This window comes from Hippopotamus amphibius, chromosome 15 (genome assembly GCF_030028045.1).
Source record: "Hippopotamus amphibius kiboko isolate mHipAmp2 chromosome 15, mHipAmp2.hap2, whole genome shotgun sequence".
NCBI lineage: Eukaryota > Metazoa > Chordata > Mammalia > Artiodactyla > Hippopotamidae > Hippopotamus > Hippopotamus amphibius.
The window spans coordinates 65035803-65106957 of record NC_080200.1 but is presented as its reverse complement, the minus strand read 5'-3'; the positions used below and the strand labels follow the sequence as shown (position 1 = coordinate 65106957).

Genomic DNA, 71155 nt, shown 5'->3' with positions numbered 1-71155 from the left:
CTTTCAATTTATCCTTTGTCTTGACTATTTTGCAGGTTCTTTTTTCCATACAGGGGATTTTTGTGTAGTTGAATTTATGAGTCTTTTCTTTCATGTTTATGGGTTTGGGGTCATATTTTTGAAAGTCTTCCCCACCCCAAGATTGTAAAATTCAGTTGAACTTTAAATGCCCCACCCCCACCACCACACACACACACACACACACACACACACGCATGTATTAAATGTAAGTCTATTGCAGTTACATGGCCTAATGTCCACCCATAGAATCACCGACCTTCTAAGCTGGAGGGAGATAAAAGGTCAACAGGTCTGGCCCCCTTGTTTCAGTAGTGAGGGGACTGAGACCCACGGGGTGACCGTCACCACCTGCAGTGCCATCAGCAGCTGGCCACGTGGCTCTGTGAACAGCAGCCGCAGGGAACCCCCCCTCGGCCTCCCCCAGGTTCTGCCCAGCCCCACCCACCTCCAGGCCCGGTCTCTCTGGGGAACCAGGAGAAGAACTGCAGCATGGCTTCCATTTATAAAATTCACCTTGTTTCTGGTTGAAATTCAATTGATATTTAAATCATGTGATGCCTTAGATCGGGGGCTTTGGCAGGAATTTTGAGATACAGGTAGAACTCCAGGGGGAAAAGAGAGAAATGCTCCTCCTGCAAATCCTTTTTCTGGGGGACAGAAAAACGCATTCTTAGGAACTCCCACCCTGGCTGTGGCTTTGCCCGGAAAATGACATACGGAACAGGCCTGAGGAGCTCAGAAGGGGGACCACTCTGCCCATCCACACACTGCCCTCAGGGAGATCCTGGGGGAAGACACCCTAGTGTCTGACCAGAGGGCGGGAATGGAGGGAGAGTGGCTGTGAAAGCTCCTTTGGACGCAGAGGATTAATTCCCGCTGCTCAGTGGTGCCCAGCGGTCACCTAAGAGAAGCCCCCCGACGGGGGTTGGAAGCGGCTGATTTGCTTTTCTTCCTTGTCTATAAAAGGGAGTCATTCATCACCCACTCCACGGGTGATGAATGACTCACTTCCTAATGCCTCTAAGTCAAAGAGCAATGCGAACCATCAGGGTTGCACATAGATCCCTGTGGCCCTTGCTCCACTGTAACTCCTGGGGCCCCAGGGGTCGGGGGTGCGCACAGCACCCCAACTCCAGTGAAGGGAGGGCAGAGCCACCCCACCGGGAGCTGCGCTCTCGGAGCAGGTCGGGGAGATCAGGCCTTTAGTGACTCTCCCAGGCTCTGCTCCCACCAGCAAAGGTGAAAATGGGACGGGAGGCTGGCGGGGACGGGGGTGGGGGGGCGGGTTGTTGTTCAGAGGCCAGCATCAACCACTGGCCTGATCTTTGTTATTCACGGACATCGGGGTGCCCTGTAGCCTGTGGCTGGCCCTCCTCTGCGGGAGGTAGCCCCGTACAGGGAGTCACGGAAAGCACACCCGCGTGCCCTCCTAGACTGGGCTGGGCCATCCCCCCCAGCCCTGAGGATGCCAGGCACGGGATACTCACCCTGGTCCATCACCGAAGCAGCCTCGGAATGCACCCACCCTCCCCTCCCCAGGCAGAGGGGGAGGCACCCTCCTGGCACATCCCTCTCTCCCCAGGGCCGGAGGCATCTGGGCGCAGGAGTCTCTCCTCTAACCCAGCCCATCCACGGGCCACTGGGAACCGCCCCCTGCGGTCCCCTCGGCTGAGAGCCTGGCAGCTGTGCAAGCCCAGGAAGTCACAGCCACGCAGGGACGGGCGACGGGTGGCGCGTTTGTCTGTGCAGGGTGGGCAGCCTCTGCAGCTCCCGGGGCCAGTGCATCGTTTGTTCCCCGAGACGGGGGGTTGATGCACCGGTTTCAGCTGCACAGATGCGCCGACTGGAGGTGCGAGGCAGCAGGTCTTCGCGTGTCAGTTACAGGTAGGAACCCCCGCAGGCAGCACGTTTCACAGAAACATGGAAGCGTTTGCCCTCCGTGTACGCTCCCCCTTCTGCCCCTTCCGGATGGCAAAGAGGGAGAGGCAGTCTAGCAGCTGTGCAAGCCCAGGAAGCCACAGCCACGCGGGGACGGGAGACGGGTTAGCGCGTTTGCCTGTGCAGGGTGGGCAGCCAGGGCTCAGGGACGTCTGAGACCCACCCAGCCTCCTGGTCCTGCAGCTCCAGGGGGAGCTTTTATTATAGAATCCCTGTGGCTGAAACTTGGCCTCTCTCCCCTCACTCCCCCTCCTGGAGATTTTGATACTGTGCCTGTGGGGGAGGGGTGTGTGGGGGAGGGGTGTGTGCGGTGCCGGGGCATTGGGGGGGGCGGGAGGCCCAGGCTGGGAAGAGGGTCTTCTACGTAGCTCCACCTGCCAAGGTCCAGAGGAGCTTAATTTTCTGCCTTTAACGATTTTTTAATGTTCTTAGCGTCTTGTTCCAAATATAAAATTCATATTCATAATGCTGAATAGATACACGTTGTAAACCATACACAAGACTCCGCAAGGAGTCTCTCCCCGCCTCCACATGCCGCCCTTGTGAGGCAGGAGAGAAACCCCGGCTCTGTCCCCGGGGCAGAGCCCTCTGAGAGCTTCCTCCCCTGAAACGTTCCAGGCAATGATGCCACGGGCAGCATGTCTCCTCGTGGGAACAAGACACGAGCACTCAGCAGGTGTTGGCCTAGAAGATGAACTGGGGCATCATGTGGGGGTCGTCGGCCAGGTAGACGCTTCCCCAGCACCACCTGGTCCAGGTCCAGCTCCTTGAGTTGCACAACAGGCTGGTGTCCCAGGGGCGGGCGGAGGGGGGGCGGTGTGAGGGCTTATCGAGCCCCTTCCCTCAGGCCTCTGACCAGCTGGGCAAAGCAGAGACACCCCCCCGCCCCACCCCCCCACACACACAGGTGACCAGAAAGCCAGTCTCACTTCCCTCCGAACTGCAACAACCAAATTGGGAAAAGAATTTGAAGAAGAAGAGATACATGTATATGTATAACTGAATCACTTTGTTGTAACACCTGAAACTAACAGGTTTTGATTAATTCTTAATCAACTGCATTCCAATATAAAATAAAAAGTCAAAACAAAATGTTGTTACCTTTTTCCTCTAGTGGGTGGGAAGTCAGTTCCTATTTTTGTTTCTCTACCATGTTGACAAACACGTGTCAGTGGTGTAGGGACGCGCCTGCGCGGGCAGACAGCCCAGCCCTGCTTCCTTCCCTGGGCCTCCGATTCTGATCCAGGCTTCCTGCCCATCTCCAGCCCGGGCGCTGTTTCCCAGGGAAGCTGACGAGAACCTGCATGGCTGAATCAGCCTCAGAGTCATTCGAAACCGTCACCTCCCTCCCAAGCAGGACAGGCCCTCAGCACACCTCGACCCTCCCGCGCCCACCAGACTGGATTTGCTGACAGCACTGGGAAGCAGAGCCCTGCCCACGTCTATATTTACGGGTACTTTACGTCTCTGCCTCTCCAGAGACTGGGCCATGCAAACGGTCCGATGTCATAACGAAAGGTGGTCAGTTATGGAAAGGCACATCTGAGCGCCGGTGCTGGTTGTATCCCGTTAGTGCTCACTCCGGACGCCTTGGACTGTCTGTACTTGTCATTGTTTAAAAACTGGCTCCAATTTTTAGATGTTTTGTTACTGGGAAATGCTATCTGTCACAACCAAAATCCACCTGGACAAACAAACCACAGATGTTTATTTTTATTTTAAAAAAGTGTAATCGTTCTCCTGACACCAACAACAATCTTAAATAATTCAATTAGAACACGGATTTGCATAATTTCCCAGGTGCTTAGATACTTTTAATGCAAGGCTGATGTTTTCCAGGTTTTAGGAGTTTTTCATTCACTACTTTAAAACAATCTTCAATACTAAAGTTTGACTTTGAGGATGGAAGGAGCTGCTGATGGAAACCAGTGCTTGAAATCAAAGACTGGGGTCAATCATGCAGTTGTCCCTACCACGACAAGTTCCCAAGCTGCTACCCCTGACGTGAAGAACCCCCTCCCCGAGCCCATGCAAAGAAATGAGAGCGGGAGCACGTGAACTATGTGGTTCCTGGGATTTGCCTCCGTGTCCGCCTGCCTGAGTCACTCCTGGGACTGAGTACCTTGGTAGCAGCAGAACCTGTAAGACCACAATTAAGGTGCATGCACTTCACCCAGCTGGTCTCTGTCTACTTGATCAAAAGGTTTTAACCAAGAGCAAAAAGAAACAAGGGCTTACAGGACATGGAAGCAACCTAAACATCCATTCAACAGATAAATGGATACTGAAGATGTGGCACATATATACAATGGAATATTACTCAGTCATAAAAAGGAATGAAATTAGGACATCTGTAGAGACATGGACGGACCTAGAGATTGTCATACAGAGTGAAGTGAGCCAGAAAGAGAAAAACAAATATCATATATTAACGTATATATGCGGAATATAGAAAAACGGTACAGATCAACTGGTTTGCAAGGCAGAAATAGAGACATAGGTGTAGAGAACAAACATATGGACACCAAGGGGGGAAGGTGGGGGGCTGGGGGGATTGGGGTGGAATGAATTGGGAGATTGGGATTGCCATATATACATTACTAATAAAAAAAATATCAAATTATACACTTTAAATATATGCAGTTTACTGTATGTCAATTATATCTCAATAAGAGTTCTTTAAAAAAAAAAGAAACAGGGGCTTAGCAGTGAACGCCTTGTCCTAGCAGCCTAAAAAAATCAGCCTCCACCTTGAAACACTTGCTGTCAAGTGCCGTCCTCAGTATGTCCCACACTGTCACAACTTCAGTCCTATCAGGTGGGTGGCCTCATTACGCCCATTTCACAGATGAGGAAATGGAGGCCCAGAGATGTTAAAAAACTTGCCCAGGATCACACAGTCGGTCAGTCAGTCAGTAGGTGACTGTATCAGTTATCTATGGCTGCATAACATATCACCCCAGGATTTAGTGGCTTGAAGCATTTATTGTCTCATGGTTTCTGTGGATCAGGAATCTGGGTCTTTTCTGGGTCTCCAGCACCAAGGTGTCTCAAGAGGCTGTAGTCATCTCAAGACTCAACTACAAAAGGACCCGCTTCCAGGTCCACCAGCACAGCTGTTGGCAGGATTCAGAGACACGTGCGCTGCTGCCCCAGGGCCCTCAGCTCCTTGCTCCTTCAAGACGGCCCTCACACCATCAAAGTGAGCAAGCCAGGGCGGAGGTGTGCAGGGAAGAGCTAGTACAGCAGGGCTGAGACCCCTGTCCTCAGAAAGGCCTGCGTGCAAGCCTGGCCTCTGCAAACTTGGGTTTCAGGAGTGTTGCTCACACCTTAACTGCCTGGGAGGGTTTCTGTGCCTCAATTGTTTATGCAAACAATGTCCTGAACACCTGCTCTCCTTGTGGAAGGCTGGGATTTTGAATACACCAGGCAGAGGGTGCCCACATGAGCAGCCCTGGTACAAACCCTGGGTGTGAGTTTCTGATGAGCTTCCTGTTGGACAGCACCTCACACGTGGGTCACAACCAGCTGCGTGATTCTCCCAGTCCACTCGGAGAGGACTCTTGGTTTCCTCCTGCATTTCTGATGGCAGGAGTGTTGCTCTGTGGTTAGGCATCATTAATTTCACCAGTGCCCTGGCCACGGACACCACAGGTCTTTCCAGTTTTCTGTTATCATAAACAATGTATGTTGCAGACATGTCATTTTGCTCATTTGCAAGTGTAGGAAGTGGACCTGCTGGTTATGTATGTGTACAAAGTTATGTATACACGCCATTCTGTTTTAGGAAATTTATTTTATCCATCTTCTCTAAGGTGGTATTCCAAAGTTCAAAGGAAACAGAGGCTTTAAAGTGAAAGATTTATCTCCCAGGTTGTTTCACCTGCAACCAAGCAACCGCTATTTCTGGACGCGTGGGTCTCCTTCAGAGATACCCTCTAGGCAAATACGTGCGTGTCTGTGTCCGGGTGGGAAATCCTTCTTCAGCCAGATCTGTCTTTTCTCCTGCAAAGCCCTCTTTTCAGAGCAGAAACCCCTCACCAAAATGTTGATTACAGTTGGAGAGAAACCTTCAGTGTAAGTGTTCATCTTAAGAACACTCTTGTCAATTTTTATTTTTGGTTTTTAAACGGTCTCGTCATTGCCTAGCTTATTTTTTAATAAGAGGGATTTTTTTTAAGAAGCTTTCTTCTCCCCGTTAGGGTCTGTGCTTCTTCCTAGCTGCTTTGTCCTGTCTGCTTTGATCCCTATGTTCAACGCCAGAGGCTGTTTCCGTATGTCTGGGGATCCTTGGTTGTCTGCGCTTGACTACACGAGGGTTCCAGGGCGTATCGACGGCACTGCTGGGGAGATGCACCACCTGAGGGTGACTCCAGGGCACCAGCTCTGGGAAACCCTGAGGCCACTAGCTTTAGATCTTTTCTCTGGAGCTGGACAGGTTCCAGAGAAGTGTCTTCCAATAACCTCCCTCCGGGAGACTGGCTGCCCCAAACATTCGGGGAGCGGAGGGGAGGGCCGCACGTGGATGGCGGCAGGGCGGACTGCTTCCCGAAGGCTGTGCTCACCACTGGCTTAGGGCTGCTCCCTCTTGGTTCTCTTATTACCACCTGTCTGCCTGCTTTCCAGCTTCTGAAATTGTGTTGCCTCGGCACTCGCCTCTCTGTTTTTGTTTGTTAAAATACGGATACTGTAGTTTTACTAGGGTTTGGGGGGCAGTGAAATTAGATGCCTGGATTCGATCCATGTCTCAAACCAGACAAACTCTCCTAATTATCCTCTGCTTCGAGAAACACTCATAAGTTTACGTTTGACAAAAAAGCTTAGAGGTTTTAAATAGTCTTAATTTCGAAAGAAGTAAGAAAACATACACTCAGATATCACATTTGTCCCTCTGAAGGTTCACTCTTTCCTGGCAATTTTGAAAAGCTGCTAAAATCATGAAAATGTGATCACTAAAAAGCAGCTTTGCAATGCAACTATCTCTTAAAAAGGGAGGTGTCATGTGATAGAGGCCCCTACTCACAATTGAACTGCTGGTTCCCTTCCTGCTGGCCAAGACTTTGTTAAAAACTGGAATTCTGTAACTCAGGGAAGGAGCGGGAGGTTCCAAAGGGAATGAAGCCTTTGTTATGTAAATAATAATAATAATAATAAATGTTACATAGCAATTGTATTCCTAATTAGTAAACAAGGGGAAATCATTTACATTTAAATTTGAATTATTCTCATTATGTTTCAGTAACTAAAGTTCCAATATTTATCACAACAGCCTACCTTCAGGTTGCTCATAATGTGATAAAAAATAAACTACTATGTTTTAAAGGAAAAAAAAATTGGAATCCCGGCTTTGTCACTTACTCTGTGTGATGTCTGGTAGTTACTTATTTTTGCTTCAATTTCCCTATCTGTGAGAAGGGGTAACAATACGCTCCCTGCCATTAGGTTGCCGTATGGAGTGAGTCACACGTCATTTATGAATCTACTGTCTCACGGCTCCAAATCCATCCACCATTGCCCTCTCGGACAAAACGGGTCTGGGCTTGACACGGCTTTGCCAGTTCTGCCAGTAGAGGGCGCTGGAAGGACACTGCAGGAAGCAGGGGGTGCCCTGGCTCCCCAGATGCCCCACTGTGTGCGGCTACCCAGTGACGGCACCCAGCGGCCAGCAGCCCTCCCCAGCACCCCAGAGGGCAGATTTCCAGCAAGTTCCCCCAGTGCAGAGCCACAGAAACGTCCCCACCGCGCAGCGAGCAGTGGGCACATCCCCCCCCCGACACCTCCCGGCGTGAGGCGTGGCGGGCTCTTCCTGAGGTGCCCCAGTGCCGCGCTAGCTGCCCCTTCTGTCGCCCCCGTACCCGTCACCATTCTCTTTACTTTTTCACCAGCCAGTCCCTCATTACCCCCTCCCCAGTACGGTAGCAATTCTTCCCGTTGCATTTTCCCCTGTTCAAATTTTTATGTGGTTTCTCCTGGTCACACCTGACCCACATGAGTCAATCAATACAAGTAAATCACTTAAGTATCGTTGGCAAAGGCCGGGCACTGTCCTGTTAGATGACTGTTGTTACCTTGGCCTTGGTTTGTTTTATGTCACATTGAGAGAAGATCGGCTAGACACTCAAGGCTGTTTTATTGGCCAAACGAGCCCGCGGTAACTATGATGCAGTGTGGACAGACCTGGGTGTGAATCTGGTCCTGACAATCTAACCACGCCCACATAGAATATAACTGCACAAAGTGCTTGCAGAGTACCTCAACTGAACAAATGCTAGGCACCCTCACTGCGAGGATTACACAAGGGTTCCCATTTGCCTTTATAGTATCGCGTGGTTAGACGAGCTAAGGTTACATGAACCGATAGATCCTAAGCTGGCCACGCGTCAGACCATGCGGGGTTTAGAGTCCACTCTTCCCATAATAAATAGAACATCCAATAACAGGGCCAGAGACCTGCATGTTAAAGAAGCTCTGGAGGAGAAACTTCACCAGAACTGAGAGCTTCCCCTTCCCTTCGGCTGGGGAAGCTCGCTCCAGCACAGCCAGTGGGGATGGGAGGGGCCCGGGTCCGAGGCTTTCAACTGCAGTGGAAGAGGGGATTCGCACCTTCCATGTTGAACAAATAAAGGGAGGAAAATCAGGGCTACGTTGCTTACATGGGGGAGAAGGGAGGATAAATACGGAAGGGGACTACAGTAGAACCCGGTGCTGGGCTGAAATCAGAGGTATTGGTGTGACGTGGTTTTACACAATGTGTAGGTGACACGCACAGATGTAGAAATGTAGGGTGTGGGCACACACACATTGATTTCCTAGCTCTCTCTGCTGAGAGAGTCTGTAAGAAACAGCACCCCTGTAGCAGTGGGCAGACCTAATACCAGACCTTGGATTCTAACTACCACTCCACTGAAAGGATCCCAGGACCCAGGGTGACTCCAGGCCTGGAGCATTGCCGTGCCAGAAGGTAGCATGATGGGGACAAGTGGAAGGACCTCAGAACCACCTGGAAGCAGCTCCCATCAGCCAATCCTGGGACAATGACAGTAACATATACCTTAGTGAATAAAATAGGGACCCTTGAGTCCTTATGATATAAATGATTAGAGAGACGTCCCGGGGGGGCACAGTGGTTGGGAATCCACCTGCCAATGTAGGGGACATGGGTTTGATCCCTGGTCTGGGAAGATCCCACATGTCGCAGAGCAACTGGGCCTGTGCACCACAACTACTGAGCCTGCACTCTGGAGCCCATGAGCCACAACTACTGAGCCCACGTGCTGCAACTACTGAAGCCTGCTTGCCTAGAGCCCGTGCTCCGCAACGAGAAGCCACCACAATGAGAAGCCCAAGAACCACAATGAGGAGTAGCCCCCAACTGCCACAACTAGAGAAAGCCTGAGCACAGCAACAAAGACCCAGCGCAGCCAATAAATTAATTGATTAAAAAATAATAATAAATGAATAGAGAATACAGGGGAGGGAAAAGTGTTTAACTTAGAATGCAAACTAATAATATAGAGGAGTGATAAAATTGCAAAGTACCGTTTTGCAGCTTTCATGGTAAAAACGCGTTCAGGAAAAATTACCAAGAGATGCTAAAGCTGGTAGTCAAAGTTTGATAACAAAGACGTACACAGTCTTGAAGCTATCTCTCTGCAAAATACTTATTAAGTTTCTAAGTGAAGAAATGTGGAGGCAGTTTTAGTTAAGTAAAAACTAGGAAGTGACAAACTCACATGACGAGCCTCTCGATATTTTCCTGGTGCCTTTGTTTTTAGCAAAGACGTGCTGAAGTAGTAAGGGATAACAAGACATGTCTGCAACTAACTCAAATGGTTCAGAAAAAAATTAAGTCACACACACACAACACAGGAATTTAGGTGAAGGGTAAACAGGGACTCTTCACACTATTGAGCTGGAAAGTATTTCAAAATCAGAGACTCAGGAGACAAATCAACCAAACAAAACGTGTGGCCTATTTGTCCAAACCAATTAAAAAAACAAATTGAGATTAATAAGCAGATGTGAACATTAAGTAAGCTATTTGCTGGGTTTCTTGGTCTTTCTCTCTTCCCCATCTCCCAGCAACTGCTTTCCTACTCCTTTTTTCTGAGTTCAATGTTTCTTTTTTAGATCCCACACATAAATGACACCATGTCGTATTTGTTTCTCTCTGCCTGGCTTATTTCTTAGTGCAATGCCCTCGAGGTCCACCCATGTCGTCACAATGACAGGATTTCCTTCCTTTTTACAGCTGAACAATATCCTGTTTATATACAGGCGCCACATTTTCTTCATCCATTCACCTGCTGATGAACACGTAGGTTTACCTGTTTCCATACCTTGGCTACTGTAAATAATGTTATGATTAACATGGGGGTGCAGATATCTCTTGGAGGTAAGTTTCATCCCCTTTGGATAAATACCCAGAAGACTGCTGAATCATCTGGTAGATCTATTTTTAATTTCTTGAAGAACCTCCAGACTCTTTTTCCATTGCCACCATCAGCGTACAAGGGTTCTCTTTTCCCCATGTCCTCACCAGCATTTGTTTTGGATAACAGTCATCCTAACAAATTGTGAGGTGACATCTCATTGTGGTTTTGATTTGCATGTCCCTGATCACTGGTGATGTTGAGCATTTTCCCATATCTGTGGCCATTTGTCTTCTTTGGGAAAATGCCTACTTAAGTTCTTTGCCCTTTTCTTAACTGGACTTTTTTCAATTCAGTTGCATGGATCCCCTGTGTATTTTTAGTATTAACTCCATATCAGACATGTGGTTTGCAAACATTTTCTCCCATCCCAGACTACCTTTTCGTTCTGTTGGTTTCCTCTGTAGTTCCACCTGTTTATTTTTGCTTTTGTTGTCATATCCAAAAGAATCATCGTCAAGACCCACATCAGGGAGCTCAACCCTTATGTTTTCCTCTATAAATTTCATGATTTCAGTTTTACATTTAAGTCTTTAACCCATTTTGAATTAACTTTTGTATATGTGTAACATAGTAGGTCCAGTTTCATTCTTTTCCATGTGGCAATCCTGTTTTCCAAACACTATTATTGAAGAGACTATCCTTTTCTCATTGTATATTCTTGGTTCCTTTCTCAAAAACTGACTCCATATGCATGAGTTTATTCCTGGGCTTTCTATTCTGATCTACATGCCTGGTTTAATACCAGTAGCACACTGTTTTGCTAGAGCTTTTTAATAGAGCTTGAAATCAGGAATATGATGCCCACAGCTTTATCCTTTTACTCAAGATTGGTTTAGCTATTCAGGGTCTTCTGTGGTTTGACAGAAATTTGGGGATTCTTTTTTCTATTTCTGTGAAAAACACCACTGGAATTTTTATAAGGCTTGCCTCAAATCTGTAAGATCACTTTGGGCAGTATGGACATTTTAACAATATTAATTCTTCTAATCTATGAGCATGGAGTATCTTTCCATTTATTTGTCTTCAATTGCTTTCATCCATGTCTTACAGTTTTCGGTGCACAGAATTTTCATGGAAGCTATTTGATATTAAGGAATTGTTACTGTTTTTGGTGTGACGTTATCGAGGTTATTTTTTTAAAAAAAAGCTCCTTATCTTTTGAAATGTTAGCTACGATTTACTTTGAAATAATATAAAAACGTGGGAAATACACAGGGGTATTAAGCCTGCATTCACTGTGAGAGCCAGGTGGTGGGGACCACACCATCCTCATCTTTTCTGCAGTTTCGACTGTCGTGATCAGCTGGTGTCACCAGCACCCGGAACCCGCCTGGCACACAGCAGGGACCTGGTAAGAGACTCACCGAGATGGTCACGCAGCTCCTGCCCGTCCAGCACTGGAGAGGGTTCCCGAAGTGCTAGGTGACCTTTTACCACCCAAACTGGGCTCACGGTAGCGGCAGCATCAACACCGCCCTCTGGAGGATAAAAGGTAAACTCACAAGAAAGTCTTCAAGCACGTTCACACCCAACTCTGACTTTATTCAAGAGCTGCCTTCACCTTAAAATTCCTTCCACCAGGTAAGAAGGCTTTAATCCTAACATTTCCGTTTACCCAAAAAGAAGTCTGTTCCTCCTGCCTCATAAAGCGGAGTAAACACCAGAGTCACACACGTACCCGTTTTCATTAATAACTCTTTATTTAAATTCTCCAAGGATCCCAAACCCCATTTAAAAATTAAAATTGCAGAGCACTCCAATAAAAGCACATAAAACCCCCATGACTAGTATCACAATGCACGATACAGCTCTTGCTACGAGAAAGTTCATTTTCCCCTTTATTACAAAGGCACAGACGTCATCTGAGACCTCAGATATTAGCCCCACTGTGTACTGATGTCACACGAATGTGCAACTTAATACAATTATTAAAGCTGATAGTACAGTTTTCCAACGACCCATAAGTAGTTATAGATTCTCTCTATAAATAATACTTTAAAGAAGTACTGGGCCTTAAGACCAATACAGGCATAAGAAAAGGGACCTGAAAGCTTCTTCCAGGGCCGTTATACTTCTTGGTAGAATAAGACTTTAACAATGAAAGTCTATTACCGGCAACAGGCACACTGGACCCAACTCTGCCAAAGAAACAAAGTAAGTAAGCAATTTCTAACAAGCTAAAAAAATACCTCCCACAAGCTCCACGTGGAAGGAGTCCTGGGATTATCCACAGACCTATCGTCCTGTCGGTTCCCAGTCTTCACCACGTGTGCCTCACAGCTCAGACGCGGTCCTGGGCTGGGGCTGGGCCTGTGCGGCGACACTGAGGGGGAGGCCGCTGCGGGCTCACTGGGGTGGGCCAGCCCCCGAGGGGTCCCTGCCTGCAGGGGCATCCAGGCCACCTGGCTGCCCTCCCCCTCGCTCAGGGGCCGCCTCACCCTCTGGCGCCCCGGGGCTGGCTGCACGTGCGTGCGTCAGGACAGTCCCCTCTTTCTTCTTTTCCGCCAACACCTCCAGCCCCATCATCCTGAGATAGTGAAGCCGTTCATTCTTCGGCACAAAAGTTCGAATTGAGGCCTTGCCTCGCCATCCGCACAACACAATGGGGCACTGGAGCGTGTCTGGTCTCCTGCAAACAGAATGGCTTCGCTTAAGTGTTAAAACATCCTCCTAAGTGCATCTTAGGAGGTCCTCACATACAGCTGCTCCCAAAGACACCCCCAAGCCACTGGACAGGCATTTCAGCCTGCAAGCCTATGGAGGCTTCCCTCAAAGGAGCGCCAGCTTCCTCCTTCCCGTCCTGAACAGCATCGATGCTCTCAGGTGGGCCAGCTTCTCCTCCTAAAAACTCACAACGGAGTAAGCCCCAGATCTACAGATTTCAGCCTCCCCAACCTGCGCCCTCCCACCTCACAGACGTGCCCACCTGCTCCCAGGCGGCACCAACCCCCCTTTCCTAACGGGGAGGGCGGTCACCCCCGGAATCGCTCGTGCCCCTCATCCAGCACTAGGCGTGTCAGCGTGTACCACGCTTACTGTTATTTAGCTTCTTTCGAATGTGAGTCTGGTCTAGTTTTTAGGCCCCTAAAGGCCTCATTTAAGTAAACATATGTCCCAAGCCTACCTGATGCCAGGCATCAGTGACACAAAAGTTTCAATTATATATAAAACAAACAAACAAACAAAAAAAACAAACAGAAAAAGACAAGAGAAAGGCCTGAACCAGGAAGAGAGAAACCACTAAGAAAAAGAGATGGAAACGCATCGGACCTTTCCATTTTTCTAGGACAACAGTTGCTAAAAAATGATGAGAGGAAAATATAAGAAAATTCCCACACTCCCATTTTCTTCTCCTTTAAAAAATCTAATTAATTCCTGAAGCTGTCTTTTCACCGTGTGTACTTCAGCTAGCAGAGCCTAGCGTGTGTAGAAAAGTGGATTCACATCTTAAGATAGCTACAGGGTTCTACGTGAGCCACCTAAGTACCGTTATCTTAAAGCTCAGCTGCCACTTTACTCTTCCGCCGCCCCCACAGGCTCTTCCCCACGGATGGAGCGGGCCGGGCCCTGCCCCCGCGCACACCCCACGCAGGCGGCCACCCAGCTGGCTCCCGCCTCAAGGCTTAGGCGCCTCAGCCTCCTCCTCACTACTCGGCCTCAGGTCAAGTCCCGGCCTCCAGAGACGCTGCCCAAAGCCCCCTCCAGCCCAGACCCTGCTCCCTGGACATGGTGCTAAATGTAAACCAGTCTGGGGGGGCAAGCGCTGACTCTGCCACCCCCCACTGGGGGGCGCTGGGCCCGGCACCCAAGTCCTCTGTCCCGTTTCTGACACGTGCTGCCCACACGGGACCTGCTCAGCCTGTGAGGGGCGTCGCAGAGCAGTGGTCCCAGACTGGCTGTCGGTGCAGCTGCAGGCGCCCGGCCCCTCGCCGGCCGCGCCCCAGAGCAACAATGCCTGACACCTAACAGGGAACCCACACACACTGGCTGAACCAAAGAAATAAGAATGAGATTTCTAAGGCACAGAGAACAGAACCCTGCATTCTATCTTCTAAATAAAAACACATTTGCCTTGAGCGGAATGTTTTATGAAGAGGATCTTCACGGTGATACACGAGAATACTCCAGGTGTAAAGTTTCCACGGTACTGAGGGGAACATCACAAAAGGCTTCTAACTCTAAGACCACCCACCATCGCCCCACCAATGAGAACACGGAGGCTCCGGCTGCAGGAGCATCTCACTTACGTGGGGTCCGGCTCATACTTCAGGACGACGCTACCCTTGGCTGCAAGAGAAACACACGTCGGTGGAGCTCTCCTGGCAGGGACGCCTCTGGTGCACACGTTCACGTGCCCAGAGAACAGTAATCTAGACTCTTGGTCTTGGGTCTCGATGGAGAAGAGAGGCCTTTCTCTCTAAACCCACGACACCACCAGCAAGCCAGGCACCACATGTGGCCGTGGAGACAGCGTGGAAGAGGCTCGAGTCAGACCTCAGGGACTTAAACACGCAGACGTCTCTCTCAGGTGCAGGGAGGTGGGGGTTAGCTACTGCTTAATTCTCAAAATTCAAGATTTAAGTCAACAATTGCTCCATCTCCCAGAAACAGCATGGAACAACACACAAAAACTATCAAAAATGATACTGCAATCATCTACATGTAGGAGTAAAAGAAAAGAAAGAAAACCAGTTCCCTTCTCCTTTAAAGTAATCCCTACACTTCAAGCGCGGCTCTGCCTGGGAAGACCACGGCAGGCTGCGAGCCCTTGGGCTTCAGCCTCAGAAAAAGACACGGGACCACATGACTTCATAACTGATCTGTGCCATCTTCCTCAAATTGAGCCAGAAACATAGAATAAGTTATAAAACAGTAAACAAGAATGAAAAGAAAAACAAAATTAGAATCCTTGGTGGAGTTACTTCTGTTCTTAGGTGGAAACGTCACTAGCATGACCTGAGGGGGAGGGGAAGCTTACGGAACAGAAAAGGATGTGACTGCGACCGCAGAGCGGTGGGAACCTCGGGCAAGGATGCACATTCGACCACAGGGGGCTGGTCTAGATGACAAACCAGCCCGACAGCCTGTGCTGGTCGAGAACCGGGACCCGCCCTCTGCCTCCACGCAGGGCCCCCGCTGGCTGCCTGCAGGACAAGGGGCGGCTCGGGTCCCCGACACCTGCACAGACGACCATGGGGGGCTGGCTCGGGGAAGGAGTGCAAGCCCAGTGATGCCCTTGACCCTCAGCGTGTGGGGACTATCAGGTACGTCTCTAGAAATCCTTCCGAAAATCGACACAGGCACTAAGAACAGTGTCAACGTACTGAAACCTCAACGTGAGAAAGCTCCACCAGGCAGGAACACCCACACCTTCACTGAGTGTCTGCGGACAAGTTCTGCCTCTACACCAGGCAAACTGCTTACCCATGTCCTTGGCCTGGCTGTGTGCCTCACTGCTGAGTTTTCTAAAAAATGGATTTTCCTGGGTTAACAGAATTTTAACGTCTTCCATTGATACAGTGACAATTCTTGAATTAATAAACGGATATAATGTATATATTCCCTGTGGGCACAAAGAGAGAGTCTGCCGTTACGCATGGTGACAGTCTCCGCCCACCCAGTGTGGGGTGAGCGGCCGCTGTCCGCAGGGTCTGGCCAGCCCTCCCCTCACTGCGGCCCCTGGCAGGCGGGACACCGGTGACACACGTGAGCAAGGACGCCCCCCACCCCCGCCACCGCCCCAGGAAAGCTCTGTGACTGTGAGAGAGCCCCCACGGGTGGAAGCAGCCCAGCTCTCAGCGGTCCTGACCCGCCGGCCGGCTCAGAAACACCCGTCCGCGCCCACGCAGCTCGCGCTGCCCTGCCGGCTGCCCTCACCTCCTGGGCCAAGCGGAAAGCACAGTCAAACTCTTCACCACTGTTATTTCGACACCAGACTTTAATCCCAGTGTTGATAACCTGTGACGGGAAATATCAGATGGAACACACGTAAGTGAAACTCAGGAGGATAACCAACGGATCTCCCTCCTCCCACGAGCAGACGGAGCTATTTGTAGCTGCTGAAAAGAAGGAAGGAAGAGGTGGAAAATACTTCAAGTCATCTGACTGAAGCAGACGTGCTCTCGGTGCCACTGATGCCCTCACACGGCTTTGGCTGACACGTCTTATACTGACTAAATGACCACGATACACATTACAACCAGGAAACTCTGAGAACACAAGATTACGTCCGCACGCAATCCACGGGCCGCCAGGAGCAAGGACACTGTCACCTGGAAACACCCAAGAGAGGACAGTAAAGACGGCACCTAATGTCCCAGCACCGTCCTGAGAACACCGTGACCTCGGGGGCCTCCAGACCACATGGAGATGAGCTGCGTTACACAAACAGGTAAGAGGAAAATGAGTTTGGAAAACAGTAAAGCAGATGAAAACTGGGCCCTAAAAGTGGAAAGTGGAAAGTGGAAAAATTCTAAGGAAAATGGAAAGGACAAATAAACTCAGTGCCCCCGGGAGCAGCAGGCAGATGACACAGACAGGGCAAGCACAGCAGGGCGGGAAGGACACGGCCGTGCAGCCTGCGCCTGCCAGCAGCAGAGACCCCCGGGCAGCTCGGGCCCCCGCCGCCCAGGACGCAGGAACCCGGGGCTGTGGGCCCCGCGCTGGGCCTGGGGCTGCACGGCCGTACCTTCATCCTCTCGCTGTTGTTCAGCAGCACGTTTCTCAGCTCCTTGGACACCATGTAGAGCTGCCGCTTCTTCCCCTCTGCGGTTCGCGTTAACAAGTTCATCTTTGGGAAGGAAGGATCCAAAGCGTAAAATTTCCTGTAGAGAAGACAGCGCTGTTCACAAGAGTTCCGTTCAACGTGTGACGACCGCCGCTCAGCACCCTGCTCTCCCCCGACGGCTCTAACGTGGCAAACGTGATGCGGTGTGGGGGCGCTGGTGCTCTGCCGCGGACGCCCACCTTCACCCCACTTCACCTGAACCCCGGGAGCTGCACTTGAGCACAACCAGATCTGCGACCTGCAGGAACAGGTGCAACAACCTCTCCTCACAACGGCCGCTCCAACAACACACCGGAGGACACCGACCTGCTTCACAGACGTTTTAGGAGGATTTTTACAAACACAGGCAAAGGCCCACTTACCTACAAGACAATATAAGTGACCACTCTGGCTCGCAGATACTAAATTTAACAAACAAGGAAGAGATGAACCCGAGACTTATCCTGAGCACCTCTGCCCTCTGTCCCACCTGGGAACCCCACCCAGAGGCACCACCCTCCACTCCCTAACCAGGAACAAGGCGGGGAGCCCTGGTCACAGCCCAGTCTTCCGCCTCACTACCACCCAAACCCTCGGGCGGCTCACGTTCCCTGAGCGCTGCTCACCTTAGGCAGGGCTGCAGGGTTCAGTAAACACCGCCCCCCCTAGTTTCACCCAGCTCTAACAGGAGCCAAATGGAAAACTTCAGTTAAACGTGACCACGTGTGCATTTAACCCTTCCGTAAGTGTAAATGAAGAATTTAAAAGGCTGAATTAATCCTTACTGGATAGGTGGAAGTAATGGGTCGTCTTCAGGAATAAATACAAACGGATCTTCTTTAAATCCAAATAACTTCATTTTCTTAGATGGAGGAGGACTGAGAAGGGAATGGGGATGAGATAACCTGTCATCTGAGGTACAATGTTAAATCCCAACAGCACTCGCCTCCTCCGGCCCACCCCTCACCCCAGTCCCGTGCAGCCTGGGCCCTGCAGGGAAGCGGGGCTCTTCCCTCCAGAGGACAGCCGGCGGCACCCACCCTGCGGATTCACCAGCCCTGGACGCGTCCCACAGAGCGAGCACCTTCTCATGCCTGCAAAACCACCCCCCGACAGCGCTGGGGTCCTGTTTCATCTACTGGAACGTGAGGATCCAGACACGAACATTTCTTACCCACACACACCATCTTTCTTATTTCCATTGTTCTCTAAATTCTCAGTTCTTTCAATTGTTTCTGTGTCGCCAATTCCAGTGGCCGGCTGACGCTCCAGCTCCGAGGGGTGGGAAGCGCTCCCTCCCGTGGGGTCTGTGAGGCTGGGCTGCACAGGTCCCCGCGGCTCTGCAGACGCACCCTGCAGCTGAAACAGGCAATAAGCTCATTTACGTTCAGACTGCACCTCCTCTGCCCTGATACAGGGAAAGAACTCCAAGATCGCAAAACCCATCCCAATGAATACAGCATACAGCATTTCCTGTACAAAAGAGACAACAGAATTTTTTAAAAACAAGTGTTTTAAATCGATCTGCTATCATAAGCAGAATTTATGGGCCCTGATTCTAGTTGTAACTTCCTGCTTCTCAGCAGAGGCCAGCAACGCCAGCTCGTCTGCACTCAGAAACGCGGTCGAGCACCTGCTCCGCGCAACGAGTCACACCCTGCCCGGAACATATGACACGGGGCCGAGAGCACACGGACAGACACAGAGGACAGCGGAGCTCTCCCAGGGCCCTGGATAAATGGAAGAAAGATAAGGTGCGCCTCCAAGCACTGAGGAACTACGCACTGAAAAACAAACAAAGTTCTGATCTGGGACAACAATATAAATACGGCTTCTAAGAATGAGCAGAATGTTTTACTTATGTTAATTTTTTATGTATATTTTATACAAGACTTTATATAAACAACTATTACACAACACACAGCACAGCGACTACAGGTAATAACACTGTTGCGTATTTCAAAGTTGCTAAGAGTAGATCTTAAAAGTTCTCACCTTGACAAAAAACATTCTGTAACTATGTATATACAAATAGAATCACTATGCCATCCACCTGAACTAACATAATGTTCTATGCCAATTACACCTCAATTTAATAAATTCTTTAAAACTACATGTCCTTGCTAACAAGTCACAAGATTGGCAAAAGTGACAATTCCTAACTCCTACGAAGTGAGTTTACAAATTAGGACACAAACACAGAAACGTTCAACATGTCCCTCAAGTTCACAAAGCTATTAAGGGGACAAGTTGCTGAGGTTCTGAAACTACTAACACTATGCAACACGGCCTCCCAGAAAATGTGCTCTATTTAACTGTTAAAAAAAAAAGGCAAAAAAGAACCCCCAAGCCCCCTGACAGGGCCTGCGACGTATGCCTCCTTTCCCTGCCCAGCCGTGCTCCTGGAGGCTGCTCACGTCTCGGAGCCCGGCTCCAGGCCCCTCTGCGCAGGAGGCCTTGCCTGTCCCATCGCAATGCTCAAGACCTGATCCTGCCTCTCACACCACCACCAGCAGCGGCTGTCAGCAGGGCTCTGCCTGGCTACGGTTCTAGCTGTGTCCACACGCATCGTCACTTCAACCAGAGGACGGCATCCTGAAGACCGAGCGTCTGAGTCATCAACGGGACCCCACCAGCACCACGCCGGGTGAGCTCACGTGTTTTCAAATGAATACAGGATGTGTGCTCTGACCATGTCAAACATGACCAGTGCAAAGTAAGATGGATCTTGGAGTGTAAAATTCAGTTTTTTAATTGCAGAATGAAAGCATGCAAAATATTTCATTAATAACTTATTGTGATTGCATGGAAACCACATTTAAATATACTGCGATAAATAAAACATTAATCTCACTTGTTTGTTTCCTTTTTAAAACGTGGCTCTAAGACAATTTAAGTTACCCACGTGGCTGGCGTTGCGTGTGTCGCAGAGCACTGCCTCGCGCTCCGCCACTGGGAAACCTTCTCCCACGTCACGAGCACCATGGCGACGGCCCGCAAGTGCCGCGTCACACACAAAACCGTTCCACTCCTCTCCACCCCTCGGAAACGCTCCACTGACCCTGTCAGCTGCTGCCTCAGCTGCACAGAAAGACCACACTGTGCTCTACGTGGCTCTGGAAGACATCTACCTTTGGGGGACGTTTATTCCACGGCATGGAAGACTTCTTCACTAACACTGCCACGAAGAAGCCTCCAGTGTTCTGATGATGTGGTAATATTCTAAGACTGAAAAAACAAAACCGAAAACAACAATTTACCCTTTTAGCTGATCCAAAATACAATCTTTTGCTGTAAATATTCACACAACCCTCGCTGACAGAATGGCCTATGTGTAATCTATAAAAAGGTAACATACTGTCCACAGTATGACGTTTAAGTCCAAACCATTTATTTCTGTTACTTACGAGTGCTCGATGCCAGCAGCTAACAGGCCCCAAGAACCTTCCCTGCTGAGCTCACATCCGAGAGGTCGGCCATGGGTGCTGCCCAAACACGCAGGCAATGCCAGAGGCCCCTTCCCCGCAAACTCACCACCGCTCCAGATGCATGGCCTGCAGCTTCTCGGGATCCTTCGGGGGGAACATGGTAGGCCGAATTTGGGTGTGTCTGCTGTGCGGAACGTCTTCCCACACTGTGAACCACTGCCCATCTTTCGTCATCACCTGCCAAACAAGAGGGTGGGATTCTAGGTTACCAGCCAGAAGGCAGAGCGGTGGTGTAGAAGCACCCGAGCTTGACCGATGGCGATTCTCATTTCTCTCCAAAGTGAGGATTGTTCGCAAAGATAAAAATGACACAATCTTTTATTCCATGAAACAGGACAATCATTCTATAAAGCAACATTTTCATTTTACGTGGGTTTTTTTTTTTTTCTTTTTTCTTTTTTCTTTTCTAAAACAAGCCTCAGGTTGTTCCTGGTTTAAAACTGAAAAGTGAATTGTTTCAAATTGGAAACAAAGCTGGAATTCCAGGCAATTAAAGGATGAAAAGCAAAGCTATACTTATGGGGATGAGAAAAAACAAAGCTGACTTCTAACTGCAGAAAAAAGTCAGGAAAACGTCTCCACTGCCTGAGAGAAATATATGTATAATCATACCATTTGTCATTAAACATAATTTTGAAATTGATTCTAAGCTGTATAACCAAATGCACTATTTACCCACAGCACCCAAGCATGGGTGCTTTAGAACTCCCATAAGTCTAACAAGCCTATCAAGTTGACCTGCTCTTTTGAGCCAGAGTCCTTGCAGAAAGATTACCTTCCACTGTGTGAGTCCAGGCATCCATTTCAGTCCTGGCAACTCAGAGGACACATCAGCAAGCTCCAAAGCACCTGTGTATCCAAAACAAAAAATAAAACAAAAATTCACACTATACCCAGTGAAAAAAGCCAATTATAAAAAGTTACATATTGTATGATGCTGTTTACAGGAAATGTTCGGGGAGGGCAGATCCACACAGACAGAGAGCAGATTAGTGACTCCTGGCGTGCGGGTGGGAACAGGGAGTGACTGTAAATGAGCTCTTCTCTACACTGTAGTAAGGTCACTAGAGATCACTAAGTTGCACATGTGAAACACGTGAGCATTACACACGTAAATGACAGCACAGTAAAGCTGCTGAAACAAGGAGCCGCAGGGTCGACGCCGCGTCCCAGACGAAGTCCACAGCAGAGGGGCCTTGTGCACACACGGGGCTGGACCCCCGCACTCAGCCGGCTCCTGGTTCCCAGACACACCCTTAGATGATCTGGTCATCACACCTTTATGTCTGACAAACACCCCATAACCGAAAAGCAACGCTTAAAGTCAACTGTGGAAACTTTTAAACATTCAGCTTTAGATCCAAGTTAGTTTTCTAAAACCACCCATCAGGACAACGTCCCATTTTAAAGACAGTGTCTACAGTAGCACTACTACACAAAGCTGTAAGCTGGCACCATTACAGAAAACCCCTCAAATGAACTACCCTCCAACAGACCACAGACAGATCAGTCTCACGAAGAGGATAATCCAACAAAGCTGCATGGAAGCTATGAAAAATGCAGGCACCATGAAAACGAAGCAGGCTCCCCAAGGTGGAGGTCTACCAGTAAGAAACCTTTGACAAACACATCATGCTGGCCTCCACTAGCACACCCAAATATTCTGGCTTTACAGCACAAGCGCATGGAAACTGGTTTTCTCATCAAGCCCTGCCCGGGCTCGGCAGTAACTTTCTGCCAGTATCCGGGTCGGAAGCCACTAACGCTGGCCCAGCGCATGTAGACTGAACGCTTATCGGCACCCTTCCCCCGGCTGAGTCTGAGGACTTCCCAGTGGGGCTGCAGCCCCTCCTGTCAAAATCCCCAGCAACTGCAGGGGACAAGGCCCAACAACGGCCTGTGGTCGGATGAAGCGACGTCTACACATGACACCTCTGACGAGGACGGAGATGAGACACCTACAGTGTGGTCTGGAGCAAGCATGTATGGAGAGACGGCTGTGAGAGCAACGCCAGACTGGAAACCCACCTGCCCAGCAAGAAGATAATTAGAGTAAGACACTATGAGTTAAATTCACTGTCAAATTCCACTGCCCACAGCCCTTCTTCTCTTCACATGCCTTTTGAAATAAGAAACCACCAAAAACGTGGAGCTGATAACCACGCAGAAAACATGGTCCAGAAATCAAGTCTTCATGTAAGTAGAGCAAAACAGAATAAACACAACACAGTAAGTTCCGGTAGAAAGGACCCCAAAGGTGCGAACAGTCAGAGGGCTGACCACACAGCACAGGTTGCTCGGCCACTGAGAAGAATGAAACAGGAGCCTGGACGGTGTTGGACACCGCCTTGGGACATGCACACCTGTTTCAATATCTGCATTTCAACTTGCTTCACACACACATGTGGAAAATTCGGTAGCAGGACTTACCCAGTGGCGCAGTGGTTAAGAATCCACCTGCCAACGCAGGGGACACGGATGGGTTCCATCCCTGGTCCGAGACGATCCTATATGCCACGGAGCAACTAAGCCTGTGAACCACAGCTACTGAGCCTGCGCTCTAGAGCCCTGGAGCCACAACTATTGAAGCCCTCGTGCCTAGAGCCCGTGCTCCACAACACGAGAAGCTACTGCTATGGGAAGCCTGCACACCACAAAGAAGAGCAGCGCCCACTCGCTGCAACTAGAGAAAGCCCACGCACAGCAACGAAGACCCAGTGCAGACAAAAATAAAAATAAATAAAATAAATTTATCTAAAAAAAAAAGAAAGAATTTGGTAGCATTCTATTCCGAAAATGTAGTTAGTTTGAAATTTCCAATTATTTCCATTAAGGAGAATTTGATGGAAAAGGTTAACATTTCAGCAAAAACATGAAAACACGATGAAATGTTCTTAAGATCTGCCTCATCCTGCAGTATAAAGCAGCGTGATAAGACCTCACTTCCATTAGGATGGTCACCATCAAGAAGTAAAAACAAAAACAGAAAATAACAAGTGCTGACGAGGATGTGGGGCAACTGGAACCCTCGAGCACTGCTGGTGGGAATGTAAAATGGTGCAACTGCTGTGGACCCAGTATAGTGGGTCCTTAAAGATAAACACAGAATTACCAATCAGTGCAGCAATTCCACGTGCGTGTACACCCAGGCGAACTGAAAGCAGGGTCTGGAAGAGCCCCTGGTACAGCCCTGTTCAAAGCAGCATTAGTCACAACAGCTAAAATGCAGACGCAAACCAGGTGTCCATCGACAGGCTTATGGATAAACAAAATATGGTCTAAACATACAATGAAACATTTTCAGCCTTAAAAAGGAAGGAAATTCTGGTACATGACATAACAGGGGTAAAATTCAAGGACATTATCCTAAAAGAAGTATGCCAGCCAGTCACAAAACAACAGTACTGTATGATTTCACTCAGAGGAGATACCTAGAGTGGTCAATCTCACAGAGACAAGAAAATAATTTAGGGGGGGGATACTGGGGAGCTGTTTAATGGGTCTGGAATTGCAGTTCTATAAGGGGAAGGGCTCTGGAAACTGGCTACACAACAATGTGAATGTAGTTAACACTATCAAAGTGCATTTTTTCAAAAGTTAAGATGGTAAATTTTAAGTTGCATGAGTTTTACCACACTTTTTTAAAAAACGTGTGTGGTAAGGATCTGACATCACCTTTCAAACTTAGAGAAACAAAATGGGCAAACTGCGTAATTCGTGAAATACAACCAACCCATTATATAAGCATGTTTTTAATCAGGGATACTTCATTTTAGGGTTTATAGGCTAATCACACAAGCAAATGTAGAAAGGCTACAGAAAAATACACGATAGCAATAAAGGCTTTGAAAAGTACATACTCTTATTACAAGATTGATCGCACACTCACCTTCACTCTTGTCCAGTAAAGACGCTATGACTGCTTCATCCTCAATCGGATTCAGTGAACACGTGGAATACACCATCCTGCCGCCTTCCACCAGCTGCTCAGCACCCCGCGTTGCGATCCGCAGCTGTAAACTAAGGGCGCGGACTAGGTTACCCTGAGACCAAGCACACCCACGTGGCACAGACATCATAGGCACCAACTGTAGCACATATTCATTACAAATTTTATAAGACGTATAATAAAATACAAAGTACCCTATGTAAAATGAACAACTCCCATATAAAAAAAGAAAAAAAATAACAAAAAAAATTTTTAAGGTTCCAAGTGAAGTTAGAGTAAACCTGTATAACATGTTCCATGTCAATCTAAAAACTCATCTATTTATATAAACAATGTTGTTACTGTTCTGTTACCCTTTCCCAACATGTCAACAAGCAAAATGTAAAGCTGATTAACAATGGAATTCAATGTATTAGGTAAATTTCACTATTAAAAAGTCTTCATACTTATATAAATATTTGTTTTCTCTTTCCATGAGCAGTCTGTATGCCTTACTACATTATAATCCCAATTGCCTGTTTCACAACACTACTGAGTTTTTAACAGATAAACAAACTCTCCTGAAGTTATTTATGGTAAATATTCAGTAGTGCCCTCCAGATCACCCATAGTTCTATATCTGCATAATTTTAATGTTAAACGAAAAAAAGAAAGCAAAGCTCTGTAGATAGTACAATCAAAACAGGTATTTTAAAAATCCCTCCGCACAGAAAACCACTACAATACACCAAGCATGACAGAAATCATCTTTGTTATAAGAGTTTCCTTCTCCTTTCATTTTTAAGAACTTTCCAAATTTTCTTTAAAGATGACCAAAAAATATTTCCAAGAGATCTAAGATATTCTTAGAAAACTAACATTTCTAAGATGTTAAGCAAAATAATTCAACACAAAAGAACTGAAAACAGAGAGGAGAAATATTAGTAAGAAATGGCCATTTCATGGAAAACACGTTTGAAATGTTACAGGAAATTTTTATAAAAGGCATTTTCAATATATGTGTACCTGAAATATACACAATCTTCAGTTTCCTACTCGTGAAAGGTTTTAAAAACAACTACTTGTGACAAGTAAGCAAACTGGCATGAAGGTGGCGGCTGACACTCTGAGGCTTAGTCAGTCAGCTGGAGACCTAGATGCTCAGGGATTCACCCGTAAACCTCCACTAGTCTCTAGTCACACAGGGCTACCCGTTACACAGTTTATTTACCCGTGCAGCTGCAGGCTGTTTAACGTGCTCCACTTTTTCCAGACATCAATGTTTTTTCTCATAGTGCCATCTCCACTGCAAAGAAAGGTATTTAAGAATTTAAAACTCTGTACTGGTTAGATGATCAGTGCTTAACAAACATGTCACAGTCAAGCTAAACTCCAAAACAGCTATCATTACTATTATTATAAATACCAATTAGAAAACAATCTAAATTCTCACAAACTACAACAAACTTTCTATTTTTGTTTTGGGGACACTTTAATACATTAAACCTTCTAATTGCACTTCAATTCAATCAACAAGGAAATAAAGATTTGAAAGTAAACCTCACTCAACAAATTTGCTTCCATTTGAGACAAAATACTGGCAAAACTAATCTTCATACCTGGGACACAGAACCTTTTGATTCTAATACTTAGAAAAGAAACTTGGCTAATCAACAGCAGCATTTTAATCAGAACTACACGAATAATGATAAACTTATACTCAAAGGACTTCTGTAGCAAATCCAGTTAAGCCAATCTAATTTCTTTATGAAGATTTTTCTATATACCAGTTAAACATTTTTTAATTTCTGCTTTTACTTAATGGAAATCACTTCCATGTAAATTTCATAACACAAAGCTGATCGATTAATCTTTCTGTCCATGTTTAATTTTATCTACTCAGAATCTGAGTAATTCCTGTGTCTGCTGGCCTTCTCTGTAAATTTTCCTTGATGGTCTAGTCACACGTCCTTGAAGTGAAAGGTCTGCAGGATGGAAACGTCCTAGAAGACAAGTCCCCAACCCCGAGGGTCCGCAGCCTGTTAGGAAGCGGGCCGCACAGCAGGCGAGCAGCGGCAGGCGAAGCTCCATCGGCTGCTCCCCATCGCTCGCCCACCGCCTGAACCCCCCCACCTCCACCTCCCCGAGCCGCCCCTCGTCCGTGGAAAAACCGTCTCCCACAAAACCAGTCCCTGGTGCCAGAAAGGTTGGGGACGGCTGCTATAAGATATGATGGCTTTCAAATGACATCCCTTGCTTGTCCGGTCGTGGCTTAAATTCTAATTTACTCGGCTTACAACCCCGAACTCACAAGGTCACGTCATTCTCACAGTATGATGTATGTGATCAAAAGAACACAGGGGTGGGAAACACCCGATTCAGAGGCAAACTAAAACACCGGGATCTAGAAAGAGCGGAACGTAGCTCATGACCTATTTCCATGTGTCTGAAGGAGAATTCTTTCAGGTGTCTGACACTCAGCCACACTCAGCGCTAATGAGCTGTGCCGCCAGCAGTAAATCTGCCCCTTGCTTAAACAGCAGAATTCAATACTGATGTTTCACCTTTAAACACTGTGTTTAGTGCTAACAAAGTTCTGTGGCAGTGTCTGTACTACGGTCTCCACAAAGTCACGTGTTCAGAAGGCATTAAACACATGCGACATCAGCATTTATGTCACTGCCTCCAGGAAATTAACAGATGTTTTAAGTTTTATTCTTTTCGGGAAAACTCAGTTATTCAGCTATGCCATGAAATTCTTTGACAGGTAAACTCAGAAAACTCTAAAACTTATATGTAAAATTTGAAGAAAGGTATGTGTACAAACACACGACTTTCCGAAAGGCTGGAACCCCTGCATTTCACCATGCTACGTAAGACTCACCACAAAAGCCCAGTGTGATCACGTGTTATCCTATGACAAAGCATCCTGCCTACTCAACAGAAGTAAGCGTGAGCAAATTACTCCCAGCACTAACATCCTGAAATGCCCATAACGAGGCTTTATGAGGACGCTACTTCTCTCTCAGGTATCTTCTTCATGGCCCTTTTTAAGACCATCAAAACCACCCCTTTCTGATCTCTTCCTTCTGTTTATCACTAAAATTGCGTTTCCATCTTCTGATTTAGGATCCCAGTGCCACAAGAGTCATACCTGCAATTACACATGTGCCCATGTACAGCTTCATTTCAGACTGTATCTGATCTGACTTCTTGAGAGGACTCTGGGCTTTCTAGCCTTAGTCGTACCTGCAAGGGACGTCACACAAGATGCGGTCATAGAAGAGAACCTCCTTCCGGCCGTTCACGTCCATGTGGAGCCGAGGGATGCAGGCGGCGTCGTGGTTGACTACCATGATGCAGGGGCTGCCCAGCCGCTTGGCCTGGTGCACGAGCAGGTAACAGCGCTTGTTGTCCACGTCGTTCGCGATGACAAACCCCTCTGAGAACATGAAACTGTGTGTCAGGTGAAAGGTGGCACAAGTGGAGCGACTTCCTGAAATGCGCAACCTAGAGGCCGGCAGGCCCAGCAGACGGGCAACCCAGCAAACATAAGGCCAAGCTCCAGGTTTGCTCAGACTAGGGAAGTGGTCCAGAAAAAGGAACCAGGCGGCTCGGCATGGATTTTAGAAGTCGCTTAAAATGTCAAAACTTCAAAATTCACCTGTTCACAATTATTCACCTTGCACCAATTACTGTGCCAAAAGTACCTTTTCTATTGTTTAACAACTATTAACTAAAAAGGAGGGTGAGGGGAGAGAGATGTAGAGAACAACAGATCCCCCACAAGGGTTTAAAATAGTGCACGTGTGCTGGCGCTCCACTCCAGCCTCTGCAACGAAGCATCTGGGGATGGGGCTGAGGCTCCTGAGGGCCGACCTGCTCCCTGGGAGGCTCTGACCTTGGCACTCTCACATGATGTCCTCCAAGTTCAAGAGGGATGTCCCATTTCATATGCGATGTCTGGTAATGTCACAGAATTTACCTAGCAAATGGTGGTGGGATTTGAACAACTAGGCTCTCCTGCCTCTCACACAGGGAGTAAACAGTCAAAAGAAAACAAGACCCCAACGTGAGAGTGTTGCTACCGAAAATTCAAACTGAAATCTACCTACTATAGCTTTCACAAGAAACACTACTTACTTTTATAGAAAATACACGTGAAATTCTTTTAAAGACCCCTCCCCACGGTGCACACATGGGTCTGAGGACGGCTGACAGGTGTGCACAGCATCCAGTTCTACTTTCAGAGACACAAAACCCATCTGCCTGACTCCTCGTGCGTTATATGCTCTTTTCCTTGTCCACAACCCACCAACGTAGCATCCGTACCCTCCAAAAAAGCAGCCCACGCGTACCTGGGAAAGGGACCTTCATGTCGGCGTGCAGCATCTCAATTAACTGTGCGGTCTTTGACCCGGGCGCTGCACACATATCTAGGATCTGTTGAAGAGCAAGAAAACGTCTGGTATTTTTTTTTTCATAAATCAATCATCCTACATATAATTTAGAACAATTTTAAATTACTTTTGCATTTCAAGACCTAAATACACTTATAGAATGAATCAATAGCATGTTATACTGAACTTACAGGGATCAGATGTTATATAATGTCCCCAAACCACAGAAGGATAAAGACACTCGCTCCACGGGGGAGAGGAACAAGACGGCACTAGAAACCAGGGAAAGCGATACACGCAGGGATGAGTAAAGAGACTAAACGCAAGAAGCAGTATGAAGAGCGTGGAGGGGAGGAGAGCGGAGGGGAGGGGCGCGGAGGGGAGGAGCCGGCCGGGTTCAAATCTCAGCTCAGCCGCTGATGACTAGCTTGTGACTTTAGGCCAGTTACCGCCACTTTTCTTTGCCTCCTTTTCCTCACCTGGAAAAATGGGGACAGTGATAGCACCCACCCTCACAGGGATGTGTGGATAATAAAGGGAACAGTTCACAGAAAGAACACAGAACGACACTCAGCGTCTAACAAGCTCTCAACACGTGTTCCCGACCGATTTTGTCATTTGAGAACATTGACGATCATCTGAGCAGTAAGTAAGGAAACAGAAGTGTAAAAATTGCAAAAAGAACCTAAAGTAAAATATATATCATTCTCCACTTTACGCAAAGTGAAAAGGAAAAAAGAAATGACTAACCATACTAGGGAAGAAAGGTCTCCACGGAGAGACACAAACCCTGACAGCAGCCCACCCTCCGGAACCTTCCACCCAGCGCGCAGTACCTTGTGGTGAGGCTGAGCGTCAAGCAGCAGCGGAGGAATCATGCTAACGGCCTCCTGACGACTGATGTTTCCCTTAGAAAATGGAATTGTTAAAAATCAGCAATGGCGTTAAGAAAGGCAGAAAATTTTAACACTGGGCGTTACTTCCAATGCAACAGGGAAACACCATATAATTATACACAGAACACAGAAGTTAATACTATCCCAGAAATAGGAAGGCAGACTTTCATACTAGTGGGTAAATGGTTGCCACCAAAAGACTAAGTAAGGATGACCGTTAACTCCAAAGCAACGTTAGAATATTAGAAATTCAAGTAGAACAGGAGAACAGGACGGGACAGAAAGTCCCCTTCAGAAGTTCTCGCTTGTAGCTGAAACTGCAACTTCTAATTCTTGGTTCTCCTGCTTCCAGGAACAGCCCACACCTGCTCTGTATTCCTGAGATGAGACCTGCCCCCATCGACCCCTGCCCCCATGTTTCCTGTGGGAGACACAGAATTACTAAACTCCTCACTAAACCAACCATGCCCTAGATTCGCACTCGTGGGTCAGGACATCTGTTACAAGTACGACTCTTCAGATTCAAACACAGTTACTCAGTGAAATCCAGCACGTGTGTCCATCCCAACTCCACTTTAACAAAAAGCCACAGAAGCATCGGCAACCAGGAGGCTCTGCTGCTTTACAACCTGGGGCTCCCGACCTGAAGAGCCACCAAGTAGCCATCACTCACCTTACACCTGCACACCTGGCTGTCAGAGCCTAAACGCAGGCCTCCACTCACACCTGTTCCTTTCACCTCGTGGGTTTCCGGCCAGCAACTGCGTCTGTGAGGACTGAGCCGTGAGTGCCTCTCCAGGTGCACGGTTTCCAAGCTCAGGGTCACACCTCTGACCCTGATGAGCCTGCCTCTGTTTTCGCCCGAGTTTTCACTCAGAACATTAACATGGGACAGGGATGCCGGGCCCTGGGCTAGACACCCCAGCAGCCGGTCGCTGGATTCATGGACACTCTTTGCAGCCAGCTTTGAACAACCCAGGGAATATCTCACCCTGCTGACTCCTGATTAAAAATCTGGACCGGTTTCCTAAAATACACGCCACAAACACTAAACTCCAGCGTCCTCTACCTTTCAAAGCTGCCAAGACCCAGCTCTTCACAACCCACCTACCCACCTGTGCATCCCTCCATGCCCCACAAGCTCTCTGATCTGCTGACATTCAAACCTAAACTGTTCTCTGACACACCCCATGTCGATTAAAGCTGAGCCACAGAGCCCCTTCTAGCAAAAGCCCGAGCACAGGGCCGGGCACGTGGCGCTGCTCAGTTCCGTTTACTCCTTACCATGGCGGGGAACCAGGCAAACGGGAGCCCAGTTTACCAGGTTACCAAAACGGACAGACAGCCACAAGAGAACACAGCTGTGGATGGGGCAGACGTTAGAAGTGAGCGAGGTGAAGGATTTCTAAACTGGTCATGGCTTTGAGGCAAGACCCGTGGGAAGCACCATGATCCCGTTAGCTGCGTACAGAGGCTCAGAGTGAAAAAGAAATAAAAATCATCCGGTGACACAGAGCTTTCCTTGGCTAGAAAACGGAGATTAGAAGATAGGAAGGGGGAGCTTGATTTTAAATGAGACTACTAAGGATGCCCGAAGAATGGAAAGGACAATACCCAAATTTTAGGGGCATTCATTCAGGCAGGCATTCCACGCGGGGGAAGCGATTCTGCTGGGGAAGATGTGATGCTAAAGGTAAGAAGGGCAGTGACTGGACGGCACTCGAAGCCTGGGCGGCGAGGAGCCGAGAGGGCGAGGAGACGTCCTGCCTGAGAACCGAAACTGTCCTGTTTAGGGCTTGTTTGCTTGTTTGGCAAAGGTGGAGTATAACACTTTAATAAAATAAACACAGCCATGAAAACGTACGACTTTTCCTGCAGGAAAGGCACCAGGAACGTGCACCTCAGCAGGACGTGAGCGCAGACAGAGCGGCTGCTCCCGGGTGAGGCCCGTGCAGCAGAGCGCAGTGCCCGCCCCAGGGCTGCAGCGCCCCGACCTGGTGGCCAGAAGCAAGAAGGCACGTGGAGGAGCCGAACCAGACAGAGGCTATGTAAACACCCAGAAAGTAAAGGGGCGCGCACTCACTTCAAGGTGTTTTCCTGCGTGCCTGTTCTACTTCATCGCTCCCAGTGGCAAATATGGCTAAAATAAAACTATGATATTAAGGCCCATTTCAAGCTTTAAGGAAATCAGCAAATCCAGAGGTATCTACTCACAGATTCAGTTTCGCTAACGAGAAACTGGTGAAACTTTTCCAACTGTGGAGACTTTCTCAGGATTTTTCGACTTAGATTTGTGTGCCAGGCAAGTTCTTCAGGATACCTGACCAAAGAGAAAGTAAAACATTCATGGATCACATATATTAAAGCAGTCTTTTCACAACTGCCTGCTTATACAGGTCAGAAGCCAAACAAGACACCCAGTTGTGTCCCGGCTGCTCACACCCCGTCCTCGCGAGCACGGCCAGCAGGACACAGGAGCTCACCCTGACTGCACCGCAGCCCCGGCACACACGGCCCGGGGGCTCTGCGAGACACACGCACGTGACGTGACCGAGAGGTTACGGTGATGAACGTCCCAGAGCAGTTGAAAGGGGAATCTCTGATTCCACTGCAGAAGTGAACACACTGGCACAGAGGCCAGCAGAAGACTCTCCAGTGCAGATCACACAGAAGCAAAATAATGCCGTAGGGCAGGTATTAGAATGCTTGAGAAACATCCAATTACAATCCTTTTTACCATATTTTTCACTACTTCCAAAACAAGTCTGTCCAATAATGTACTGAAATGTTTTACATAAACCTTAGAAATCATCAATGCATTAATCTGAGCTCTGAGGCAGCTGCTTATACAGGCCTAAGAGGCATCTCCTGCCACCTCTGGGAATGTATCTGAAGTTTCCATAAATGGTGCCATCACTGATCAGGAAGAGTGTGCTTCTTCATCGCAGGCTGCACCTGTCCATCCACTGAGCTCTGGCTGCAGGTCAGTGCACGGACAGGACACACGGGGCCATGCTCAGCATCCCGCGGCACTCGGTGACAGAGCTTCCCGCACTTATGAACTCTGAGGGACAACAATGCGCTCACTTTAACAACGCAGGGTACACTGTTCCCATGCATCACACTGCAGCTAAGGTGACAGCCATGAAAATGAAGCTGGAATGTTTGAAAAACAACACATCTGACGGCTTTGAAACTCTGATTACTGACAGAAACAAACTCAGGCTTAAGATGTGACCACACAGCTCCACTGTCATGTTATTATGAGATACACGTGAAAAGGACGTGCCACCCACCCCCCCAATAATGAAGATCTAACTGGCTGCATCTGTGAACGACGCCCTCCGATGTCCCGCGGCTTTGTTCCTATTTCTTATGCCTGCGTCCCCTGTCAATATTTAACCTGTTTCAAAAATACAAAACCCAAACGCAATCGTACTTCTCAGGCAATTTACAAAAGTTTAGCTATAAATACTCCCTTTGGCCTCACCAGGAGTGAATGGCAGGCACTCACTCAGGTTGGCTCCAGCTGCAGAACTGAAGAAAATCCTGCCCCGCACCGTGACCTTCGCTGATAGCCAAACACGGACTTTCACACGACTCCCGCCAACCCTCAACTGTCTATGCCCGATGACAGCACACGTGCCAATTACCACTTACTCAGGCTACCAAACACCAGTAATTTGGATGCTGCCTAACTTTATTGCTGAATTTTCACTTTCAAATACTGACAGCAGTCTCCAGATATAACTTGAGGGAATATTTCCTTATGTGTCTTACAGGTTGAATTTCCAGTAGTTAAAAGGTAAATTTACTGATACAAGAATAAAATTCCATTGCAAGTTATTATGGATTGTGTAAGCTCTTAATCTCATGAGAAAAATATTTAAGAACGTTCAGACGGTTAAATACAAAGACAGTTAAAATGAAAAAGTATGTTTCTTATATAACTTAGGAACAGCTTTTCTGAACATAAAAATGTTTATGAAAAATCTTCAGATTTCAACATCAATCTTAAATAACTGTATTTAATTTATACTTATGTAATTCAAATTTAACTCCTGAGTCTTTAACGTGCTATTTGCAAACATGTCATATCGTTTAAGGATAAATTAAAAGCACCACTGTCCCCTTCATACCTCAAAAATTCTTAAGGGAAACAGTCTCTAAATATATACAGCACCTGCGATAAATCATCTTCAACCCAGACATTTAAAAAGAACATAAGCAGAATGACAGTAAGGGGTGTTCTCAACAACCGGCTGTCAAACAAGGCCTCTTAAAAAATGCTTTAGGATAATTCCTCACAGCTCCTAGCCAACGAAAAGTAAGGATAAAAAGGAAACCTGCCCAAGCTATAAGTCCTACACAGAACATTCCTCCTAGAAAACCTGGATCCCAAAATTCTCCTCATATATTATACCCCATTAGGTACCAAAAGGTTAAAAGAATATATGATCGATTTCTGCATTTTGAACAATACAGAAAACCACCAGAAGCATTTTAAGTCTCTGCCTTACTTGCTTACTGCTTTATGGGCACCCCACACTTGACAAGTGAACCTGATTACACGTTTATACAAGAAGCTGCCACACAACTGCCACTGGTCATGGAAGAGGGAAGCCGACCCTTACAACATGCTGCTCACACCCTTCAGCTGTCTTCAGAAAACTAGAGCAAACGGTAACGCGTAGAGAATGCCTGGCTGTTACGAGCGTGACTCACGTTCTTCACCCATGGAACACCGGCAAGGCCTTTCCAAAAGTCCGGGAACTGACTGGTCCTGTACTCATGCCCGAAATTCAACAATCAAGAGCAAAAAATAGCTGTTGACGGATGGCCTTTAATTTAGTCACTAAGCATACCCAACAACCTTTAGTTCCTTCTCAAGGTCTATAGATAATATTCTGAGCCACACCGTGAGCCATCTTATACTGAAACCCCCACCAGGACGGAGACGTTAACTACATGGTGACCAGGCTGTCGCCATGACATAAGCTGCCACAAATAATTCCGAGAACTGGCTTCAAGGAAATGGACACAAACCGACCCTGGAACTGAAGAGTCACTGTACCTAAACCATCAAGATGCCGCTGGTCAGACCACCGATGACCAACATCAAGATGACTGTCAGAGCTGACTGTGCTGTTTCTACTTGTAGCTCCCCCTGTCTATAAAAGGCTCTTGGCCCCTCATTGTCAGGGGTCGGGGGGAGTTGGCCTTTGGACAGTCCTACCCCCCCCCCCCCCCAAACACACACCACCAGTTGCCGGCATCCAAAATAAAGCAAACCTTCCTCTCCACCAAGCTGGCCTCTTTATTGGCTCGTGACTGGTGAGTAGCCAGACCCCACCTTCGGTTACAGTTTTTGGTGCCCAATGTGGGGCTGTTGGGGCTGGATGGCTCCTGCGCTCCTGTGACATCTGGCTCCCCTGGGGTGTCCAAAGCTGAGCCACAGCCACAGCGACGCACTGGGATGGTTGCAATGAGCCTGCTGCTCCTGGCTGGCTGGCCCCAAGAAGCGGATTTGAGGGACGTTCCCAGCAGCTGCTGAAACCATGTTTCAAGGATCCTCCGTTTCTCCCCTCCTCGGCATTGGCCACCAACTTATTTCCTTGGTGGGATGGAAAGGTGCGTTTGGGACGCGCTGACGAGCTCCAAGACCAGGTAAGTCCACCAGTGTGCACCCGGGCGGCCTTCCCACTTGTGAGCACTGAGTGCTATTTGGGCATTTCTGCCAACTGGTTCTGATGTGTGTCTGATGTTGAGGACCGTCTGTGTTGGGGAAGTGTTTGCTCAGGACTTCGTACCAGTCACCCCCTGAAGAGGGTTTGTGACAGATCTACGTTTTGGTGTATGAGTGTATATTGCATCTGTGTGATACGTATCTCTGTTGTCTTATGTAAAATGGGAAATTCAGGTTCAATTTATTAAGAAAATTTAGCTATGAAATTATGATAAAGAAAAAGTAGGATGATTTTTTTAAAACAATGTATGGCAACAGTATTCTTTAGGCTCCAGAGAAAATTGGTTAAGATGAAACTCTTGAAATTCCAAAACCGGTTCTTTTTGCATGTCCAGTTAGAAAAAGCTAGCTTGATAAAATACTGTTTTCAGAATCCTGATCCTGAGAGAACAAAAATATGCCCAGGAGAAAACCTGAAGTTTACTCTTATCATGTCCTTGAAATAGAAACACAGCCCCACATTGCCTGAGACTTCAGCCTTGGGTTAATTAGTATAACTTCAAGCCCCCTCCCCCCCAAAAAAAGGAGGGAAGATAAAAAAAGGAAGCCTTTTAAAATTGAGTGTATACATTTGACTAGTCAGACTGTTATTCATAAACTGATAGGTTTAATTGCAATGCCTAATTCATGAAACGCAAAAAGAGGAAACAAGGAGATCGCTACTGTCTGGATGGATGGATGCCTCAATACGTGTCTTTGTCTTTGGTGAATCTGTAAAGAGCTCTATTTAACTGGCTTTAAAAAAAAAAGGTAACTGTTCACAAATCAGACAAATCTAAATTTACCTACATTTGGTCTTCTTGCAAGACCAAGAGGGAAACTAAAGATGTCTGGGTTTCTTCAACACACATCTTGTACCACATTAAAGAAAAATTGTGCTATGAAAAATATGTATTTTTTTAGAGGTTAATATGTTCTTAAGTTTGCCAATCAGAAAATACTGATCTAACAAATAGTTCAATTACTTGTTTCTTGGTTTTAAGGTTTTCAAGAGTTAAAAATTATAATATGTAAAAATGATAAAGGAAGAATTTTGACATGTAAAGCAAGCAGAATACGTCATCCTGAAAAGAAAACATACTGAACGGAGATATTTTTGCTGAGAAGAAACGATGACAATAATTTTGTCCTAGAGGGGGCTGGATGGGGAAAAGACAAATCTGCATGGATCCAGAAAGCGATAAAAGGTTTATTAAAAAAAGGAAATTTAAAAACAAGAATTTTGTATGTGGTCAGGATTAAGATTAGACTAAACGTAATTAGGTAAATGAATTTTGTTATTAACAGTAAACTGAGGCAAGACTGAACTTAGTTTTCTCTCTGCTAAGAAAACAGAGCTCTCCTGGAATACTAACCTGATGTTGATAACCGAAAATCCTTATGGAAAGCTATTGTTTTATTCCAAACCAAACTTCTGACCCCAATGTTCAGGATGGAAAACAATGCCCAGTGAAGCTGTCACGGAATATAACTCCTCATGAGGTGCATCCCTGCTGGCTCTAAGGTTACTGCTTAAAACACAAGTACAATGTTTGTGTGAGAATTGGGTGTAAATGATAAAATGTATGACCTATGAAGTGCTTCCCAATGAACATACCTCTGAGCCTGCTCATGATACGTGATTCGTTTTCCCCCAACGTGGACAACACAAGTATATGAACACAGAGAGGCCTGGCCCCGAGGGGCAGGAAAGGACCCCGAGCAAGCAGCTGGGCCATTCCGGCAACACTGCAAGCATACATGGAGCATCAGTGCTTTCTATGGAAAGAGTTACAATGAAAAGGGAGAAATGATGGAGGAAATTTTCACATACTGAGGCATGGGGAAGTCATTCTGGCTTATACGTGATTTAATTTGAATGTTAGGTTAACCAAAACAGCCTGTTTATGGCCTATTAAACATACATTGTACATCTGTTTTAACCATTAAGAAAAAAATACATTCAGAAAAATTATGAAGATGCATTTTGATTACTACCTTCATTGTAAAATGTCCAGTAATTTTCAAATGTTTGTCCAGGTACTATAACAAAAGAATTAAGGAGAGAGCTAATATTCTCATAATACCAAACACTGATGCTAAGCATGGAGCGCAAGATTATTTCCGATTCTGTGCCCATTTCCCAAATTAGGCAGGACTGCACCCCACTTCAGCAAGAAGTAGCCAAGAGCAGTCATCACCCCGTTCCCTCAAAGAGTTGGGGAAAACTGGAACAGAAATGGAACTAAAGCTGAGTTTCCCTGCCAAGTTTATGATTAACCTCTCCATCCAAAAGGTTATTCAATTTCTTGTTCTGTAGCTGCTCCTCCTCAAAACTGAGGAGTATCAAAGAAAAGGGGGGACTTAAATGGAGCAGGACCCTACGGTCCTTTGCCTCCCCTCCACCCCACATGTCCTGAGCCTGCCTTTCACCTGTGGAAAAACTTTAGCCAAAGGATAAGTTTAATCACGGAAGTGAGAAACTGCAGACACAAAGGGAAACCATCAAAGGAGACCAAATAATAATGATTTAGTCACTGAACACAGTCAATGACCTTTAGTTCCTTCTCAAAGTCTACAGATAATATCCTGAGCCATGTCCTGTGAGCCATCTTATACTGAAACCCCCACCAGGTCGGAGAAGTTAACTACATGATGACCAGGCTGTAGCCATGACATCTGCTGCCACAATTCTGAGAACTGGCCTCAAAGAAATGGAAACAAACCGACCCTGGAACTAAAGAGTCACTGTACCTAAAACAATCAAGATGCCGCTGGTCAGACCACCGATGACCAACTTCAAGATGACACTCAGAGCTGACTGTACTGTTTCTGCATGTTGTCCCCTGTCTAAAAAAGCTCTTGCCCCCAGTTGCCGGGGGGTGGGGGGGTGGAGGCGTCGGCCTTTGCACAGGTGTCCCCCCCACCAGTTGCCAGAATCCAAAATAAAGCAAACTTTCCCTTCCACCAACCTGGCCCCCCTACTGGCTTTTGAGCAGCAAGCAGCCGGACCCCACCTTCTGTTACACTTCCACTTTACTTCCTCACCACCTCTCCCTCTCTGATTCTATAAAACAAACCAGCATCCAGACCCCGATAAGATGGTTTTTCGGAGACACTAGTCTGCCACCTTCTTGGTCTGCCGGCTTTCCGAATAAAGTCATATTCCTTGTCTCAAAAGGAAAAAAAAAAAGCTGTTAAACGCTCAATGAGCTAATTAAACAAAAGTATGAGTTTGCAGAGGACAATAAAAACAACAAAGACTAATTCCCATATTTTTGGAATTGCGAAAGAAAACTCCACAAGGACAGGCCCAGAGAAGCACCTCTTTGCCACAGGAGGCATGCTTCTCAGCTCCTCATACTGCCCAGCTGCAGAGGATGGCCAGAGACCTCTGCATCTGAAAGTCGCACCTCTGGACACGAGCGTGAAGGAACAAATATTTTCCAGTGATTGTGTGAAGCAGCAAACGCAGACATGATTACTGTGCAGCGATACAACCCTAAACCTGCTTCTGAAAACATCGGCTGACCCTACTGAAGTGCCAGGACCATCCTCTCCAAACCACAGTGCAGGAAGTATCCAGTCTATAACCCAGAAGAGAGCAAAAGCAGCTCACCCCAGGAAGGCTATCTCACTTGGTGATGCTGTAGGTACAGCAGCTGGAAAAACATCTTCCTCATCCACCAGCCTCAGGACAGTGGACAGGCAGTGAGTGCCCACCAACAGCCATCCAGCACCTGAGTCCTTTTCCTGTCCCCTAACACGCCAGCTTTTAAACTGACTAAAATTGTTTAACAACAACAACAAAAAAATCCTGAAATTTTTAGGCTTAATATCACAGGTTTAGTCCTCTGTCTCAGAAATGCAACCTACAATGGTGACATTTGGTTTCAATCTGATTTCAGCACCTGGCCATTCAGCATTCATTCCAAAGGTGGGTTTGTGCACAGCTGCGATACAGGCACTGAAATCTAGACGGCCAACAACAGAACGAGAAGCGAGCAAACCCACAGCCCAGGAGTAACGAGAAGCTGCTCCTGGCTTGTGATCACTAAAGCACATCCTAAGAGGAAAGATAAGAGCAAACACTTGAAGAGTCAAAGTTTCAAAAGCTGCCAGGAGATGCTGGTGAAATTCACCAGCAACTCTCAGCACCTTGAGGCTGACAACCTGAAATGTGGAACTGCAACAATTTCCTGACTTTTCTATGTATAAACTAGCCCAGGGCCTGGAGCTGCTCTGGTCTGTGCCTGAGTACTCCAGACAGTTTATGAGACAGAAGGGACTGCCCTCACATCTGAGCCCTGAACTGGACCCTGAGAAACTAGAAAGCCAGAGGACACCTACAGGACAGGAAAGGTAAAAGGGGGGTGAGCAGGGAGGGCAGGGGTTTGCTTGGACCCTGGAGAGCAGACAGACAGGGCAGCCGCAGTGGTCTTGCTAAGCCTTTGCCAGGTGAAGGGCTATGATGAGATTTCTAGTCATGTGATTCCTACTCATCTAGCACGACTTTTGGCAACGTTATGTAGTCAGAAGTGGAGTCACAGTGGCCAACGTGAACCTCCGTGATGACTGTTCAGAGACGTCCAGAGTTTGGAAATGTCCTCAGGAAGACATCATGGGAACAGAGGGGGCGGCTGATAGAGAAGAGACCCCCAGGTGCGTAACCATGACACCCACTGATGGACACCGAGACGATGGCCTGAAGGCTCACTGTCACGGGACCTGATGCTGCGAGGCCGAGGAGCTGTTCCAGACAGACAGACGCTGCTGGCGGCGCTGGCGGAGCAGACGGGCACTTCCCGCTCACACGTCTCAAGGCCCACTGCGGGACAGGGGCCAGCACCCAGGCTGAGACGTCTCCTCCGTCACCCCCTTCCTTTCCTCGTGTGCGGGACTAACTTCTGTTGCGCAGTGTGCTTGCGTACAGTAAACTGAGTGACTCATAAACTGCATACTGGCTACGCTCTGTCTAGCCCCCACGCCGGGATGCTTACCTGGCCTTTCCGCTGGGCCCTGCAACAAAACTTTAGGTCTGCAACACTTCTGACATGAAGACAAGTGGTTTAAATGGAAATGGTGGAAATAGTAACGTCAAGGAAGAAAAGAGACCAGACTGACTTGGAAAAATGAACTGAAATCAAGACTTCAGTACACTACACTGCAAATCACACAGGAAAACCTGCACAACAACGCGAAGTAGCAGTGAAAGTAGCAGCGAAAGACAGCACTGGGGAAAAGATCAGCAGAATGCCTGGGAAGTAGTTACGTTCTTTCATGCCAACAGCTAACACGTTACCAAGAAATATATTCAATTGACAAGGATTAAACCCCCAGAAAAATAACCAACAGGATGAGTGCTCGTTATACCTACCAACTCAGGGGCTGAGGAACCTCAACTTTCTGCCCGTCCACCTCCAGGTCCTCCAGTTCCTTGAAATACTTGTTCTTTAGGCAATGGAGAATCTCTTTTGCGTGGCTATTAAAAAATAAGCAAGTTTCAAGTCAATCTGGAAAACTAAATTAATAAACTGTGTCTCTTTGTAAATTTAAGATAAGTGTTTCAAAACTAAAACCACTGTTGTGTGGAGAGAAGACACTTTAAATTACTGCCTATTTACTCTATTCCTTCAAAGCTTAAACAATCCTTACTGTTTAATCTCTGAAAGGTGATCAACTAAATACAATACTATTGCATTCCTTCCAAGTGTCATCTTCAAAAGATACAACTGAAACCACACCCTGCAACTTACAAAACTCAAGGCCCATAAGGCAAAACAAAGTGATTAACTGAGACCGCCAAGCTTGTTTTGCAAAAGACCGGGGAAACCACAGGCATGGAAACAATGTGCTAAAGGCCCTTTGGCATGACACAGGTGCATTAAGGGACTAAGATAACCCACGGTAAACTCCAGACACCACAGGCCGAAAACCCACCGCATGTAACAGATGGAACCCCCCCCACCCCGAATGCGCACATGGGACCCACACAAAGGCATGAAGGGCAGAACCGGCAGCGAACTCCTGAAACTCACCCCAACTTTCCACCCAGCTTTCCGAGCCCCGTCCTCCTCTTACTCCCCACCTCCGAGATAAAAATAAAAAACAAACAAAAAAACCCTCCACAGCTGAAAGGGAGATCTGAGCTCTGCCTCCTGTCCCCCTGCTTGGCTGCCCTGCAATGAAGCCTTTTCCCTTCCTGCCAAAGACCATGGCATCGGTATCTGGTCTTTCCACTGCGCAGCGAGAGGGCAATGAGTCCACTTCCTCACTTACAGGACTAGTAATAAATAAAAACTTTTTTAAGAGAGAACACCGTAAGTTTCCCTTGAACTCGGTAACGTCACAAGTTCTCATCTGTTCCAGAGGGTGGGCGTCTTCCACTCCCGCATCCTCGGAGACTGGCATTTGCGTTTCGACCCCAGCCTCCCCACTTGCAAGCCCTCCTTTCCCTCTCGCGTAGGGCACGCGCGCCCCCTCCGGGCTCTCCACGCCACACCGCCGCTGCCGCGCGCTCCCTGGGGGAAAAGCAGCAGCCGCGGTGCAAACCTCGGGCGTCGTAACCCCGACTCCCCAGAGGACACGACAGGCATAGACCCCCCACTACCACCAGCAGCACCTTTTGTAGCCGGTGATTCTCAGGGTGGCCGGGAGGGGCTCTCTGAGCGCTTCCATGAACTGGTCCCACTCGCCGTCGGGCACGATCCCGAGCTCCCGGTAGTAGCGCTCGAACAGCTTGTTCTCCTTGACGATCTCGGGGTAGCCGCCCTCCCAGCCCTGCGGGACGAGAGGAGGGACGTGAGCCCAAGGCCGGGGACAGACCTCGGGGTGGGGGAGGCCCCCGCGCGGCCCCGGCGCGCCCTGCCCCGCCGCCTACCGCCCCGCTGCGCTGCCCGCCGCCGTCCTCCGCGCTCCCGGGCCGCCGCCGCTGCTGCTGCTGCTGCTGCTGCTGCTGCAGCCGCCGGGCCCGCGCCCGCCGCCCCATGGCCCACGCGGCCGCGCCCGCCGCCCGCGCCCCGCGCGCCGCCACCTCCGGCCGCCAGCGCTTCCGGGCCGCGGCCCGAGGACCCCACGGCGCCGCGCCTGCGCCGCTGCCGGGCCCGCCGGGACCCTCGGGAAACCGGCCAAAGCGCCGCGACCCGCGCTCCCGGAGAACGACGGGCGGGAAGAGCCGGGGATCGCTCTGCGCGGAAAAATGGCTCCAGAGAGCAGGCCGAAAGGCGCCCGCGGGCCGGGCGCACGGGTCTCCGCGCGGGCTCAGGCAGCGCGGCGGACAGCCCGACGTCGCGCGTGCGCAGAGCCCGACGTCGCGCGTGGGCACCGCGGCGACGGGGGCGGGGCGGGCCCGGAGTGGGCGGGGCAGGCCCGGAGTGGGCGGGGCCCTGGCCGTGGGGGCGGGGTGGGCGGCAGACCCGCCTCCGCTCCCCCCCCCACCCCGCCCACCGCCGGCCCGCGGCGCGCCGGGCTGGTGAAACAGGCGGGGTCTGCGCACCCGCTGCTTCCGGGCCGCCCGCGCGGGGCGGATCCCGCCCGGAGACTTTGACAGCGGGCACCGACCTCAGGTAACCGCGCCTCCCGACCCCCCCCACCCCCCCCGCCGCCGCCCTATATGTGGCCCGTCGCGGCCGCCGGGCCATGGAGCACACCTGCCGGCCCCCAGGATGGAGCTGGCCGAGTGGTTCCTGCTGGATGCGCTCGCCTACCTGGAGTGCGTCCTGGGCTTCCTGTGCTATGTGGTGCTGAGGCTGGTGGGCTCGCCCTATGGGCGCTACGCGTCGCAGCGCGCCGGCTTTCTGCTGCCGGCGCGGGCCGCCTGGGCGGTGCAGGAGCTGCCTTCGCTGGCCCTGCCGCTCCTCCTGTGCGCGGGCGCCAGCGCGCCGGCCGAGCGCCTCGACCGCTGGCCCAACTGCATCCTCCTGACCATGTTCCTCCTCCACTACGCGCAGAGGTAAGGGCGGGGGGCCCCGCACCTCTCCCTGCCGCCCCAGGTGCGCCCTTCTCCCTGCCACCTCTGACGCACTCCCTTCTCCCTGCCACCCCTGGTGTGCTGCCTTCTCCCTGCCACCCCAGCCTGGCTCCCTGCTCCTGTGCAGCAGGGCCAGGCGCCCTCCCCTTGTGCACCTGCTCCCTCTCCCAGCATCCTCTTCCTACTTTTCTATTTCCATTTTGGACTCTGTTGTGGGTGGAGGAGCGCTTTTCCTCGAGCCAGTGATCTGTAACTTGGGCGTCTGTTTTCCTAAAACTACTTGTGGTTTCTCCAGTGCAGTGTACAGACTGCATGGGCTTGCGTGGCTCACGTTCAGAGATTACGCCTCCACGTCACGCAAGGGCCCCCACGACTGTGGAAGTGGCTTTCCAAGAAATAACCTTAACACACATCAGGTCTTTAAACTAACTTCCGAATGTTTCGTTTCTGTGAAGAGTGCTCAATGGCTGTGTCTGAACTGTTCAGGTCTCATAATAAGTTGGGACTCTCTCCAGCTCTTAGGCTTTGGTTTTTACACAGCTAAACCAAATGGCTGAACAAAAATTTAAAATCAGAATTTGAAAATTTGTATTCAGACTTCAAAAGGCTGCCCAGGTAAAAAGGGTGTTCTAAAAAGGGTGGGCTCGCCTGCTCTGTGAACGTGGGCAGGTTACTTGACCTCTTTGATCATGGGTCCCACCTGACTACACCCACTTCATAGAGCGGGAGAAGAAATAAGTGCGGGTGTTTCTAAGCCCCTCTGGAGTCCCTGGTGCAGCTGTGTCCCCATCTGGTTGTTTTTTTAATACACTTTATTTATTTATTGCCTATGTTGGGTCTTCGTTGCTGCACACGGGCTTTCTCTAGTTGTGGTGAGCAGGGACTACTCTTTGTTGTGGTGCACAGACTCCTCACTGAGGTGGTTTCTCTTGTTGTGGAGCACGGGCTCTAGGTGCATGGGCTTCAGTAGTTGCGGCACACAGGCTCAACAGTTGTGGCTCATGGGCTCTAGAGCGCAGGCTCAGCAGTAGTGGTGCGTGGGCTTAGTTGCTCCGTGGCATGTGGGATCTTCCTACAGCAGGGATCAAACCCATGTCCCCTGCATTGGCAGGCAGTTTCTTAACCACTGCACTACCTAGGAAGTCCTTCCCATCTGCTTTTAAGCAGGCACTGGAAGTGGGCAGAGTCAGTGTTCCACAGAGGCTTTCTGAGTCCCATGTACCTGACACTCCTAGGGAATTCCAGTAAGCAAAGTTACTTCAATTTGCATATCAATAGAATTCTCATGACTGTGTACTTTTCTCCATAAACGTGTCATAACCTGTGTCTGTGTATTTCTTTCACAACTAAAAGCAAGCCCTGGATGTCATCCAGCCGCATCACTGGTGATGGGTAGGGGAAGCTACTAAGCTGCTGTGTAGCACATTTCCCCAGCAATGAAGTGGGCACCACCATGGTACCAGCCACCCACCAGTGGGATTGGCATGCGTACTGAGTATTAACGGCAACTCCATAAAATGCCTTCAAGGTTCTGGCAAATCTGAATGCTCAGTGGTGACAAATGACACTACTTTGTGTCCCTGTGCCAGTGGGCACATCCACATACATACTCCATGTGACACACGTGCACACTGTTGCCTGCTTCAAGTGCCAAGAAAAAAATTTTCTGAAGACATTGAAGGTATTGGAAAGATGTGAAGGGAGACTTTACAGAGCTTTGTCTAAAAGCCTGGAGTTGAAGCTTGTTGACGTAAGGCGCCCTGTGTGATTGCATCTGGGCTCACTCTAGTGGGAGACGGGATGCAGCCTCCCAGATGCCAAAGTCGCTTCTGCAGATAGAGCTGGAATAGATCCTTTCATGCAGATGAGGCCACGGAGCCACAGAATTCAGGTGTTTTGCCCAAGGTTGCTGGATGACAGCTTGCTGGGACTACCCCGCCCCCTGTCCCCAGTTTCTAGACCAGTGGCTTCAAAAACTCTGCTCCCAAGGATTTGCCCGGTTGGGTGTAGTTTTTAAATTGCTGGGCTATTTTTTTTTCCCCAAGTCATTCATGTTACTATACAAATAGCCCATGTGGTTTGGGGACATTTAAGTTTTCCAAATAGAAAAGATAAACATCTTCCATTCTACCCAAGCAACTAATTTATTAAACGGTCATTTGACCTAAGACGGTGAGCACTCAGAGGAGAACAGAAGCACGCACCGTATCAAGCGCTTGTTCCAAACCATCCAGCAGACCAGGAGCTGTTTCCGCAGCCCCCTCACTCATCAGGGCTCTGCAGACCAGACGGGACTGAGTCAGAAGGGAGAAGGTGCGAATCCAAGCCTGAGTCAGGCCGGTGGCCAGAGAAACGCAAAGCATGGGATGCGCTCAGGAGACGCGAGGCCGAGTGGACGGCGACTTCCGCAACTTGGCAGACGTGTGCCGTGGCCTCGTGCTGGGATGTGGGCTCACGCGGGAGGGAGGTGGGCCCTGCCCTGGGGGAGCTTTAGCCACTCGAGGACTGAAGCCAGATGGAGGGGCTTCCCATGGTCTACGGAAAGGGGCATCTGCCTGTGTGTTTTCATCTGTTCGTTTGGCGCACATTGACTAAGGATTGTCTGATGTACTTGGCACTCTGCTTGTTGTTGGGTGTGTAGAGAGAGACAAAATGTTCTCTTAAGACGTCATTGAGTACATGACAAACTCTTGGGATTCAGCAGGGTCTTTGGGGTGCAAGAGCCAGGGACAGGAGGGCAGGCCTGCCTAGGAGGGCAAGTGGGGACAACCAAGGGACAGAACGCACTGGGGCCCTAACCAGCTCCCCCAAGGGTAGCAAAGGGTGTTTGTAGTAACTTTTTTCTTTTTCTTTTTTTTTTCCTTTTTGACCTCACTGTGTGGCCTGTGGCATCTTGGTTCCCCAACCAGGTATCGAACCCATTCCCCCTGCAGTGGAAGCACGGAGTCTTAACCACTGGACCACCGGGGAAGTCTCTATAGGAACTTTTTTTAATCCATGACAAACCACACGGTTGTCCCACCAGCAGCCCTCGTGCCAAGGTCACCTCTTGTTGGCCGCAGGCTTCTGAGTTCCCCAGGGTGCCACCCGCATTCTCTCACACCGCCCTTGGTTTTGTGTGTGTAGAGCATGTCGGACCTCTCACCTGCTCACCTGAGGCAGGTGCATGCTGCCAATGGGCACATTTCGGTTATCACATCAGCTCAGAGCTGCTCTGCATTTGTCAGAGGCCCAGGTGTGTCTCCCTCAACCCTGTCTCACCGCGTGTTTTGCTGCTTTCTGTGCAGCCAAGCGGGGAGGCCGTCTGACCCAAACCCAGGGTACCTGTGTCACGGATTTTCCCTTTCCATTCAGCAGTGAATGAATGAATGAGTGAGTGAGTCAGCGGATTATTTCTTCATCAGCTCCTCTGTGTAACAATAGTTACAAACCCAACCACGGGGGCCCAGTCACCGCCTTTACCCTGAGGCCACAGAGGAAGTGTGCGAAACACAACCCCCCGCCCGGAGGGCAGACTTTCCAATGCCCACCCCAAGGTCTGTGCTCAGCCAGACCTGTGACCCTGTGGGATCTGGATTCTGCTGTCACCCCTGATTGTAGTGCCTCAGAGCACCTCACCTACTTCAGGTCTTTCCTCCTGCTGGGCCTGTTAATGGCCTGGAGACAGCCTGGCCAGGCCTCTCTTTTAAATGTGTCTTAAAGCCTGTGGAACATTAAAGCACAGCAGAGACTTGGAGAGGGTAAGGGCACACCAAATTCCCAGCCCTTGCCTCGCGGATTCAAATAATTGGAGAAAAAGAACACTTTTATGCCAAAGTATAGAATGACAGAAAGGAAAGTATTCATTGTGTCTGTCCGCTTGCCTGGAAAGGGCAGAGTGCTTAGTTAAGTATGTAGTTTTATTGCAGTTTAATCACTGCAGCAAAAGAGTCTTTTACAAGAGGGAAGATAAGCAGAAGAAACTGATCCAAATCTAGGAAGTGCTGTAGATTTCAACAAAGTCCAATTGTTGAGAAAAAAAGTAATACAGCCAAATATTAAAATTAACAACCACTCTCAGTTTTAAACATTTTAAAATGGTTCAACCTACCATTACCTAAATTACTGCCAGGTCACCGAGTTGGTTACTTAGTGTTCCCAAACTTGGATGGGCAACGTTATAGGCTCTCCTGGGAGATAATGGCCAACTGCTTCTCTTTCCAGAGTGAATCATTTGCTGAATAATTGTGTTATTTCATTGTTTCGTGTTGCAAGAAAACTGGAATGTTGTTCTTTCAGTTTACTGGGAAAACGTTTTAAGAGAGAATTCTTGTAGTTTACTATGTAAATTAAACGGTCATGGAGCTTGTGTCTGGAATCCCAAAAACTGAAATCTTAACTTTCAACAATTAAAGAATAGTCGCTCCACGTGGGTGCTGGCATGTTAACATTTGAAAGTGATTTTGGCCGCAGGCAGCAGTAAACGGCAGCTTGCAGCAGGTGGCAGAGACCAGTATCTAGAAACAAGATCTTGATTCTTAGTTCCCAGACTGGGAGTCCTAACCACTGGACCACAGGGACCAGTGGCCAGGGCCTGGGGCCCTAGTTCTTGCTGGCCTTGTCAAGAATGAGTTCAGGTGAGGAAACAGAAGGTAAAGAGAAGAGTAAAAATGTTTATTGGAAAAGCAAAGTACACGCAGAAAGGCACATGGGTGAGCTCAGGGAGAGAATCCCCAGAGTCGCGCCTTTGGGGAGTTTAAATTTTCTATAAAGGGGTGGCCTTCCAGGTCTTTGTCTTCTTCTTGGCCAATCATATTGTTTTGACCCCAGGATTCATTGGCCTCTTTCCCATCTCCCTCACTGTCTTTAAGAAGGTTTTGATCGTGTGTTTTTTTTTTCTAAGCAGTAAAGATAACATGGATAAAAGCACATGAAATTTTATATCCCACTTTGTCACTTAACATAAGTATTGTACTGGCTTAGTGGAAATTCTTAACTAAAGATGACTTCTAAAGGTTAACGTGCCACAGAGTGAATAGACAGAGCCAACCCTGCCTGGTCCTGCTTCTTGCCGCCACTGCCTCCCCCTCTTCCTCATGATGTTGTGGATGGCACACCTGGAACATTGCCTTGGAGCCCTCCACTTCCTAGTGTCTCTCTCCGTCACCCAGGGCACCATATTTCTCTGAGCCTCTGGGTCCTGATCTGTTAAATAGGGTAATAATAACAGCTCTGAAGTGTTTTAAAAAAAACAAAAAAAGAAAAGCATGTTGTATAGGATTAGGAATTATTGGGACTATTTATATCAGGAACTGTGAGAAGCACTTCTGTGCTGTCTGAGCGTGTAAACTCACCCAAAGGAGACAGACGGCAGACTACCCTGAGCATCAAAGCACCACCTGCTCAAAGCACCACGGAGGTGGTTCTGGCATCTCAGAGTTTTTAGTTCATCGGGTCATCAAACATAGCCTGCATTCCTGATTGCCTTACAAACACAAACCTTTGCAAGTTTCCCTGGGTAAACTATTTGATGGAAAGTACATATCCTTCCTTTACATGGAACAGAAAGAAAATAAAATAAGGAAACTGTGACACAATGAAGAACAAAGTGTCATTTCAGTCCCACACCCTCTTCTGAGGATGTGGGAAACAGAATTCCTTCCTAGCTCCTTGGGACCTGGCTATTGTGTATCCAGAGGAGGAAATGGCTTTATAACTCAGGACCTAAATAAAATACTTTTAAGTCCCAATGCTTCACAGTTTCTCAAAAGATGATTTCTATTTTAAGGAATTTTCCATCTCTCACATAATACCTTTTTTCCAAAGAGGGGTAGTGTTCATTTCCCACAGGTGATTGTGAGGGTGAGGCAGTGTCTGAGAAGAGCTTTAGAAGGTGAGTGCCTGTCGTAACCAAGACGGCCTGGGTCCCAGACCCGGGATTGTGACAGGTGCTGTGTCCACCCAGCAGGTATGCCCACCTTCCTTACTGTCTGAGCCTGGATCCCTCACCCCGATAAACAGCTGGGGTCCACCACGATCCTGGAGCTGCTCTTGTCCCCCCAAAGTCAAGATGAAGGCTCAGATAAAAGCCATGCCCAGAAACTGCCTCTCCTCACCCCCCCTCTGGTTCCTAATTGGCCCAGGTGAAAGGAAAACACTGCTGAGAACAGCTGCATGGATTTCCAAGGAAAAGATGTAAAGCTAAAGGGAATAGCCCAAAAGGAGACAGATGATCCAAAAGACGCCAAGAGGGAGCGGAACGCTCCACTCTGGAAGGCATGTTGCATCTGGACGTCCTGCTGCTGAAGACTCCAGCTGGCGTGACCCCAGAGGCAGGGTGGCTGGTGCCCATGGGCGTGCTCAGCCTCTGGGGAAGGAGAAGATGGGGAGGAAGATCTCACCTCCCTCCTAGAGGTCTGCAGACGTAGGTGGCATTGCTCGGGATAGCTTGTTCAGACCTCAGTGGTTTTATGGCCAGGCCTGTGGACAGTGGAGTCACTGCTGTCCCCTCCAAGGGTAGAGATCAGAGAGCAACAGAAGAGGCCTGTGTCAGCCTCTTTAAGGCCCTGTTTCCTGTCCTTGCCCCTTTCCCGACGTTCATGTGAGACCAAAGAGAGGTAAATCCTCCGCACAGGTCCTTTATGACCAGCTTCCCCAGGGCATGAAGCAGGAGCAGAAGTACAGGACACAGGTGCATAGTTGCCACCAGCCACAGTGAGCCCTGGACCACAGCGGCTGCCTTAAATCTAAGTGCCGGGGCCACAGGCAAGGGTGTTTTCTAAGAAAATCAAAGTGACGTTTCCAGAGTAGATCTCCCGTTTTAATCTAGACTAAGGGCTGTAACTTTATTTTTTGTGGATTTGTTTGTTTGTTTGTTTGGGTTTTTTTGCCACGCTGCCTGGCTTGGGGTGGGTTCCCTGACCAGGGTATCAGCCGACGCCCTTGGCAGTAAAAGTGCAGAGTCCTCATCACTGAACAACCAGGAAGTTGCCCCCTGTGAACTTTTTGGGAGAAGGCCAAATAGTGCATATGTTAAACTTTGTAAGCCAAGGGCAAAATAAGGTACATGGTGTAGGAATTTGTAACAAAAGAGAAAACAAATGTTGACAAAAATTATATTGACAAAATTTGAAATATAATACCTTGGTACAATTTTGGTAATACAGGTGTAATGAGAAGAATGGGATTTGGAGGGAGGTGGGGATAACATTGAACTTAACTGGGCGTCAGAGTTAGGGCACCTTCTTATCACAGTCTGTTGTAAGTGTCTACCTTTTAGTGCTGATCTGCGATGACATTTTATCTTTGAAAATGTCTTTTCAAGCACATAGGTACTACCAAACATTAGTATCAGCCCACAAGTTTATGATTTTAATTGAACACAACCTTGGCTTGAAAGGCTTTTATGAAATTCTAGTACATGCTTCTCTCTTGATGTCTGCCTTTTAGTGAGTCGTAGATTAACATCTTCCGATGAAAGATGAGGTAGCCGCTCCTCAATTATTTAGCTAAACGGATTTTGAAGTACAGAAATCAAGGTTCAAGAAACACTGGTGGAACTAGGCTGGGCTTACAAATTGAGTCCACTGCACAGTGATGTGAGAATGTACATCTTGCTGCTGCTTTTAATTTTAATAGCACAGAAAGTATACAGAGCAGTTTGACATGACTTGTGACTCAAGCAGTGTCAGGTGTCATTGAAGTGGCTGACACAACACAGTGTACATTTTGCACGTAAGTGATTTTTGTCTTACAATTTTAGGTGGATTCACTAAGAAACATTATCAAGCCTGTAGCAAAAGCTAATTTCCAAAGTCCTTTAAAACTCAGTAGTAGTGGTTGAGGGCATTTTTCTCAATGGGAAAATTTGGCTTGAGCTCAAAATAGAGGTCAAGTCCGTGGAGGGAATGTCACACTCGCTGCTGACTATTGGTCCAGTCACACACACTAGATTTTTTTTTTTTTTTGCAAAGGACCTGGTGGTATAGGAGATAGCTTTAAACACCTTACATTTTCACAAGCTTTGTAAATTTGTGATTTGTGTGTGTCTCCCACACATTTTTACCACCATAAGTTATAACATCTTGGCAGATTCCACTTTAGACTGTAGTTGAACTAGTGTTTCCTCAACTCATTATTATTTTTTAATTAATTAATTTATTGGCTGTGTTGGGTCTTTGTTGCTGCACGCGGGCTTTCTCTAGTTGTGGAGAGCGGGGGCTCCTCTTCGTTGCGGTGCGTGGGCTTCTCAGTGCGGTGGCTTCTCTTGTTGTGGAGCACGGGCTCTAGACGTGCGGGCTTCAGTAGTTGTGGCGCTCGGGCTCAGTTGCTCCGTGGCATGTGGGATCTTCCCGGACCAGGGATCAAACCCATGTCCCCTGCATTGGCAGGCAGATTCTGAACCGCTGTGCCACCAGGGAGGTTCCAGACACCAAGAACTTTTCTTGTTCTGACATGATGGGTGGGCACGGTCACACATGGCCCGGTACTGTGCTTGGCACTCAGATCGTTGCATCACGGTGATGGGTAACCCACCAGGCAGTAGTGTGAAGAGAGAAGATGGCCCCACATGCAGGTTCTGTCACACCTACTGAACTCTGCACAGACGATGTGTAAACAGAGGACCATGGCCCTGTTCTCGTACTGCTGCATTTATGGACACTGAAATTTGAATTTCATATAATTTTCATGTGTCATGAAATATTCTTTTGATTGCGCCCCATCCCATGCCTTTTTACATTTAAAAATGTGAAAAGCATGCTTAGCTCACAGGCTGTACAAAACAGGTGGTGGACAGGATTTGGCCCAGGGCTGTGTTTGCAGACACCTGAGCTAGACTCACATTGATGTCACAAGCATAGAACGTTAGTGACAGGTGAGGAACACTTGTGAAGGCAAAACAAAAGAGAGGTTTAACAGCGTGCCAGCCAATGTTTGCCAGTTCAGAGTTCAGCCCTGAACTTGAAACGGAATTGAGAGACATCTGCCAAAAGTTTGCTGTACAGGAACGTCTACCACATTTGCAAAATGTTTCCTCAGAGTTGCTTCTTCAACACGTCAAGCATCTGTAATCTAGAAATTTGTGTTGGCTAGCCTAGACGTTTGCCTTCCACCATTTTTTAGTGCCTATTTTTCCTGTTCCAAGCTTCCTGTTTTTTTCTTGGCTTTCTGATCTTGCATTTCTGTTAGCCTGTGTTGAACTCAGCATGAATTCCTTTCAGGTCAACAGTCCCAGTCTCTCAGGAACTGAGCACTCTGCATTTTAACAGGCATCTTTCTAAACCAAGTCCAGCCCCTGCATCCCCCACAAGTCTTATTTCCTGCTCTTTTTTTTTTTTTTTTTTTTTTTTCCTTCCCATATTTCTTCAAACTTGGAATTCTAACACTTTCTCAGTTCAGTCCTGCAGTTTACCTCCTGGAAAGTTCCTTGAGACCATAACTCCCTGAGAAGTTTTTTTCCTAAATTTCTCACCGTAGTGTCCCCTTCCTACTCTCACACGGCTAGAGAATCCCATCAGATGACTTTGGAAGTGAGGCTGCTTACTCCTGGTGCTTCTCAAGTCTGGGCACTCAGGGACAGGGTGAGAACTGTTTTGTCTTCTGCCATCAACCGTTTCCTCTGGGTCTCACACAAGGCCCCCTGCCCTGCCTGAGGAACAAGGATGGGGCAGAAAGGCAGTGTGACCACAGTACCCGATCGCAACGTGTCAGAATCCCTGCCTGTTTTTTAAGGGAGCCTGTGCCGATGCAAGACATGCACGCTTACCCCAATCAGGACCACGTCCTGGTCTTGCCGTGTAAGCGTTTGCAGTTAACCTGCATCCCAAACGCCGGCCCACGATACCCACTGTGTGCCAGGTAGGAATCAACGGTTCCCTGAGGCAGAGAGAAATGGCTGAGATTCCCTGTTCTTCCTGAGGGGTCGTTTCCAGGCACAGCTCTACCTCACTGATGACATCCTAACCACATGGATGCTTTGCCCTAAACTCGAATAAGGTTTCCTCTGGGGAAAGTGGTGTGAACAAGATGAGAACCTTGAAGGCAGCTTGTGATGCACGTGAAAGTTCTCCCAAGATGCTGAGTGAGACTGTTAGGGAAAGAATCCCTTGAGTATGCGTGACCAGCATTATAGTACTCTTACTGTGCCATTACTATCACTACCAGCAACCAATGATGTTTCTACCCTGGAGTAGGTGGCCAAAATGGAAACCAGAAATGTTTACATTTTTTCTTGTTTTAAGCTTAATTTACATAAATAAAATTCACTTATGTTTAGTCTATAGTTTGATCAGTTTTGGCGATTGGCTTAAGTTGTGTAGTCATCGCCGCGATCTGGATACAGAACAGTCGTCCAGCAATTTCTTTAACTGATAGAGGGATTCAGGTTGTCACTTTCTTCTTGGGTCAGTTTTGGTCACCTTTGTCTTGTCGACTTAAAAAAATGCACAGCGTGAGAGTCGCGAGTTACGTTTTATTGGGGGCCAAATGAGGACTGCATCCCAGATAGTTCTGAGAAACTGCTCCAGAGAGGCAGGGGGGAAGCTCAGTATACGTGTGGTTTGGTGAACGGGAAAAACATGCAATCAACACATGTTTACAGACGGTTACTGCTCGTCCCAAGGAGCCGTCGTCACCGTGAAGGATTTTGGTGCTTTTCTAGATACGAGGAGATACAAGGATCGGGCTCGTAAAGTTGGCCCCTGAAAATATCTGACTCTCTAAAGACCTGTTCCGCCAGTTTCTCCCAGAGCACAGAGTGCCTCCTTGCAGCTCGCCACCCGGAACACCTTTCGGGGGCGTTGGCAGTCACAGCTGCAGCAGCACGTGATTTAATCTTTGTAGACGTAGATGGCAGGTGCCCATGATGAGAGCCAGTTGTCGTGGACAGTCTTTTAAGCATTTTGTGTATTTCATCCACGTTGTCAAATGTATTGAGGTACAGTTGTCGCAAATAGTTCCTCATTATTCTCTTAAGGGCTGGAGGTTACATAGAGATGCCACTTCTTCACATGCATTACACACTGATTTTAAAGAGAAAAATTCAAACACAGAGTAAGTTTTTGCATCCTGTTTTCTTCATACATTTCTAATTTCTGGTCCTTATGTTTTCCCTCTTTAAACTTTTAGTCATGGGCACCTAAACCAGCATGGTATAACCAAAGAACATGATCTCCACATGACCCAGGTTTACACTTAAACTCAACCACTCACTAGCCCTTGAGCAGATGACTTAACCACTCTGCGTCTTCATCTTGTCCTCTGTCGTATGTGTGTGACAGTGTCCCCTGTGCAGGTGGCTGGGAGGCTTTGTCTGGGATGGGCACTCAGGGAATGAGAGCCCTCGTGATGGTGATGGACAGTGCGATGGTCGTCCCCAGCTCATACTGCTCAGACTAGAGCGAGTTGCTGGTTTTAGGATGCTGGGAATGTTGAGAGCCTCTGGAAGCCTTCAGTACTCTCTCATTCAGTGTCTGTTTCACATTCTGTGCAGTGAGATGCCTGAGTTTGTGCACAGTGGTGTCCATTATTGAAACATGGTTGATAATGACTTTTGTACAAAAAGCAAGGCTAAAAACTCAAGACACTTAAAGTAAAATTGCAGATATTAGATTCTTTATTGTTGTTACTTAAAAAAAAATGTTTCTTGTTTCCAAAGGGCCTTGATTTTCCCGTTTCTGATCCGAGGAGGAAAGCCCATGCCGTTCTGCGTCTTTCTACTGGCATTCCTGTTCTGCACCTGTAACGGCTACTTGCAGAGCAGATACTTGAGCCAGTATGCAGTATATGCGGACGACTGGCTCACTGACCCCCGTTTTCTAACAGGTGAGTGTCCTTAGTAATGCACTCCGTCCTTCTCATCGTAACTTCTGTGCTCACCCGCCAGCAGTGTCCAGTTAGAAAGTGCACACTTCTCGCGACAGCAGAGAGTCCGCAGAGGTCCGTAACCTAGCCGGGGGCCGAGGGTCCGGCTGGCAGGAGGGAGGGCCGGGCTGTCCCAGAACTGCATTAGCAGCGGGAGGTGAGGCAGGTGGCCAGCACACTTGCCCACTCGAGCGCTGAAAGTGCGATTACCTGTTCTTAAGGTGAGTCTAAAAATAGCAACCAGCTCCCGCAGAGTGAACAGTGGGTGAAGAGTGAGCTCCGTGGGGCACTAATTGGCCGTGTAATCTAAGACAGCCCTTAAATCTCCTACAGTTTCTTCTGGAAAGCCAGAGACAGTCGGACTGGGTCATTTTCCAACAAGGCAATTAGACTTTTAAGGTTATACTGATGTGAAACATTGAGGTATGTGAAGTTTTTGAAATGTTTCTATTTTTATCAGTGAATGTAAAGCAGTGTACGTGTCGAAGTTCTAAATTATAACCTTACAAGTTCTGAACAAAAATGATGATAGAACATTAGCCATCAAAAATATTTGCGAGGGGACGTCCTAGGTGGCACAGTGGGTAAGAATCCACCTACCAGTGCAGGGGACACGGGTTCAATCCCTGCCCCAGGAAGATTCCACATGCCACGGAACAACTAAGCCCGTGCGCCACAACTATTGAGCCTGTGCTCTAGAGCCCGTGAGCCACAACTATTGAGCCCATGTGCCGCAACTACTGAAGCCCACGCACCTGGAGCCTGTGCTCTGCAACAAGAGAGGCCACCTCAGTGAGAAGCCTGTGCACCACAAGGAAGAGTAGCCCCCACTCGCCGCAACTAGAGAAAGCCCATGTGCAGCAACAAAGACCCAACACAGCCAATAAAATTAATTAATTAATTAATTAATTTAAAAAATATTTGCAAGAATGTTAAAAATATGTAATTTGGGGGCTCTTGTTTGTAAGGAAGTTTCTTCTGTATGTTTATCCTCCTGGCGTTTAGAAATTCTAGCACTTTCTGGTATAGCTTGCTCCTGTGGTAGCTTGCTGAGAGTCTGAAATTGGTCCATGAAATTCTCAAACTGCCCCATAGCCCTCTACCCTAAAGTACATCAAGTGACCTTACATTTCAGTTGGCTTTTTTCTCCACGTGTATACATTTGTCATCATAGAGAAAATGAACATTTGAATGGTACTTTGTTGTCGACGAAGCAGCTTCACATTTCTCAGTTATATTTTTTTCTGTGAATTAAAATTTTAGTCCCAGGGTGGAGTCCTCATCATACCTGAGAATCATGACAGGGAAGGATCTGCTTCCCCATCTATTAGAGGAGGGAAAATTTTTGAGATCCTTTTCCAGCTCCACAAGCCTGTGCCTCCATGAGACACCAGACTAGACTGTTTTCTTGGTACCCTGCCCCTGACGTCATGTTGATTGACCTGCTGCCTGTCTGATTTTCTTCTGCCCCAGCTATCAGAAGAGACAAAACAGGCTTGGCCATTTGCCAGGAGCTGCACCCACGCCTCTGCCTCCCAAGACTCAGAAAAGGGCAGAAGTGAGGTCCTTTTTGCATGAGAAAGGAAAGGTCAGAGGGTTAAGCAGCTGCCCCGGATCTAAATGGAGTAATAGCAGAGTGGGAGTTTAAACCAGATCGTCACACTGGCCCACAGAAGTGGGCAACGGGGGACAGAGGAAGGGGATTTTTTTTTTTAACTTGAAGATAAAGGTTTTAAATATTTATTCGAGATTCTCATGGGAATTGTGTCTATGATGATTTGTTTGAACTTTTGATGAAAAACGAAACAGAAGACTTCTTTGGTCTGTGAATTTAAATGTCATTTAAAGTAGCTCTATAGATAGACCATGTTATCTGCAGGCGCCTTTGAAACTGATCTAAAATTTAAGACATCAGTAAATTTTATACAGACGTCTTGACTTCTCTATGATTGAACAGCAGGGGTTGAAAATGAGAAAATATGCCAACTGAGAAACAAACTGGGTTACTTTTTTGTATTCATTTCACAACGTTTGTAGCTTTTGTAATTACATGAATAATTTTAGAAATCACTGAAATAATTATATTTACAATAGTTATCACGAAAAGGTTAAGCAAATATCCATGGTAATAAAATCCGAACAAAAAATTTTCCAGAGACGTAAAAGTGGTTAATCTAAAAGAATTTGTGCAAAGATTTTAAGATCACTAACCATGGAATTAAATGTGTGGTTCAGGTGAGCACAGGTACTAGTTTTCTTAGGAATCTAGGCAACACAGGGAGCTTGTCTCTTAGAAGAGAAACAAAGGAAGCATGGAATTTTGAGAACGTGATGCTTTCTGGAAGCTCAAACTGGGGGCCAGACCACCTCGAAGTGACACACTGAAATTCAAACGAGGTAGAGAGTCAGCCATAGATTGATGATCTAATAAGTGACTTACAAAACATTTTAGAAAATGTGGTACAAATTGTTTAGAAAGAAAGCCGCCTCGTGAAATCAGAAGGAGGAAATCTTGAAAGCCTTGCTGTAGAGCTGAACATGATTTCCGTGTCCCTGTTATACCTGTGGGAAGCTATTTAATGCCACTGGGATAACTGAGTATCTAATGATGTTACTCCAAGTGTATGTTTCTTTGCTATTGAATTGAATGCCACCATTCAGCACCATCCGCCCCTCACATTTTTTTTTAAGTATCTCAGAACAATCAAATTAACTCTTTTTATGAAATCATGTTATTCCTTTTATCAAACACTATTTTGACATTTGGCCTTTTCTTGTTGGAATTAATTGATGCAATACTGATGAGTCTCCTTTAAGTGATGGAAAACCTCTGAAGGCTTTTAAGAATGGGGGAGAGAACGTTCAGAGGCTGTGGAATATCTAGCCAGAGCCGGGCAGCTGGACGGCGAAGATTTAGTTGCGAGTTGAGGTCGACGAACAGACCCGGGAAAAGCCGGTTGATGAGTGAGCAGGAAATCGGGTGGGGGAGGCCGTGGCTGTGCGTTAAATTGTTCAAACGAGGTTATAGAGAAAGAAGAGGAGAAGACCAGAGATTAGCAACTCGGAAGCACTCCCTCAAGGGGCCCGAATGCAGCCAATCATGGTAAAGCACGTGCTGGGATTTCCCCTCTCCTCTTAGGCCAGAGGGAGGGGGCGTCCTGCTTTAGACAGTGTTTGAGAGGACAGATAAACTCTGTGGGCTGACCCACTGACAACGATGATACTTTTTCCTAGAAAAGAGCCTTGGACTTGGTCATGAGTCAAATTTCTAATTGTAGCAGTCATCCTATAAACATAGATTGTGGCCATCAGGTAAAGCTATTTTGAATAGATTAGATAATTTAATAGTATTATTAGAAAAGCAAAGCCCTATCTAGCAGGCCTAGAGCAGTGCTTATAAGTCACCTTTCTTTCTTTTTTTTTTTTTAATAGATTTATTTATTTATTTATTTTATTGGCTGTGTTGGGTCTTTTTTGCTGTGCGCGGGCTTTCTTTTTAGTTGCGGTGAGTGGGGGCTACTCTTCACTGTGGTGCGCAGGCTCCTCATTGCCGTGGCTTCTCTTGTTGCAGAGCACAGGTTCTAGGAGTGTGGGCTTCAGTAGTTGCAGCACATGGGCTCAATAGTTGTGGCTCACGGGCTCTAAAGCTCAGGCTCAATAGTTGTGGCGCAGGGGCTTAGTTGCTCCGCAGCATGTGGGATCTTCCTGGGGCAGGGATCGAACCCGTGTCCCCTGCATCGGCAGGCGGATTCTCAACCACTGCGCCACCTAGGAAGCCCTAAGTCATCTTTCTAAATAAAGCACAATATTTATTATATGCAGTGATTTTTGCTGCCAGTCATGGCTAATACGTTATGCCAATAATGATACTATGAAGGAGTGCGATAACACTGCTCCTTCAGGCTTGGGTTTATAGATTTCGTAGTTTATTGACCGTAACACTCTTGCATATTTTATTTTCTTTAGGTTTTGTCTTGTGGCTGATAGGCATGGTGATCAACATACACTCGGACCACGTCCTAAGGAACCTCAGGAAACCAGGGGAGACCGGGTATAAAATACCAAGGGGTATGTACCAAAAATGGGGAATTTATCCTAAAATTGTATCGAATGATGCCTTGCTGATTTAGTTTTGCCAGATCTCGTAGCTAAAGTACAGTATTTATTAGCTGCAAGTTTTCAGTGAGTCACTGTTATTATTAGCAGCCATGACTGATTAACGTTTTGTTAAAATGATAGAAGAACAAATTCTGGCTAACTGAACCCTTATGAAGCAAAAAGGAAGCACTGATTATATCTGGGTTTGGAAAGAGAAATGAGTAGGAATTTATGGTCTACAAGGGGTGTCCAGTACTTCATTTCTAACCATAGAATTGAATCCATACCTTGACGGACCCTCCCTCTGAAAACCATTTAAAGTATTAGGTGAAAAATGTAAATGCATCACCGTGGAATCAAGAAAGCAAGTAATCATCATAGGGTAAAATCAGAGACGTGAGTGCTGGCGTCCAGAGGGCATCTTGTTTTAATGTGACCCCTAGCTGACCTCCACCCTGGTTCGTGGCCCAAATTCGTGCCACTTGCCTGGTCTGAAAAACATCCAGCCGTGAATTAAGATCCGTGTGGTTCTGGGGGTGGTGCGCTCATGCCTGTGGCCAATGCAGGCCCAGATCCCCAAGGAACTTGCCTTCAGCTCAAGCCTCCGAGAGCCCGGCAGACCACACACCACGCAATAAGGGCCACAGTCAAAAGTTGCAGAGCCCACGAGGAATAAGGCACCACGAGTAAGAGCTCCATGAAGGTGAGCTATCTCAGATCTTAGAATTCATAGACACAGGTTATAAAGTGAATGCTTAAATATTTAAAAAAGAAAAAGGCATTGAAATTATGAGCAAAGAAGTGATATACTGTAAAAAGGACAAAATAGATATAAGCTAGAAAACAATAGAGCTTCTGAAAACTTTTTTTAAAAATCAGTAGGTAAAACTATGGGCTTCCTAGGTGGCACAGTGGTTAAGAATCCACCTGCCAATACAGGGGACACGGGTTTGATCCCTGCTCCAGGAAGATCCCACATGCCACAGAACAACTAAGCCCATGTGCCACAGCTATTGAGCCTGCACTTTAGAGCCCGTGGTCCACAACTATTGAGCCCACGTGCTGCAACTACTAAAGCCCACATGCCTAGAGCCCATGCTTCACAACAAGAGAAGCCACCACAATAAGGAGCCCGCACACCACAATGAAGAGCAGCCCCCACTCGCTGCAACTAAAGAAAGCCCGTGCACAGCACCGAAGACCCAACGCAGCCAATAAATAAATAAATAAATAATTTATGGAATAAAAAAAAAATAGTAGGTAAAACTAGAGTGAAAGTGAGAAGTACACAGCAGCGCTTAGTGTGGAACCCTTGCACTTATCTTCCTGGGGGCCATATGGAAATAACAACAGAACAAATGACCCCAAATCCCTGCAAACCTCCAATTACTTAAACTCTGCCCCAGGGGTTACCCCTGGAGTGTGCAGCTCTGCTCTCCGGCCCTACCTCCCACCACCCCAGCCCGACTCCCAGGCCCCATCACCCTGTTCTGCCCCTTGGGTCCCCCAAACCCTCCCTGGGGTGTAATGGCCCAGATGTGGGGGTGGGGGTCCCATTCACGGAGCACCCCACATGCTTCAAGGAAGGTCTGGCCTGTCGTGTAAACTTGATGAATCTGTGAAGATTTGATAAGTGAAGGAATGAGTGAATCTGTCCCTGAAAATTCATATTTTCTTCATTTTGGGGGGTCTGAGGGCCCATATAGGTCCATCTCATCAAGCCAGTTCATTAACTGTTAGTCTGTGTTCCCCGACCTTGTTTAAGTTTCATTAGCTTGATTCATTAACTAGTGAAGTAATATATTGAAGTATATTAAAACCATAGCATTTTATAGTCAGACAAACAGATAGGTATGGTCATATACTTACTACCAGAAGTTGTAATATGAATTAGTGAAACTGGTCATGTTGGATGTGACTCACTGTTGAAAATTCTGTAAAGGGTGTATTTTCCCAGAGTTGATTTTTATGTTCTCCAAGGAAGTATCCACTGATATCTCTTAAGTCAGGGTTTCATTAGGGATCATTTTGCAGTAAACGCACTGCTGAGTCTCTGTTTTCTTCCAGGCGGCTTGTTTGAATACATCACTGCAGCCAACTACTTTGGAGAAGTCGTTGAGTGGTGCGGCTACGCCCTCGCCAGCTGGTCCATCCAAGGCTGGGCCTTCGCCATCTTCACCTTCTGTATCCTGTTCACCAGGGCTCAGCAGCATCACCAGTACGTTTGAAAACACGTTTGCATTTCTAACTTGTCCTCTGACCTTGGTAGAGCAATTTGTAGGTTAGATTTTTGAAAATGTTCATATTAATTTGCCAACTCCCAGTTTATACCAGGCTTGACTAAATGAGCACAGAACCACACAAATGTCTGAGGAATAGCCCGGCTGTAATTGTCAGACACATGTCAGCAGCAGCATTTGCTCCACTCTGTCCTGAGCCTCTTTGAATTTCTGCTGCTGGACTCGATGGTCAAGTTGAATGTCAGGCAGGGGATTCAGGGTCTGACGTAGACGCACCGATGACAACTGGAGATGCTGACCAGGCGGCTGCAGTTGAGAGAGTCAGCGTTGGGCACTTGCCGAGCCCCTTCTCACAAATGCACCTGATTGTGTGGGGCCCCGATGGACTCCTGAGATACAGTACCTGAAATCACATCGTTTCCCGAAGTGGGGGGCCTTGGCCTTTATCAGATCTATGATCTACCTGGCCAACGACATAAAACACAGAGGATGTTAAAGCTGAAGTGAGCTTGGAGGTCATCTTCCCACTCTGACAGGGGGGTAAACTGAGGCTCAGGCTGAGACAGGTTGGACGTCACATTCCACTGAGATGGGAGAGCTCTCGGACTGTCTCGGCATCGGACAGTCCCTGGTGCTCCAGAGATGCTGAAAGTTTGGCGTGGCCGGTTCCCCAGTGCCCACGTGGACGGCTCGTGTCCTCCGAGCTCGAGAGGACACCACTCTGCTTCCCTGGCTTCATTCACTCAGAAACATTCCCTCCTGATCTCCAGGGCTGCTACCACAGAGACATCCAAAAATGTGTAACACTGTCTTGCTTCATAGAGTTGGTCATCTCTTTGGGGAACAGGACAGAGCTGGCGGGCCAGCAGAAGAATAGATGACATCACGGCGCTGTGGGAAACACAGACTTCTTAGAGTCAGGAGTCCGGGATTTATTTCCCAGGCTCACGACCTATTTCAAGACGCAGAGGATTCTTAGTGGAGGTAATGAGGAAGAGCTGAAATGTCTGCTTAGCTAATATTTGAAGATGTTGCAGCAGAAGCGTGAGAGTTATTGAGATCCCAAGAGCAGCACCTCTGTTCTTTGAGGCTCTGCCCTGCGCTGGTGAGCTCCAGCCAGTGAGGGGAGCAGGGCATGGAGCCAGGACCCGTGTGTATCCTGGAGCCGCTGTGAAGATAGATACGCAGGAAGTTCCTATCTGCGAGGCCTGGGGAAGGGGCTAAGTTTACAGAAGTGGCACCAACTCTGGAGTCCAGGAATGATTCACCATCTGCAGTTGGATTGTGCCCTCAGCCCTGGAACAGAGTCCTCGTGGATGGGTTAGCTCAGATGAGGTCGCCCTGGAGGGAGACCCTAGTCCAGCAGGACTAGTGTCCTTATGAAGAGCGGGAACGTGGACACAGACACGCACAGAGAGAGGACGGCCACGTGCAGACAGACACAGAGGGAAGGCGAGAAGGCAGTGCTACAGCCACAGACAAAGGAACCCCAGAGGCTGCGGAAGCTGGGAGAGGCTGCTGGAAGGACCCTCCCCTGGAGCCTGGAGGGGAGCACGGCTCTGCCCACACCCGGGTTGCAGGCGTCTGGTCTCCAGACATGAATGCTATTGTTTCAAGCCCCTGGTTTGTGGTCCTTTGTTACAGCGGCCGTGAGACACCAACACCACAGCCCTTCCGGCATGTAAGCAAAGACAGTGAGTCTGAGCTCCTTGGTTTTCTCCTCCGCTAGATGATTTCCCCAAATCTCATGCCTATGAAACACTTTTCTCAGAACCAGAAAGATTCATATTCTCAACAGGCCTGGCTAAAATGATATATTATTATAACTATTTTTTTAAGATTTATTTATTATTTATTAATTTATTTTTGGCTGCGTTGGGTCTTCATTGCTGTGCACGGGCTTTCTCTAGTTGTGGTGAGCGGGGACTACTCTTCATTGCGGTGCACGGGCTTCTCATTGCGGTGGCTTCTCTCAATACGGAGCACGGGCTCTAGGCACACGGGCTTCAGTAGTTGTGGCACACGGACTCAGTAGTTGTGGCACACAGGCTTAGTTGCTCCATGGCATGTGGGATCTTCCCGGACCAGGGATCGAACCCGTGTGCCCTGCATTGGCAGGCGGATTCTTAACCACTGCACCACCAGGGAAGTCCCTTATTATCACTTCAGACTAAAAGTATCTAACAGCGTCCTAGGAAATGAATAAAGCAAAAGTAGATTCATGTAACAGCAGTGACGACAACAGCCAGCTATCTTCTCCTTCCCCCTCTTCCCTCCCATCTCCTCTCCCTCTCCTTCCTCCTCCCCCACCTCAGCACCAGCACCCACCCCACACAGCCCAATGCAGGAGGCCCAAGACCACCTTCTCATGGCTGTCCTCACCTCTGGGGGAAGATGCTGTTCCTGGCCATTGTTATATTAGACATTAAAAAGCAAATATTGGTTGGTTTCTAATGATAAAGCGAAAGAGATGATCCTGACACTTCAAGAAAGTGGCAGAGGAAAACTGAACAAGAGCACACCAGGTCAGTCGTGAAGATGTTTTCTTAAATGAAAACAGTCCAGGAAAATCCCTCTCAACATGCAGTGGGACACAGATAGAAAATAATAATCCCATTTTCCCAACAAGCGTCTCTGTACAGAAAACCCAGAGGTGTTCTTTGCAGATTCGTGGGTTGAAAGAGCTCTTTTTCATTCATTTGCTGTTTAAATTGATGGCAATGTGAAACCAGTTTTAATTGCTGAAGTTAATTCGGTTTAGTGGAAGTATGTTCAGAAATATTGGATTTACAAGCTGAGGACAAAATAAAGCCTATCTCCTTTTTTTTTTTTTTTTTTTTTTTAATCCAGTCAACCCAACTAACAAAACCATCAGATAAACTGCTTCCAAAAGGAAACAACTTCTGGCACTAGTCCTTGCACTATCTTTGATTTATTGATAATGATCTTAAAGCAATATTTGATTACAATGAATCTCTTTCTGTAACAACTAGACTTGAAGTATTTAAATCCATAAATGATTATTATATTGATAATTAGATTTGTAGATCAGAAACGTGAGGTCACCTGTTCCAAGTAGCTAACAGATATTCAGATTTGAGGGCAGAATTTCAAGGAATGGTTAAGGGGGCAGCGTTTTCACACCGTTTTCTTCCCGCCAGCCTCCAGCAGCCACACTTGTTGGATGGAGCCTGGGTGGCTGCACACGACTTCACAGCTTCGTGAGAATATCTGATCTCAGACGTGTCCTTATTCACACCAGGCACTGGAGGTTGGGGCCTGGCCTCAGGGACAGTCTTGGAAGGGCAGACTCTGTTGAAATAACAAATTATTACATAAGCAATCTGTTTATTAATTTTAATGTCACCTTTAAAAATGAACTCCATGTGTCTTCAAGACACTATGGTTGGGACTTCCCTGGTGGCACAGTGGTTAAGAATCTGCCTGCCAATGCAGGGGACCCGGGTTTGATCCCTGGTCCCGAAAGATTCCACATGCCACGAAGCAGCTAAGCCCATGTGCCACAACTACTGAGTCTATGCTCTAGAGCCCGCGAGCCACAACTACTGAAGCCCGTGCGCCTAGAGCCCGTGCTCCGCAACAAGAGAAGCCACCGCAATGAGAAGCCCATGCACTGCAGCAAAAAGTAGCCCGTGCTCACCACAACTAGAGGAGGCCCGCACACAGCAATGAAGACCCAAAATGGCCAAAGTAATAATAATAATAATAGTAAATAAAATAAAAGTATTTTTTAAAAAGACACTATGGTTGGGACTTCCCTGGTGGCACAGTAGTTAAGAATCCTCCTGCCAATGCAGGGGACACGGGTTCGATCCCTGGTCCTGGATGATCCCACATGCTTCGGAGCCACTAAACCCATGTGCCACAACTACTGAAGCCTGCGCACCTAGAGCCCGTGCTCCACAACAAGAGATGCCACTGCAGTGAGAAGCCTGTCCACCGCAACGAGGAGCAGCCCCCACTCGCTGCAACTAAAGAAAGCCCACACACAGCAACAAAGAGCCAGTGCAGCCAATAAATAAATAAATTTATTTAAAAAAAAAAGACACTATGGTTGATGATGCAACAGTTTTTCTAAAAAGACCCACAAGAATATGACATGCTGCCATATTGCCACAGCCTATTTGATGAGACTTGGTTACTTAACCACGATTCTGAACGCTTGGAAAGTGTTTACTCAACTGTCCATGACCGATTCCTTGTTAACAAACGCACAGCTGTTTGTGAGCCAGAAACACACACACACACAAATGGTTATGGGTTATTTCACATTCAACAGAAAGGCAATGAGATGTTAGTTCCGTCTCGACAGCAATAAAATCAAGACAAAAAAATTGGTAACCAGCCCTGGTCAGTGTCACATAAGCTTTGATTCTAGGGGTAGAAAAACGAATGAGAAAAGTAATAGAAATATGCTGCTGTGCTTTTAAAAGTGTCTGTACACACACTCATGCTTAGAAATCTTAAAGTACTTTTTTTTTTTTTTTTGGCCGAGTGGCATGTGGGCTCCTAGTTCCCCGCCCCCTGCAGTGGAAGCAAGGAATCTTAATCACTGGACCACCAGGGAAGTTCTTTAAAGTATTTTCTCTTGAGGTGGGTGTGTGGTCTCAGTGATTAAACACATGAGAACAGTTTCCTGGGCCGCTGCACAGCGCCTGGCACCATCCCGAGGGCGTGTGCAGGAGCGGCTGTCCTGTTGCTGCTGACTTTGAGCGGCCGCGCTCACTCTTGCTCGTCTGAGGCCAGCGTCCCTGGTGCCCGGGCAGGAGAGAGGCTTGCCCCCTGCTCTCCTAGCGTGCTGTCCACACTGCTAACCCATGGGAGGCTCTTAGGAACTGCCTGCTGGACTGTGTCCTAGATCCCGAGTGGGCTGTCTTAGTCTGCTCAGGCTGCTGTAACGCACGTGCCGTAAACTAGGGCCCTATAAACAACAGACATTTATTTCTCACCATTCTGGACCCTGCAGGGCAGAGATCCGGGTGCCGGTACGGGCAGTTGGGGTTGCTTTCTCACTGTAACGTCACGGGACAGAAAGAGCAGGGGCCTCTGGGGCCTCCTTAATCAGTGCACTAAGTCCGTTCTTAAGGTTCCACCCTCATGACCTCACCACCTCCCGAAGACCTCGCCTCTTAAGTACCATCGCCTCGGGCATTAGGTTTTTAACACGACCTGTGCGGGGTTCACATTCAGACCGTAGCGCAGGCCGCCGTGAGTAAGTATGTGCACATCCTTGGCACCGCTGCTGCCCACAGCCCCTCCTGTCTCCACACACATCGCTGATCTGGAAAAGTCACTGTTACTGTGGCCTCATGTCAGGGAAGGTGGTGCTTGATCTGAGGTCCACCGACCCACTCCTAGGACGTTTCTCATCGCGTGTCTTTTGGGGGATACAGACCAGTGCATGAAAGCGCCACAGCATCTGGTGTATTTGTGGACGACAGGGTTGAATTTATCTAAAATCAACGGGACTTTGCCGACTCACTGTCAGGTTGCTGTTTTCATATATTTCTGCCATCTTAACAAATAGCTAATTATTTTCCTTCATTGTTTTTCATCTGTTTTTAGTGCTCTTGTACGTAACAGAAAGTCTTTTTCTGCCTACTTCTCCATTGTGTCAAATTATTTTTAACGTTACTCCATCCACGTAGCTGCCACACTTCCCAGCTGGCTATTACCCAACAACAAATGAGTGCCTTTGTTGATTTAATTTAGATCAAAACTGAAAATACCTGTTTGAGTGCAGGGCCAAGTGAGGAACGACCCGTGTCACGTGCTCCCAGGTTTGTTTTGAGAGTCACCTGGCACATAGCTGGGTGCCCTTGTCACAGACCCTGGGTCTGAAGCAGTAGTTCTCTTCTGAGGACTGGAGACAACTCTCGGAGTCACCAAAAGGTACTCGGGATACACCTACTTTGTTCCTCTCGCCTCCCCCATCTGTCTGCTTCCAGAATCTGCAAAGATAGCTCCCCCGTATACCAATCAGTGTGTTTATTGCATGCCTGTAGTTTTCCCTGCCAATCTGATGGTGAGTTATATGGTCACAGCTCTGTGAATCATGTTGTATAAACAGGTATATTTAATTATTCATGATAGAAAGTCAAACTATATATCTGTGATGCCAGAACTTTTATTACTACTTTTAAAAAGCTCAGTGTCCCTTTATGATAAGAGAGATTGTCCATTTTGCTAGCATCTGTTAAATGTTTCAGTGAGAAAATAACTCTGTTTAATGTACTTTTTGTCTTATTTCAGGTGGTACCATGAGAAATTTGAAGACTATCCAAAATTCAGAAAAATTATGATTCCATTTTTGTTTTAAGTTTGTCGTCATGGGGTTATCTTCGACTTGAAGCTTTCTGATCATATTTCCCTTGGGATGATATAAATGAATTTATGTCTCTCTAATTTTTCTGCTCCTTCACCTTTTTCAAGATTTGCTCTAGGGTTTTTTTCCACTCCCAAATTTGTAAGCTACCTAATGACAGTCTAATCGAACTGAAATTGCACAGCAGCTGCATACCAGGTTGCAGATATGAAACTCTGTAATTGTGGCTTGACCCTCCTCTGATTTTGGGTTTGCCTCTAGGGACCAAAACACTTCTCTATCCCTTTCACAACCCCCTACAGCAATGGGTTTAAGGTCAAAGGTGATGTCTCCCCTCCCCCCACGGAGGCATGTTCTGTCTTCATGTCCCTCACATCCCGCTAGATCCGAGAGGCCTGGGTACCCACAGTGTACCCACCACAGCCTCTCACTGTTGGGTGCTGAGCAGGCAGAGAAATTGGGTGTAAAGAGAGAGGCCCAGTGGAGGCCAGTGCAAAAGGTCTCCAGTACCTGCTGCAGCCTGGTCCACCAGGTGACTTCACTGGCAGGGCGGGGCACTGGGGGCATTCTTAAGGAGCGGGCTGCTGTGTCCCCCATGAAAGGGACTTGGAGGCTCTCAGCTGGGAACACAAAGGTGCTGCAATGGCAGCCCTCCCATCTCGGGTCACTCGCCATGAGCCATTAGGAGTCTCTGGCCTGGGATGGTTTTCCTTCCTCCTTCTAGGTAGCATTAGAAGTTTTTTTAAAGGCACTTTTTCAAGTACCTCTCAATATTGCAAAACTATATTTTGAAGCAGAATCTCTTATTTTAGATGCACTCAAAAACTCCACGGAGATCAATGGCAGTAATAAAAGGTACTACTTATCGCCAGATAGGTAAAAGAAACCTCCCCCTTGGAAGGCTGGTGAGTCTCTTGGCCCCTCTGTGAAGATCTGATGAACATGTGCTGAAGCGCCCCTCCTCTCCTGGGACAGCACTGCCTCCACTGCTGCATTTGCACAGGTGGGAAGTGAACGGGGTATAAGGGAGAGAGTCCGTGTTCACTTATGATCCCTGATGATGCTGGCTGGCAGAGGCCTCCAGGGCATGCCCGACGTTGCGGCGTGTGTGCTCTGCGGCTGCCGCCTTTGGGCAGGAACAGGCCCTCCCGCCTCTGCACCCCAGGCCCCTGGCCACCTCATTGGCTCCCCCCTGCCCCTTCTCCGGGCTCACCTTCCCAACCAGAGGCTCCCTCCCTGTGAGTTTTCATGTAGACACTGTGTTCTTGGTGTTAGTGGGTTTTAGAGTCTCTTAGGGTTTTAGAATTATGCAGAAAACTTCCTGGTGTGGTTGTGCTTCATTTTAACTAAACATGGAATGCTTTTGTGGGGAAGTTTTATGATCAAATAAACTTTGGCCCTTTTTCTGACTGAACAATTCCTTGAGACCATGAAACAATAAACATTCAGGATCTCCTCCGGAAAACTCAAAAATCTGAGCAAGTCTTATCGGATTTGGGCCCCTGGGCTCTGGAGGGCATACCTGGCCAGAAAGATGCTCTGTCTGAGAGCCAGAGATGCTCACTGTGAATTTTACTTCTGTTGGTGCTTCTTTTCTATTTGAGTGACCAAAAGTTTGGGTTAAGTGGGGACTGGTTGCACGGCTACTGCTTCACGGGCACACGCTGGATGAACGGCTGACATAGGAAGAGATCTTGTTCTGTCTTGTCTCCCTGTCTTCCATTTGCTTAAAACTGTAATTAGCAAATTGTGACCGATTGTTATTGTGTTGATTATAATAATTAAGGAGATCAATAAAGTTACTGTTAAAAGTTTGGTCGTTTTGTTACGCTTCTGTATGCTAGAAGTTCAGCATGAAAATGTTATTTTCAGCCCTGAAATCTCCTTCCCACCCATATTAACATTTCATAGTGCCAAACATTCTCTTCTATCTCTCGGTAGAGCTGTGTGACATTCTCATATAAATCTCGTGCATTTCTGCTCAGGTTATTTTTAAATATTTGATTTTTTTTTTATTGTGAACGAGAATATGTCCCCAAATACATTTTATATCCAGGATAAATCAGAGCTATCGATGTTTGTATACTTGTCACATCCAGCCATGCTACTAAGATTATGTTGTAAGTTCCAACTTTTTGTCACTGTTATTCTTAGGTTCTGTAGCTTCGAACTCATACCATCCTCAGATACCGTAAGTAGTTCTTATTTTGCAGTGTTTGAAGCTGTTGCTGTTGTTTGCTGCTTAAATTAGCAAGAAATTCAAGAGCAATATTAAATAATAGAGGCAATTGCTAGGATTCTTGCAGAATTTTAACAGGAATACCTGATTTGAAACCACTCATTTTCTTGTGTGGTTATTGTTCTGTTTTCTGCTTTAGCCGTTGGGATTATGTCTTTGCTTTGTTTGTTAATCTTCTTTTTATTGAGATTTTCAAATGCACTTCATACAGATCAGAAATGAAGACAAGGGTCTGCCAGCAGGTGTAGAGGAAATGGCAGACTAAGAACAGGCCCGCTTGGACATCCTGATCTTGTAGGTCATTCATTAGATATTCTCAAAGTTTATCTTTTTTTTGTTTTAATCTAAACTATCTTTTTTATGGTAATTTCCTCTGTATTGCCTAAGTTATTAATATTCACTTTGCCCTTATTTTGACTATTCTAATTTGGGGGAGATTTTTTGTGGTGTTCATCATGGCTGAGAAGGAGGGCTTCGGTTATTTTCTTCTGAGCAAGAAGAAAATTTGTATTTTGGGCTTTCGAGGCTCTGTGTTTCTGCTAAGTAACAGTGACCACATTTCCTTCAGTTTAACCAAGTTCCTGTAATTATGATCCTGAATAGCCTCAGCTGTAGTTCTTAGATTTGCTTTGATCTAAATGTTTTTAGGAAACTACTTTTTTGTTTGAAATGGTGCTTTTTACTTTTCAACCATTTGGGGGGGATTTTATTTAAATATTTTTGGTTCTTTTCACATGTGTGGGTATAGTAGAGATCAAGTGAGGTTTCTCCTTTGTGGACTGTGAGTTTTCCTTTGTAGCCTCAAACCTTTTTTTATAAAATAAC

The 71155-nt window shown here is 47.5% G+C and overlaps 2 protein-coding genes across 3 annotated transcripts; one reads left to right on the top strand and one right to left on the bottom strand.

The window, feature by feature from the left end:
• Window positions 1–12071: 12071 nt before the first annotated feature.
• NSUN2 (NOP2/Sun RNA methyltransferase 2) lies at window positions 12072–42634 on the bottom strand. 2 transcript variants are annotated; one of them, XM_057708531.1, is made up of 19 exons: window positions 42478–42634; window positions 42220–42377; window positions 40975–41079; window positions 32087–32192; window positions 29813–29884; window positions 28935–29019; window positions 27826–28018; window positions 25808–25882; window positions 24538–24668; window positions 21424–21497; window positions 20695–20825; window positions 20292–20388; window positions 18335–18519; window positions 17946–18038; window positions 17083–17218; window positions 16272–16352; window positions 15819–15957; window positions 14642–14681; window positions 12072–13023 (listed from the first exon to the last, which is right to left on the bottom strand). In XM_057708531.1, the coding sequence occupies exons 1-19, from the start codon at window positions 42583–42585 to the stop codon at window positions 12741–12743; spliced, it is 2292 nt and encodes a 763-aa protein (XP_057564514.1). In that variant the 5' UTR covers window positions 42586–42634; the 3' UTR covers window positions 12072–12740. The 2 variants fall into 2 exon arrangements, with proteins under 2 accessions (XP_057564514.1, XP_057564515.1); XM_057708532.1 differs by lacking the exon at window positions 15819–15957 and having other exon boundaries at window positions 12884–13023.
• Window positions 42635–43179: 545 nt separating this feature from the next.
• Window positions 43180–68148, top strand: SRD5A1 (steroid 5 alpha-reductase 1). The gene is made up of 5 exons (XM_057708534.1): window positions 43180–43548; window positions 55202–55368; window positions 59374–59475; window positions 61573–61723; window positions 68019–68148. Exons 1-5 carry the CDS (start codon window positions 43262–43264, stop codon window positions 68083–68085), a joined length of 774 nt encoding a protein of 257 aa, XP_057564517.1. The 5' UTR covers window positions 43180–43261; the 3' UTR covers window positions 68086–68148.
• Window positions 68149–71155: the final 3007 nt, after the last annotated feature.

Bases quoted from the DNA above. Each gene is read 5' to 3' on its own strand.
- SRD5A1 (XM_057708534.1), top strand. From the start codon at position 43,262: ATGGAGCTGGCCGAGTGGTTCCTGCTGGATGCGCTCGCCTACCTGGAG. The intron at 43,549-55,201 runs GTAAGGGCGGGG...TTGTTTCCAAAG, and splicing joins CTCCTCCACTACGCGCAGAG to GGCCTTGATTTTCCCGTTTC. The intron at 59,476-61,572 runs GTATGTACCAAA...GTTTTCTTCCAG, and splicing joins CGGGTATAAAATACCAAGGG to GCGGCTTGTTTGAATACATC.
- NSUN2 (XM_057708531.1), bottom strand. From the start codon at position 42,585: ATGGGGCGGCGGGCGCGGGCCCGGCGGCTGCAGCAGCAGCAGCAGCAG. The intron at 29,020-29,812 runs GTACTGCGCGCT...GCTCTTCAACAG, and splicing joins ACGCTCAGCCTCACCACAAG to ATCCTAGATATGTGTGCAGC. The intron at 25,883-27,825 runs GTACGACTAAGG...CTTTCTTTGCAG, and splicing joins TTGTGTGACGTCCCTTGCAG to TGGAGATGGCACTATGAGAA.